The sequence below is a fragment of the Mus caroli genome, chromosome 3 (assembly GCF_900094665.2).
Source record: "Mus caroli chromosome 3, CAROLI_EIJ_v1.1, whole genome shotgun sequence".
Lineage (NCBI taxonomy): Eukaryota > Metazoa > Chordata > Mammalia > Rodentia > Muridae > Mus > Mus caroli.
The window spans coordinates 116,456,545-116,528,633 of NC_034572.1; the positions used below are offsets into that span (position 1 = coordinate 116,456,545).

General features: G+C 39.6%; 1 protein-coding gene across 4 annotated transcripts; it reads right to left on the minus strand.

Annotated features, from left to right (window-relative positions):
- Window positions 1-1,981: 1,981 nt before the first annotated feature.
- Window positions 1,982-55,768, minus strand: Usp53 (ubiquitin specific peptidase 53). 4 transcript variants are annotated; one of them, XM_021158980.2, is made up of 16 exons: window positions 55,540-55,768; window positions 41,598-42,259; window positions 35,766-35,858; window positions 34,381-34,515; window positions 33,100-33,213; window positions 32,937-33,019; window positions 30,794-30,899; window positions 29,510-29,656; window positions 28,627-28,776; window positions 24,350-24,512; window positions 23,728-23,877; window positions 22,296-22,439; window positions 20,249-20,981; window positions 18,314-18,390; window positions 6,914-7,010; window positions 1,983-5,122 (listed from the first exon to the last, which is right to left on the minus strand). In XM_021158980.2, exons 2-16 carry the CDS (start codon window positions 41,739-41,741, stop codon window positions 4,267-4,269), a joined length of 3,192 nt encoding a protein of 1,063 aa, XP_021014639.1. In that variant the 5' UTR covers window positions 41,742-42,259; window positions 55,540-55,768; the 3' UTR covers window positions 1,983-4,266. The 4 variants fall into 4 exon arrangements, with proteins under 4 accessions (XP_029331044.1, XP_021014639.1, XP_029331042.1 ...); XM_029475182.1 differs by having other exon boundaries at window positions 29,489-29,656; XM_029475183.1 differs by lacking the exon at window positions 55,540-55,768 and adding an exon at window positions 51,875-52,214 and having other exon boundaries at window positions 29,489-29,656.
- Window positions 55,769-72,089: the final 16,321 nt, after the last annotated feature.

Consider the following 72,089-nt stretch of genomic DNA (forward strand, 5'->3'; position numbering starts at 1 on the left):
GGTCTGCAACCCTATAGGTGAAACAACAATATGAACTAACCAGTACCCAAGCTCGTGATTCTAGCTGCATAAGTATCAGAAGATGGCCTAATCGGCCATCATTGGAAAGAGAGGCCCGTAGGTCTTGCAAACTATATGCCTCAATACAGGGGAACGCCAGGGCCAAGAAGTGGGAGGGGGGGGTTTGGGGGAGTAGGGTATGGGAGACTTTTAGGATAGCATGGAAATGTAAATGAAGAAAATACCTAATTAAAAAAAAATACTGATTTAATAGCAATGAAGAACATCATCAAAATCCTTTGGCTTTTCTGCCTCCAAATTTCCTCGAAAGGTTTCACACATTCAGTGAAAGCAAGCGTGAGTCAACCTTCCCTTCTCCAGACATGAAGCTTTGCAGAAATCGTCTGCCAGGTGTCACATGGTGTCGTATATGTTCTCAGCTCCGCAAAAGGAAGGAAACGCGCGGTTGCTGAAAAGCAAGGGAAGCTGTAAAAGCCCTGTGCCCTACTTTCCTTCTCTAGGGCCTGGAGGGTTTTCCTGACTCTCTGATCCCCCACCCTCACACCCTGTGGGGTGGCAACCCCAGGTAGTGTTGGAGAGGAAGCATGGGAAGTGGCGACTGACTAACAGGTAGGATTCAGAAGCAGAATGATGAAGCATTGAACAACCAGTTCTTAAAGGTGAGGCCCAGAGGCGATGGGTCTGTTCACCCCATGAGGGCCTGTAATTTCCAGTGCAATTAGGAACTGGTCTGCAGCTGTGAAAACATGACCTCTAGTAGGCTAAGCTCTTTGGCAAAGGTATGGATTCAGGTAGAGAAGAATAACAAAGCCAGAAATTATAGTGATGCCCTTATATGCATAACTTCATACAATATATGAGACCTGTGGAATGTTACAAGGGTATTTTCATCTGGAATTTGTCTTCAACAAAGCATAGAAAGAGTCAGTGGTTTTCCTAAAGGGAGGGATTGCTGGGAAGTACTGTTGTCTGTAGGTCTCTCTTGAAGCAAAAGAAATCAGTAACACTGTGGTAAAAATGCAAGTCACCTGGGTGTTGTGCTAAAAGTGTACAGCTCGATTCATGATGCTTTGGGCTTCTTCACCTCTTGAAGATACAGTTCTGCTCTTCAGTGCTTGCTATTTGCTTGTGGCACTGGATTGTCAGTCTGGATGTTTTTGTTGATTTTATGTTGTAAGTAAAACTGATGTGATGGACTAGCTGTGGCAGACTCTGCTACAAAACAAAAGCTTTTCTAACCCACTCTTCCCTACCCACCCACCCAATAACATGTTTCCTGCAGTATTATTCCACACTCAGGAGGACTTGACGATGGCATTTAATTTGTGCAGAGTTAAAAAAGAAAGGACGGAAGATTTACCATACATAGAGAGTTCCAGGACATCGTGGTCTCAAAAAATAAACAAAACAAACAAATAAAAAGAGTCACTATATACAGCCTGAAGAAAAAAGCAAGCCCAATAAACCTCAGGTTTTGGCTCCATGTGAAACCTCACAAGTTGAAACCATCCAGAAGGGTCCTACATCTACAGCTCCAATCCTGCTTCAGGAGCAGCCCAGATGCAACCTGGAAACAAGTGTCTTTTTGCATAGAACTCTGGGACAGAATAAAAGGAAGACAGCAGGGGAGGGATCTCTTAGTCTCAGAAAACCACACAGTTTGATGATAAGATAATGATCTCTTCCTCTAGCTTTACTAGATAAAATTCTCCCCTGTGCTTTTGAATGAGGGATTTCCCCTACACAATACCTGAGACCTGGGTTTAGCCCAAGCCCTGGAGACTTGACTAAAGCAAAGTCAGGGCTTCCAGAGGGAAGCTGGGCTATAATGCCTTTTATGACAAACTGTAATTTAGAAGCATTCTGTAAAAACAAGAAAAGTCAAGGTTTTAAATACAGCTTTAACAAAAGTTCAGCTTCATCTGGATTAAGCTGGAACATACTTTAAAAAAAAAAAAAAGAACTTTTTTGATCATCAGTCACATCCTACCCCATAATAAATAGTATTGATGTTTATTAAGAAAAAAGAAAGAAAAAGAAAAAGAGCCCTAACACCCAGTACAACTTGCTTATGGCTGTTTTCAACCCATAACACTGTTCCAGAGATCGACTGTCCACAGTCAAACCATTGACGTCTTGCCCTCTATAGAATAGCTGCCGGTAGCTGTGGTTCTGACTTTGGGATGTAAATCTTAGGAACATCCTAGGCTAATATTTGTGAGCTTTAATTTTTTTTTAAATGTTTCCCATAAATTGAGTAATGTGGAAAGGGGGACCACAGTTCATAAATGCAAAGAAAAGACAAGCTATACTGCTTAAAATTGAGTTTCTCTCATTGTTTTGAGCCAAAAGAAATTGATTTCACATGAAAATATAATATTCTGAAGATAACTATTTGAAACATGATTACATTATTTAAGAAGTTACAAGCTTTTAACACAGAAACATTGGTTAAAAATAGGCACCAGAAAAGAAATACATATAATTAATTAGCCAATACATACTGAATCTATTCTGTGCTGAATCAACAAATGATCAGTTTCCATTTCAGTCAGTCTTACATAACGCAGAGGGTTTTAACTGAGAAGTGCATCAATTAAAAGGAGAAATGACATTTCTCTTTGCAAACTCCACTGAGTTGAAAAGGTACATCTATGAAACTGCTGTAAAATACAGAAATCAGTTAGTGTTTCAAACGATACATTCCCAACAGGGAATATAGACCAAATAGGAGTTTTTTTTAAAACTTAAAAATCTTTTAAAAACTATTAAAAATAACAAGATCTTTGCTAGTATTTTACAATGTTATAAAAGCAAGAATTATCAACACTGATAACGCAATACAATTTACAAAGTTTACACTATTTACAAACTCTCCGTACTAAAAGCTGTTAAAAATAATCTTTAAGGATGAATTTTAATTTTATATTCAAGTGTTCCTTAAGAGAATAGAAAGTAATGATCATCAATTATGCTGGAAAAGAACAAAAACAGGGTTTGGCTAAGAATTGGCAACACTTTTAATAAGCAATGTTCAGTTTAGCTAAAAGTACTTTTTCTTAAATGTTGGGTTTCGGTTTTACCAATTTGTGGGCCTCGTCAAGTTACAAGTTGTAAAGTAATGATTGTGCGTCTTCTCCATTTAGAGAGAGAATAAAGACAACTAATTTTGTAGTTCTCAATTCTCCGGAGTAGTCATTTTGAAACTATTCTAAAACTAGTTAGGTTTTCAGCCTGTTACAAAATAAAATCAAAACTAATAAGGCAATTCAGCTTACTTTCAAAATAATGAAAAATATTAAGTAAATAAACTCTACTCCATGATGGTTGTGGATATAAAATCACTGTTTAAGTGAAAAAAATAAATAAAAGGACATTTCATTAGGAGTAAACCTTTATATAAAGGCAGAAATTTAACCTGGAAGCCTCAATAGTAAAAGCTCTGACAATCTAGCAATCTTTAAGTGATCAAAGCAGCAGTGACCATCCCAATAAGAGGCCCAATGTTAACTTGTAACATTGGTTATTAGCAGCCTAAAGTAAATTAAACCAAAGGGAAGACCTTTCACATTTCATATAAAACTAGAAAATAATTTAATAAATAATATACTACCAAATTTTTATTTTTAACTTACATGACTGAAATATTTTTAGATACAAGTTATAAAGATAAATAGATATTCTGAAAAGTTCTAGGAATAAAGTAAATTTTATATGACTTTGAGATTATTAAAAATTGTTCATCATTAAGGCAAATGCTTTCCAGATGATCACGTAAATCCATGGGCATTTTTAAGACACTTGAAGGATCACATGTATTAGACTATCACAGAAGTCAAAAGCATGTGGGTATAGCCATCTTTGGTTACCCACTAGAAAGTGCTCTGCAAAAGCAAATATTGCTTTCCCAGACACTTTGTATTTCTTAATTAGTAAAATACACCAGCCTACATATGAATACTGGAAGTATAATAGTTACACATTTACTAACCAAATAGTAGGAGACACGGTGCTTACTTAACTGTTATATAACAAAGTAATTATATACATCCTTATTTTTCAAGGCACGCCAAGATCACACAAAGGAAATTTCTAAAATATTTAGTAAGTTTATCATAAAACATGTTATCCTGATTTTTATTTTATACAGTTAGATTTTATCAGTTGGTAATTTTAACGGCTGGTTCATTTATCTTACATGGATAAAGGTCTTTGTTCAGAAGGACAGCTGACGAAAGATGACCATTATGTAATGGATCCCTCTACTTGCTCAGTTTGAGATAGTGGATTATTACTCCGATGGCCACTGCTCTCTGGAAAATAGAGCTTAGGTCTTTGATGGTATTTCAATCTGTAGGTGTCAGTCATGCAGCTATCAACTGAGAAATAGGTAGTTAATGAAACTGTTTCATTTGGACACATAGAAGTAGAGTCTTGATCTGGCTGAAAATCGTTAGTTGAACGACTGTACGGGCAGCTGTTGGCAGCACGTTGCTTCCCTTCAATAGTTTCTTTATCTCTTTCCTGGGTCATGCATGCACTCCCTTCTAAATTTGCTCCTGAGGCTGGACTCGAGCTGTGTTTTGGAAGACTGGAGGAATTAGTGTTAAATGCCTCGGTAACCCTGCCATCAGGGTTAAGTCCAGCTCTCTCTAACCTTGGTGCACTGGTTGTAGAGTATTTCTTTGGTGGCAAAGGGGGTGGTGAGCGGTGGCAGTGGAGTTTTGGCATCTGACAACTATCAGCATTGCAGGCAGACAGAAGTGTAAGTTCTCTGGACAGGGAGTTGTCAGAATAACCCTGTTCTGTGATGTTTTGCTGTGACCAAAACATGAGGGGTCCAGTTTCGGGCTTTAGCCCAGTAGTTCTCACAGATGAAGGCAGTGAAGGTGGCGAGACTGTTTCGTTACTGTTGACTCTCTTCCCAGCCACAGAACTCTCGTCACTGTGAAATGGCAAGCCTGTCCCCTCAGAGTTTTCTGTATCGCGCCTCTCTGGTCTTTCTACTTTGTGTTCATTTGTCTGGTAAACATGCTCTCTTGCAAGTATTTGTGGGCTGGCTGAAGGAAACAACTTGTCATTGGTTTCACCAATCTGTGACCTGGAATTTAAAAATAAAAATAAAAGCCAAATAATCACAGAGGAAAACTAAGTATTTGTCTTGTCATTTTAATTTCCCGACTTATGGTTTATATTTTTACAGCATAGCAGTAGAAATGGAGACTACTTTGTAGCTGTTAACATTTTCAATTCTCTCTGACCCTGAATCTATATGCCAGGATAGTACATACATGCCTGCCAGAAACATCCATCACTTTAAGAATCAGTATCTTCACTGTAGGATGGATAGCATTGGCAGCAAGAGGTGAACCCAGGGCCTGTGCATGCTAATCATGCGCTCTACCATGCCACTATATATCCAGTCCCCAAATCACATTCCTAATAATGAGAAATTTAAAACACTGAAATTACATTTATTTATGATAAAATATACAATTTAAGGGAAGTGTTACAAGCAAATAATTCAATGGCTTAAAACATTTCCTACCAAGATTACAATGTTTATAGGCAGTAGAGATACTTAAATTCTAATATATAACATGAGACAGTGTCCTAATCTTAATCAAGACTGACTTGAGGTAGTAAGAGGAATAATTAAATTACTTTTCTCTTTAGTAAAAAGATTTTTCCTGAGTTATTTGGAACTGAAACAGCAGCGTGGCATGGCTCAGCAGACACAACTATGATGGAATCCCAGCTCCACAGCTTCTCACATCACCATCAAAACTGCAGATTGTTTTTATACTCAGCCCTCCACAGTAAGGGTTTTAGTTACCCAATGTCAACTGCAGTGCAAACCACTCAGTGAAAACCTGTGCAATCATTAGTTCAGTTTTCAGCTGTACAGACCTCTGAGTAGCACTCCCGTTAGGCTGTCTGAGTCCTGCCCACGCACCTATAGGCTATTACACGGGTTGCTCTTGTGCCCTATCCCGTGCTTGTGGTCACCTAGTCCATAGTGACTGACGATGTCAACTCTGCCAGCCAAAAAAGGAAGTGCTTTAAAAAGTTCCTTTAAGTTCTAGACTCAGGGAAATTGGAGAACAGTAAGAATCCGAGACCATGAAGAAGAAAAATTGAAGTTATGCTGGTTTTGTTTACACCTCAAACTGAAAATTGAGTGTTCCAGGGTAGACAACTGGGTAGTTAAGGTGGAACAGGCATTAGGCATCTGTAGGTAAGTATAAGGAAAAGATATCAGCGCTTCTGTATGCCAGCTGCGTATGAGAGTATAATAAAGTAATCAACTAGTGTACCAAATAGGTCTACATGCTATGAAATAATCCCAATAAAATCAGCATTGCAATGCTAATGAAAGGAAATAAAACTTGAGACCTGTGATTCATGTAATGTATGNCAAATAGCCCAAAGAGTTGTTTGTGAGCTTTGAAACCTGGGGCTGAGAACATAGCAGNACAGACCAGGACATGGCCGGGCAGGCCCATCGCCTCCCTATCTCCCACCCCTCTGACCTCAGGCTGCTGATGTTTAAATGGACCAATCATGTGAAACCGCGCCAATTCCTCCCCCAGCCCCACTCCTTTTCTATAAAAACCCCTAGCTTCCAAGCCTCGTGGTCGAATCCACTGTCTCCTGTGTGAGATACGTTTCGACCCGGAGCTCCGCCATTAAAATACCTCGTGTTGTTACATCAAGGTGTTGTGTTCTATTCGTGATTCTTGGGTGCACGCTGAATCGGGAGTTGGGTGGGGTTTCCCCACTAGGTTCTTTCACTTTCAGATTGCAAATACACATTCACTTCTTCTGCAAGAGCTCCCAGTGTATGAACTTAGGAACTGAAAATTTCCTATTTCTAAATATCTATGATTACCTTTTTATCAAATGGCTTTTTATTTGCACATGTGATTCTGGGTGGAGCTCATGAATTTTATCATCTGCTTCCAAGTCCTGGAGTTCTTTTCTAAAGCCTGGGGAAAACAGAGAAGGAAAGCAAAAATTGTTAAATGATCTTATACACTCTATTCCACTTGTTACTTGTTCTGAGGGTCATCAATGCCAGAACAGGTCTGCTGTTCTGGGTCATGTGTACCTCCCTACTGCATGAGCATTACTGAGGAAATGTTACAATGGGAAAATCCTGCACCTGAAGACGTGGTAACTTTAACCATTTACACCTGCCTCCCCTATGAGACAAGAATCCATTTTACCTACCTCACAGGAATGTTTAATGACATCAATTGAGTTAAATAATGGGATGGTATAGCAGCACAGAAGACAGCTTCTATTTATCAAGGCATGTGCACCAATCTTATTAAGAAATTATTATCTTTGTGTGGAAACAGACTTGGCAAGGCTACACTGCTATGCACACTCCAGTGAAGCCTGCTTAGCAGGCCGAGAGGCAAAGAGTTTCATGGAAACTCAACCTCCTGGAACCTTGGCGTTCTCATAACCTGTATACTAATACCCTATCCCCCTGTTAGTCTGGTGTATGGATCCACGTGCTCTCTTTTAGTATTATTTTATTATAAATGCCTTTAAAGATTGAATTCTGACATATAGCTAAGCCTTCGCCAGTGTTCCAACATCCTAGAAAATCCTTGAAGCTGACAAACTTGGAATTCAGTGAGAAGGTTATCTATTCAGTAACATTCAAATTTCTTCTAGTAAAGAGGGTGAAACTAATTAGGCATTACAAAGAATGGAGCTGGAATAGCTCAAGGCTGGTCAGCAGAGAGTTTACTTGGGACAATAGCCAGTCTTACCCAGACAAGGGAATTCACAATGGCCTTGCGAATAGATGGGTTCACCATGAAAGAGTTAGGGAATCCCCCTGAGACAGGTTTCTTCACTAGGCCCAAAGAAACAGCATAATCAGGCATTTACTAAGAACCCCTGGTGGTGGGCTTAACAATAGACTAGCTTTACACCTGGCTCCCTTCTTAGTGGCAGCGGCCTGGCCCCCGCCTTCTTTTGATGTATACATTCTTTATGTTTTGTGTCACTGTAACTCAGAGGATGTATCTCGCCTGGTGTCTTGTTATTCTTCTATATAAAAAGTTCGATGCTCGACTTGACAAATTATATTCAGATTCTACACAATCTCCTGTGTTGTGTCTGTCTGTCATTCATTCGCTGACTCCTTGTCCATCTGCAACCAGAGACCCACTCTACGCAGACAAGGGACTCAGGGTCTGCGGCACTACACGCCTTCCCGATTACTTAGGTAGCAGATGCAAAGACAGATCTGTGTAAGTCAGGCCTGTGCTTCTCCTCTCCAGTGCTGGGGACAGAATGAAGGCCTTCTACGCAATAGTTATGTAAGTGCTCTACCACCGACCATGCCCAAGTCATGCTCACCTTTACCATGACTCATACTGTGTCCTGTGGGACTTAATTTACCCTCAATTCTAACAATGATAGATACAAGGTTTTTTGAATGTTAAAGGCTTATGAAAAATAACTTTACAATTCAACTTGTTATTCCTAAGTAACATTGTGAATTTAAAATCCCAAATCACATTTTCCTTTAAAAAAAATATTTAGTATCTAGAAGCGAATATTGTACCGTATACAAGGTAGCAGCTGCCAAAGAAGATGGAGCTCACGCCCTAAAGAACTATCCACTTCCCCCACATCCTATTATCTTTTCTCTTCCACTACCTCGGCTGGGCGGTGGGCTAGAGGAGAGGTTGGACCCTTAATAAAAATAGGTTGCAAAAAATTTATGCCTACATCATATTTTATATTGCAATTATATTTGGAGAAACTATCACATATATGTGTAGGGTCAAAGAAGTGCTGGTTAGCTTTAGAACAAACAAATTCTGACATTTTCCAACTGCTATCTGTGGCAAGCAAGATTTTCTTTATGTATGAAAAGACCATTAACATGACAGTCCGAACACAAACCACTAAGATGCAGCCAGGCATTTCAACCCCTCACTCCTTTCACTACTTGTTCTGGAAGCAATGTTTAAAATCGAACATCCCTCATCCCATTACCTAGCTTTGCCTTTACTATTCTTTCTAGAGTTTGGAGTTCTGCCCCAAAGAAGTTTTGTTTATGTCACCATGCATTAGATTTTTCTCTAAGTGAATAAATATTTAAAAATAATTTTTCTCTACCACCAGCATAGGACATGCTGATATAATCCTCAGAAACAAAATCCTGTTGCAGATCAATCCTTTTCTAAGGGTATAAAGATGTCCCAAAATACATTTCCCACAATTCCTTTGAAATGTTGACTGCCAACTCCAGTTAACTACCAACAGTGTTCGTTTTTTAAAATGTCAGCCTTAAGTATTCTGCAAAATCAATTTCCCTTTCAAACTTGAGGAAGCAGTTGTGGGAAGTTAGGAAAGGTAACCAACGCTAGCTTATCCAAGGTTAGCTGAAAGGCATCTCTCAGCTTGCATCTGCACGTACTATTAACATTCAAGCCCTAATCACCTGTCATGCAGATGAAACAAAGCCATTAGTTTAAACAGCAGATGACATGATTGATTTGTCTGTCTGTCTGTCTGTCTGTCTGTCTACCTACTTTATTTAGGTGCAGTTCAGGCAGGCCTAGAATTCATGACCTTCCTGCCCCTGCAGCCTAAACATAGCCCACCAGTACATACCACATAACAATATTCGTTAACAAGTTAATGCCAAGGAAAAATACCCAAATACTTAAGAGTTACCAATACACTGTACAATTCAAAATTTTTGTTTCCTCTTGTACTTTAGCTGACTTTCTCATCAGCCATTTTATCTGTTTCCCTTTATTCCCCTGGTTCTAAATTTATCTGAACATCAGATCTATGAATTGAAGCCTACAAAGAAAACAAATGAAAACAGAAAAAATGACGGTTATAAACCGAGTTACTTTAACTTAGGTGCCTTTTTTATCCCTAAATAGATCATTTTGGTATATTAAAAACAAACAATCCCGATCTTTCAAAATTCAACTGGAAACTACAATTGATTAAGAAAACTGTTACTCTAAAGAAAAAAAAAATCAATATGATCAGAAAGTTACATTTTAGAAATGACTTAAAGCTATAGATTAGCATGATTTAATACTTTCATATTGAATAAAAATTCATTTCACTTCGTACCCAATAAATACAAATATAGTTTGTAAACATAATAAACATTTTTCAAGACAAAAATTAATTACTTTAAAGCCTCAATTCTCTCCTTGCACTAACTATTCACACACTAAGCAGCAGGAGGCAGCAGAGGGTTTATAAATATGTTTGAGAATTTAATATCACCGTGGTTGGCATTCAACCCACTGGTCTGACTTCAGAATTCCAACTAACTTAAAAATAGATGTGTTATTTTTCTCTGCTGCTGACATAGATATCCACATGTCTTGCAGGGAATTCTGGCTCCATGTTCTTTGTAAATCTGATAGTCCGATTTTAACACTTGGCATAGTAGAAACAACAATATTAAGGCAAACAAATTAACTAAGGTTAATTTTGATTTTGTAAAAATTCCGCAACACAAAATCAAGAAGTTGAAATATATGCCTTACCTGAAAACATGGTTCATTTTCAGAACAGGCTCACAGAGAAATACAACTTAAGTCAGCCTAGACTGTGCAATTTTCACTCATTATTGTAGTGAGATTTAAATATATAATGGTAATTATTATAGTTTTCAACTTACAGACTTATTTCAACTTATAACTACAAATGCTAAACATTCAAGAACAGGAATCTAACCACTGACTTAATTTACAAATAAAACAATATTAAGTTATTTCAGAAATACTATAAAACATTATGTCTAAAAATATTTTTCTCCCACATACTAAAAGGAACTTAGTATACAGTAATCTGTGCTATATAATACCTAAATTTTGTGATGTTATAAAGTAAAATGGAATCAGTAACTTCCTTTTTCACTGGGATTACATTTTAAAGAAAAAAACAGATATTTTTGTTATAAATCAATTCCAATAGTACAAGTTTAGTTTTAAAAAATGTACAAATTATATTTCAAAAAGTTCAGAAAAAATTTTTAAAAACTAAAAGTGATACAAAGATTACCCAAACATCCCCTAAATAATCAAACGTTAAATCCCCCTCCTTTAGACATTTGAAAATAAGTTATATACATAGTGGTTGTTTATTTCTAAATAACTCACTGCTACCTTCACAGTACCTCTGTTGCCAACACTTGCTTATCACTAACTGGTGACTTGTTGCAGACCCAAGCTGGTACTTTTAGGTTCTGTTTTGTCTGTGGCCTTCCTTGAAGCTCCCCAGCTCTCTAGTTCCTCTGCTACTTTCTCCTCTGCCTTCTCAGGTGCCAAGACTGCAGACCTCCAGCAGTCGCTCCTGCCCTGCCTGTGACTCCCACTCGTACTCTCACTCAGCTTCTTTGCTTCCGTCTATTCTTGTTTTGCCACTTACAATTTTACTGGATATTCTGTTCAAACATAAGGTAGTCAATCCTATACGTGATGGCTACAAAACACAAATTGCTTCTTATTTCTAAACTTTGTTCTTCACTGAAAAATAAAGCCCATTTATCAAGGTGATGAGCTCAAAGAATTAAAAATTAACATGTTATCCCTTCTTCCACTCATCCTTTATTTTCCCACTTTGGTAGTGGTGCATGTACTTGTGCCCAAACATGGCTTCCTTCCTTTTCTCTATTATGTATGCCTACCCACTTAAGTCATCTTTCTGGACACTGGTACTGCCTTAGTTTATGACCAAATAATTTTCTCAGTGCTCAAAATTCACCTTCTACCTCTCTACCAAAGAAAGCAAAGCTGCACCATGATTTATGTTCTATTATTTCTTCTTGCAATCATCTCATGACTGCCACATCTATAGCATTCCAGCTTTGCATATATCAAATATATTCTTTGTGTATGATTATTTTTGACAACATGCTTTTAATGTATTTCTTTTATTGTATTCGAAAGAATTTAAAATCCCACAAGGAATTTATTTTTAAACTGAAGCTAAAAATTTCAAATACCACTATGGCAACTTCAAGAATACCCCTGCATTTGCAGAACTTATCATATGGAGGTAAGGCTGCATAATAGCTCCAGGAATACACAGTTAAGGCCTCTACTGGTCTTGGTGGGCACCCACACATGTGGCAGACATTCACAGAAACACAAATGGCATCCACAGAAATAAATTAAAAAAAAGAAAACGAAGAAAAAAAGAAAGAAAGAAAGAAAGAGAGGGGGGAGGGAGGGAGGGAGGGAGAAAGAGAAGAGGAGAGGAGAGGAGAGGAGAGGAGAAGAGAAGAGAAGAGAAGAGAAGAGAAGAGAAGAGAAGAGAAGAGAAGAGAAGAGAAGAGAAGAGAAGAGAAGAGAAGTGAGCTGTCACAGGAGGGGTTGGCAATTGTCCTTTGGATACGAACTAAAACACTGATGAGGAAGACATGAACATACACTTGCAAACCAATGCTCACAGTAACAGTGTTCACAATAGCTAAAGTGTAGCAACAACTCAAATGCCCACCAAGAGAGGAATGGATTAGCTATAAGAAAATGAAGTCCTTACAAAACAACAATAGAATGCTATCATGGATAGGGGAAGGTTTGGGAGTACTCAGCCCTACACAGAGTCGCAGGCAACTATGGAATATTGAGAGCAGGAGAAATAGTCTTGCCCAGAGAGGAACACACCAGCTGGTTATCCAATATTAAATGTTAATATCTGAAAATGTACAATAACAATCTAGACTCAACAAATCATATTTATTTAAGAATATATATGTATGTACATATACAAAACACACATATGTACACACATATATTTTTATAACAACAATTAATGAAAAAAAAAGTGTCCATGAATTTGAAAGAGAGCAAGGAAGGATACATGTGAGGGCCTGGAGGGAGGGAAGGGAAACAGAAATTGATGTAATTATATTATTATCTCAAAAATAAAAGAAAAGATGACAGACATATTTATATGTGTTACAACATGGTTAACCCTTGTGGTCATTATGAAAGGATAAACACAAGCCTACCTAAACAAGGCACCAAGAACAGCCAAACTGATGAAAAAACAAACCAACCAAACCAGAATGATGGCTGCCAGTTTCTTGGGGTGGGGGTGGGGGGGTGGGGGGGGGTAGAGTTGGGGTCTTGATAAGGTCATTTGGGAGATGGATGGTGGTGACAATTGTATAGTGTAAAAGTACTTAATGGCATAAAAATAATTACAATGTTGAGCTTTTTAAAGAGTTCTTTACTGAAATAAAAGTGACTATGTAGTGCAACAACACACTCTCACACATATTAAATGTGTAAACTCACTGCAAAACAATGAAGTTTTCATCATCACACTCTCTATGGCCTGTGTTCTGTGGCCACCAGGAAGCAAGGGGCATTTTCTGAACTTGCAGGGATTGTTCGTTTCCCTGGCCCGCTGTGATTTCTGGCCGCCTTTTACTGCTTCCTGTAATACTTGCTTACTTAGACTTTTATCAGATGTTTAAAACCAGCCAGGCATTTTGATATGGGAAAGGAAAGTTATTTCCTTAATATAAAGTGTTTCCTCCTGATAGCATACATTTGATGAAAACAAAATAAATTAGCAAATAATCATTTTCAAGGCTTGTAACCTGAAAAATACTCTCTACAAACACAAACAAGGACTAAAATGTTTTATAGTTGGTTTGTGGCTGCTCACTGTGAAAATTTACACCCCCTTTCTTTGAGTTCTAAAACTTCAGAACAGTTTCCTTTATTTCAACAGCACAGCCCCTCCCCTCTTCTCCCACCACAAGCGCTCATGTTTGTTTGGCTTACAAGCTACTATATATATTTAGCGTATCCCCTGTAATAATGCCATATCACTGCATAATTTCCAAACTAAAGCTTTTCTAATGACCACTTGTTAATCTTTCTTATCACCTATGGTATCATTGTAGCTATTACACAGGCATCCGTGAAACTCTCCCTCTGTCCCTGGTATCACTGCAGTTATTACACATACTTAGTTCAGTTCCAGCACTTAGAAAACTCATGTTGCCATCCTTAAAACTAGGACCGCTTGAAGTATTGCCATGGACGGTGGGTCTGAGTACAAGTCCAAGTGTCACTTCTAGTGTCATGTTTGAAGAGCCCAGAGATGATCCTGTGTTGTATGGTCTTTTCATGCCTATAACTACCCTGCTTCTGTGAGACACTGGTACCTAGGAAGATACCCTGTGCTGACCCGCAGCACACATGTATGAATAAGGTACAGACTGTGACAAGACACTGAAATCTTGAAGATATTACCACTTGTAAGTACTTGTAAGTTAATACTGTTAAGAGTCACTTAGGAAATTCATCTCTAGACATGAACATGAAGATTGCTGAGCTGAGGTGGGAAGACACATGGTAAATGTGGCAGCACCAGTCCACGGACTGCAGCCCTGGTCTCAGTATGAGCATCCATCTTTCCCTGCTTCCTAACTGCAGATGCAGTGTGACTCAGCTCCCTCAAGTTCTCATGCTCATGCTATTCTGGTCACGCGGAGCTTGTTGGGAATAAGCAAAGGAATGTAACTAAGTACTGACATTTTACTTCAGACTCCATTTTACCTAAGCTGACCAACTCCCTCTTCTAAGCAACAATGGTTCCCCAAAACATAATGCCTATTCCTAACAACAGAAAGAACCAATAGATTTGATTGGTTGGGCACAACCACTTATATTCAGTCACTTGACAATGATGGAACACTTGGGAAAGTCCCTATTCCCGAAGTTCTGACTGGTGAAAATTTCAACTGTAACTTGGCCCGGATGCTGGTGGGTTTTATGTGTATAAACCCTGCTTCAGCCCCTAGTCGAGGGCTGTCAGAAGAAACAAGCTTCTGGAATCCTTGTCTGGTGTCCTGATTCATCAGCAACCACTTATATGGTGAGAATAATAAAGGATTTTGCTGTTTCATGGTATATCCTCTCTCCATCCTCAAGGTGCACAATGGCCACAATGTAACAGGTATTTAATACTCTCAAACTATAAGCCCAGGTAACTCAAGTTGCCTTATCAGGTATATCACAGCAACACTAAACCTAACTAATACTGTATCCTAGAACCTGTATATCCTGGCTGATGATGTTTCCTTTTCTCACTCCTTTAAAAGTCTCAAGCATGGACTTCCCTTATGGAAAGGAGCCGGCTTGGGTTTTCCATTTGGGATAAGGGAATGCTCTGGCACTTTGGTCTCACTTTTGGTTCACAATTTAAAGTCGGGAGCCTATCTATACTCTGGCCTCAGTTATGGTTTGCCATCTGAGGTTAGGGAGTGCAGAGACTTCAGTCTCCACCCTAGGTCATCCTACCAGGTCAGGGGATCAGCAGAAAATCCAGCATGCATTCTCCTACAGCTCTTCCTTATTTATAGAGTAATAGTAACTGTGGCAGGCCACTCTGTTTCCTGGTGCTCATGTCCTCCATATCTTATGCAAACTGTCACAACTCCCACAGTATAGTTCCCATGATCTAGATAAAATTCCTGACACACAATTCAAAATACGTTCATAACAAGCCAAGAGAACATGCATATATTCAAGAACACAAACTGGATAAAAGAAGGAAGTCAGTTTAGATTATGAAAATAGAAGTCAATAAGGAAATAGAAATACTGAAGAAAAAACAAACTGAAATGATAGAAATGAAAAATACAATAGGTCAAGTCAAAGTTCAGTGAAAAGTCCTGCCAATAGAAGGATCACATGGGGGACAGAACTTCAGGAGTTGAAGGCAAAGGAGAGGAATAGGATCACGCAGATCTATACTTAAGGAAAATCTTTAGGACACTATGAAAGGCAAAATTAATGATTATGGGCATGGAAGGAGAAGAATAGGAAATGTTTTCAGTAAAAATCACAGAAGATCATTTCCCAAATCTTGGAAGAGAAATGCCTATCCAGATACAAAAACATCATACAGACAGCATAATAAAAGAAACACCCACGCCACAGAGTTAAAACACTAAATTTATAGAACAAAGAAACAACATTAAAAGCTGCAAGCAATAAGGACCAAGTTGGAATAGAAAAGAAACAGCCATGTCACAGAGTTAAAACACTAAATATACAAAACAAAGTAAGCACATTAAAGCTGTACGCAAAAAGGACCAAGTGACATACTAAGGCAAGCCCATCAAAATAATTGCTAACTTCTCAGAGGAAATCTTAAAAGCTTGAGGACTTGGAAAAATATGCAACTCAAATTCTTAAATACCACAACTGCCAATCCAGCTTAATATACCCAGCAAAACTATCTATCCTAAATGAAGGAGAAAGGAAAATTTAGCATTACAAAGGCAAGCTAAAGGAACTTATGACCAAATAACTAGTCTAACAGAGGCTACTGTGAGGGATTTTTCAGACAGAAAGCAAAGATTAAAATCTTAAAGAAAGAAACATAGTCAAGAAAGACAATAGTTATACAAGAGGACCAAAACCAAAACCAAAACCAAAACCAAACCAAAACAAAAAAACCAAGCAACTAACCCAACAAACAAAAAACCCTACAAAATCAACAGAAAGAAAAGAATCAACATACACTTTTATGTCCTAGGTAAAGAGAGAATCTAGCGGATAGGATTAGAGAACAGAATCCTTCCTTTTGCTGCTTCTAAGAAACATATTTTGCCATCAAAGATAGACATTGTCTTAAGGTGAAAGGTGGGAGTTTTTAGAAACAAATAGGACTGAGAAAAAGCAAATACCTATTCAAATACCTACAAAAAAAGACTTCAGAGTTAAATCTAGTCAGAAGATAGAAAGACAGTTCAAAATCTGTAAAGAAACAACCCAACTAGGATATTACAATTCTAAATATATGCACCAAATACAGGCTCACCAAATTTCATTAAACATATGCTTCTTTAATAAAAACACAAATTTATCATACTGCAGCAATAGTTGGTGACTTCACTATCTCAGACTTTCACCATTACAGTCATCAGATAATAAAGCCACACCACATATCAAATGGAACAGAGACACTTCAGAATATCCCACCAAAATTCTACAGAACACAAATTCTTCTTAGACATCCATGATACTTTCTCCAAAATGGAATTACAAACTAGGACACAAAGCAAGCCTTAACAAATACAGAGAAAGTAAAGCAATCTCTTTTATATTTTATCTGCGATCACAAGGTAGTAAGACTACATATTGATAGCAAGAGAAATTATAGAAAATACACAAATTCATGTAAAATAAACAGCACAATATTGAATGAATGGAACATTAAAGAAATCAAGAAGGAAACTGAAAAATTCCTAGAATTGAATGAACAATGAAGACACAATATACTAACACCCATGGGACACATGATAGTCCTAAAGTTTATAGCTCTAAGTACTGATAGTAAAAAATCAGAAATGTCTCAAACTACCTAACTATATACCTTTAGACATCCTTTGAATATGATACAGCTGCTGCCATTATGAACTCTCTGCGTGCACATACATACACACCAAGTCAATTTTAGAGTGTGTTTTAAAGGGCTATTCAGCTCCTCAGAGTGATGAACTAAAATCACTATTGTGAAGCAAATGTGAAAAGCACACATGACTAGACAGTAGTAAAAGACATAGTAAAAGTTTGATTTCTTTATCCTGTTATTACGACACATGCATACCAAAAGAAAATGCATTTGGTATTACAAAGTTATTTAAAATGTTATTTGCATTTCTCCATCTGTTTTGTCTTACTCTATTGGATGCCCATTGACATACAATCCTTGTGTCTTACTTAAATTCCTCAGTGCTGGGATTTCAGGCACAAATCACCTGACTCAAGTCCCAATAATTATTTTGGCCATATAGGATTTTCTAAGGTGTTCTGGTTAGTCTTATGTCAACTTGCCATAAGCTAAAGTCATTGAGAAGAGGAAGCCTCAATTAAGAGGAGGCCTCCATAAAATCAGGTTGTAGGCAGGGCTATACAGCATTTTCTTAATTAGTGATTGATGGGGGAGGGCCCAGCACATTGCAGGCGGTGCCATTCCTGGGCTGGTGGCCCTGGGATCTGTAATAAAGCTGTCTGAGCAGCCACAGGGATGGGGCAAGCAGCACCCCTCCTTGACCTCTGCATCAGCTCAGGCCTCCAGGTTCCTGCCAGTTCTGATGTCTTTTGATGATGAACAGTGATACAGAAGTGTAAGCCAAATAAACAACAGAAACACTGACCAAGAGAGAAGGTCTATCATAACAGCAAACAATAAATTACTGTAATTCACTCTTTGCGGCAACCATCAAAGCATATTTAAGTGCAAATTCTACCTTCTGGGTGGTCTTTGCTCTGATGAGATATATACTCCATACTGTCCATATTTTGGCTGTTCATCTTAATATGTTCACTGAAAAATAAAACACACACCAAGCATATCAGGTATTGTGGATTTTGTTAGTTTATTCTAAGAAGGAAATACACTTGTTAAAAATGTTCTTACATGCTGCTGCAAGGGCTTTGCATACACGTTCTGTTGTTTTGCTTTTTTATATAGTTCAAGGTGACCTACAATCCGCAATCCTTTGCCTCCAAAGTGCTACAATTAGTGACGTGCCTTAATATATACTTACTTAATTTCTAGCTTATAACACGTGAATGTTGTTACACTCTTCTTATGACCGGAAACTGCTTTGTAAGTCAAATTAATTTGCCCAATAACTAAAATGCAAGTTTATGTCTTTACAGAGTCCTGTTCTTTTTATAATGTGTGCTACTATATTTCAAAAAGTATCAAGAAATTTATAACACTAGGAAGAAGGTCCCTTTAATTCTTGATGGAATCGATTATCTTAATAGAGCATAAGCAGCTGATCTTATAAGTCTGATTTTTAAAAGTGAATCAACATTGTCAAATTCTAAGTAAAATTATGTATGCTTCTGAAAATTAAAGCCAGAAAAAAGTAGTAAAAGTTAAGCAATCAGCCACACCACTGAGATCAAGATGTTTGAGAGTTGACAGAGAAATCCAAACACACTGTTGCTAACATCACTAATAAAAATATGTATTCAGAATTAATCACCTGACCAAACACTTATTTGGTTAAATTTTTTTTATATTTCCTTCCATGGAACTGATTTGTAATAACAGAAACAACTCCAGTTTTGAGATATAAATGTCAGAGATGATAACTTATATATACTATATATGTATAAATGGAAGAATTTAACAATCAGCTTAAAACTAAGATACCAATTTCGATCAGCACTTTAAAGCCTGTTGCAAACAATGAGCAGCTGAGGACTGGAGAGGGGGCTCAGCAGGGAAGAGCACTGGCTGCTCTTCTGCAGGACCTGAGAGTTCAATTCCCAGCAAGCGCATGGCAGCTCACAACTGTCTGTCACTCACGAGCATCAATACCCTTCTGGCCCCAGTAGGCACCAGGCACAGATGTGGTGCCAGAGATACAAGCCAAACACTCATACACAAAAAACAAATTTATCTTTAAAAATCAAATTGATCGGCCGGGCGTGGTGGCGCACGCCTTTAATCCCAGCACTCGTGAGGCAGAGGCAGGTGGATTTCTGAGTTTGAGGCCAGCCTGGTCTACAGAGTGAGTTCCAGGACAGCCAGGGCTACACAGAGAAACCCTGTCTCGAAAAACCAAAAAAAAAAAAAAATCAAATTGATAATAATGAAAATAATGTCTGTACTTTAGTGTTTTTCAATTTTCATAAAACCGGACAGTCATTATTTCAGAGTTAGGAAATAACTATGTAAATTGAAAATATGAAATCTTAAGTGAGCTGTAATATACCAGGTCTTTCTCTTCACTCTAATTTCATGATGTCTCCCTAACAATTCATTGTACCCACACCTGTAATTACTTCAAATAACTAGGGAGAATGGGTGGTGAGCACGGAGGACGCGGCGAGGAGGCCGACTGCTCACCTAGCGTGAGCCAACAAATGGTGTTTAAGAAAGCAGAAGTCTCATTTGCCAAGTTCAGTCCAGTTTTTACATAACAGCTTCAAAGCAGAAAAACATATTTTGAAAAAGAAAAAGGGTCTGGAGAGATGGCACAGCAGTTAAAAGCACACTTCTTGCTCTTCCCAGCATCCACAGTTACCGGTCTGTAACTCCAGCTCCAAGGGACCCACTGACTTCTTCGGGCCTCCACAGGCACCACCACAAACATGGTAGACACCCCCCACACACATACACACAGATATGAATAACGAGGGAGAAACTGTTGATTGTGTATTACCTGAAGGCTTTCCCACCACCGACATCCACAACTGCCCCACTTCCCTCCACACCAGGAGAGTCCAAGCTGGCAGATCCGTTGCTGACATGATCGCTGCTCTCATACCCAGACTCTGTCCTTTGCATCTGCCAGCTGGTACCAGGACCTCTGCTCTCAGCAGCACTTAGATTTTTCTCTGCTCCTTTTCCATTAGTTTCAAGGGAACTTCTGCTTCCTGCCTCTTGCTTCATTTCATCTTCATATATGGTCATTAAGCCTTTTTGCTTTGGGTTTGCCTTTGGCCAGTTATTAAAACTCTGATCCTTGCTACACCTAGGCCTGCTACCTATATCCGACTTCTGCCTCGGACTGTGCTGCCTCTTCTCACTCTCACTAAAAACACTATCGACGTTTAGGGTTTCTCTCATGGGTTTCCAGCCACGGTGGCGGCTTTTAGTCTTACTACTGCAGCTGCCTCCTTTGTCCCTTGAATCTTGGCTGCTGTCTGTTTCATAGCCAGTGCCACTGTCACTCTTAGCTTTGCCCGCTGTTTTCTCTCCAGGAACAAGAAGATTCTGGGATTTGCTTGAACCTATCACTTTTCCAGAGGTGTAGCTCTCATGGGTAGCTCGGTCATGTTTACAAGGTCCTTTGCCTTGGCTGTGGTAGAGATGGGGATTCCCTTGTTGTCTAAAGCCATCCGAGGCAGGAGGGGATCCAGACTTGAAAGATGCCAAGTCTTCATCAACCAAATCTTAAAAAATAGTAACAGTACATAAGACACACATGAAAATAATAAAAATTAAAATACACCACAAACTGATTTAGGATTAAAAAGTGCATTATCTGAAGTTAGGTGTGGTAGTGCATTTCTGTCACAGCAGCACTTGGGACGCTAAAACCACGAAGCAAGAAGATCATGAGTTTGAAGCCAGCCTGGGCTATGTAGTAAGATCTTGTATCAAAAACCCAACCAACTATACAAAAACAATGCTTTATTGTTTACTTACAAATAAGAGATATAAAATTAACTGGGCTTTAAAAAGACCTATAAAGAAGATCATAAAAGGGATTTCTTTTGTAAAAGAATTAAGCGTTTGGCTCACTTATAATTAACAAAAATCATAAATATATTTCCCATGTTGGTAAAGATTTTCAAACTAAGTTCAAGAATGAGGCACACTGTCAACTTGGGTTGGAAGGTACTGTCAGTCTTCCAGAAGGTCAGCAGAGGGCATCTGTTCAAACCAGATACAAATCCACCCTGAAGCAGTGTCCATCTTAGGAATGTCATGTCACACCTACACACCACAATATATGCAACGGTGTACGTGACAGGACATCACTGTAGCAAACCTCTGAACTCAGCATTTCAAACACAGCGGCAAAGTTGTTATAGCCATGAAAACACCATAAAATCAAAAGCCTTGACCATGCTGTGGGCAGGTGTTCTACCAATGAGTTATTCCCCATGGCCTTCCTTCTTAGGTTATTGTACTGTATGAGGGAGCTGCATTGTTAAGTAACATAAATAGAAATAAAAACATGAAAACATAAACTCTAGTATCTTGTGTTTGTTTCTGTGAGAATGGCTCCCATAGGCTACTAAGTTTGAACTTCTGGTCCCCAGTCAGTGTAACAGTCTGAGACGGTGTCACTGTGAATCGGCCCAGTTTCTGTCCCTCTGCTGCCTATGGATCAGGACATACAGCTCTCATCTACTGCTCCAGCACCATGCCTGTATGCTTCCTGCTATGATAATCATGGATTCACTCACTAAAGCTGCAAGCAAATTCTGGAGCTTTATCTGACAAGAGAAGCCTGGTAATGGTGTCTTTTCACAGCAACAGAATAGTAACTGAGCTACATCTCAAAATTACAATTAAATAAGAATGGGAAAAAATTTTCATGTTTACATTTAATATAGAGGCATTCAAGAAATCATACTAGAAACACGTAAAAATCTAAAATGTAATATGTAAATATGCACAGTATACTAGAAAACTCCATTTTAAAATAGGATTCTTACCGGTTCTTTTAAAGTTAATGCTCTAAGTACTTAACTTACCCCTGTGTCGGCCTGTATCTTTCCTCTGTCCCTTTTCTAAATCTTTCCGTTGAGAAGAAAGTGCATTTTTCTGTTCAATGGCTTTCAGAGCACATTCTCTGGAAATGTCTTTTATCTTTTCTCTTTGATCATGGCTTAACTTAACTATAAAAGAAAACATTCTTTTAATGATATACATTATTTTTCAAGTTGTTCAACAAAAATAAACTTTGAACTAAAAAACAAATTCTATACTTAAAAAAAAAAGCCATGATATAGCTGTCTCTTGTGAGACTATGCCGGGGCCTAGCAAACACAGAAGTGGATGCTCACAGTCAGCTATTGGATGGATCACAGGGCCCCCAATGGANCAAGATTTTGCTGAAAGGACCCAGATATAGCTGTCTCTTGTGAGGCTATGCCAGGACCTAGCAAACACAGAACTTGATGCTCACAGTCAGCTATTGGATGGATCACAGGGCCCCCAATGGAGGAGCTAGAGAAAGTACCCAAGGAGCTAAAGGGGCCTGCAACCCTATAGGTGGAACAATAATATGAACTAACCAGTACCCCTGAGCTCGTGTCTCTAGCTGCATATGTAGCAAAAGATGGACTAGTCGGCCATCAGTGGAAAGAGAGGCCCATTGGTCTTGCAAACTTTATATGCCTCAGTTTAGGGGAACGCCAGGGCCGGGAAGAGGGAGTGGGNGGGTGGGGGAGTTTTGGGGGAGGGGTGGGGGACTTTTGGGATAGCACTGGAGATGTGAATGAAGAAAGTACCTAATTAAAAAAAAAAAAAAGCCACGGAAATGGCTCAGTGAGGGGGCATTTGTTGCAAGCCTGCCAACCTGAATCCAATCCTGGGGACTCATCTAATAGAAAGAAAAAAAACAACTCCCAACGTCGTCCTCTCACTTTCACACACACACACACACACACACACACACACACACACACAGACAAATGTAACTTAAAAAAAGAAAGAACATAATGAACTCCTTTTTATGTTTAACCAATGCTCAGCAGGGTTTTTCTTGACACTGGAGACCCATACTGTCTCTAAATACAGTTCCTACAGCTCCTAAAGCACAGTAAAGAAAGGACAGCAGCTGCGGTGCTCTATCCAAGTGTTCTTACTGACTGACGTCTCTGAGGTGAGCACTGTATCTCAACTCATGTAGTAGATAGGAAGCCTACAGTAATTAAAGGCTGGCCAAAGTTTACAAAACCTGTTCCACTGCACGGACAATCTCAAGTAGGTCAGTAGAATCCTAACTCTGAGAAATGCATTCACAAGAAAGACAAAATCTACCTCGCCTTGTCTCTTTGTGGGCAAGGCGAGGCAGTTTAGCCTTCCTGTTCAGTTCTCCCCAGGCAGTGCAGGCCCAGTAACTGAGACAGACAGACTGCTCAGCTGTTTACACTCTGCCCACCGGAGAGCAGAAAAGCGTACCTGGTGCTCTCCTTCCACTTGTCTGCATTTGGCTCCGATTAAGCGAGGAAATATCAGTTTGAAATTTGTGATTTTCTTTCTGTTTCGTCTGACCACCAAATCCATTTTCCTTTGAATTATCTGGTTTATAAATGATAGGCTTTCCACATCCTTCAAAAGACAGTTTAAAAACACATCATTTACTTCTCTCTCATTGGAAGAAAAGATACTTAAGTAATTTTTCAGACATTTTTAACACCCTAGACAAAATAAGTTGATCCTTAAGGGCTGATGTCACTCAGGGCTGGATTCGCCTTGTAATGCATCCCACATTGTTTCGCTGCTTCAGGCTTTTCTGGTTACTAAACATTTACAATCTCAAGATTCACTGATGGAAAGAGCTCCCCATAGCCTCTTCTGTGTTCTGGGTGCACCACACTGACCATACTGGGGGATTCCTAATAGTACTTCTGAGGCTACTGGCAGGGAAAGGTTTCTTTGAAAAGATGAACAAAATATAGAATTATCCTAAATTTCATTTGACTGAAAATCAATTTTAAAATTTTCTCAACATTCATCTTACATTCAGTAGTTAATTATAATAAATGAAAAATACCAAAAAATACTTTTTAAAAGCAATTACCCATGTTTTCTTCAACCGATCTGTAATGTGACCAGTGGACAACCTGCCTGAGTGCGTCCTCAGTAGAGACCGCTGTACCGTCTGGGTTTGCATAAAACAGCAAAAGGGGCTGTAAGTGGCATCGGATGCACTTGGAGACCACATCTTTCCATCTGGTTCCCATCTTTAAAAGAAAAATCACAATAAATAAATATAAACCAATTCCTGAAATGTGTAATATTAATAGGCAGAAACTGAATTAATTTACCTTTCAAAGTACTTCAAAGACTTCCAGGGGCTAGCAGTCTAATTATCATGAATAATTTTAATAACTAGGCCAAATACAAATTTTAGATTCTCATTTATAAAAACAAACTGATAGGAAAGGTCTGATGAGATAGTTCAGTGGATAAAGCCTCTTGCTGCTAACCCGATGGCCTGAGTCTGATTCCCAGGACCCACGGTGGAAGGGAGACCGGACATCACTGACTATGCTCTGATCTCACATACGTGCTTTAGTTGTGTGTTCCCTCTTCCCACATACACACAATACACAAATGTAAAAAAAAAAAAATCAACAGGTAAAATGATACTTTCTGTACTAAGACTTAGTTATTAATTTTATTTGTATACACATATCAACCTATTGATCTCATGGAATCTCCCTATTTCAGCTTGTCAAATATAGATGTTAAGCCACCACGCCTGGAATAATCACTACATTTTAAACAGCTTTCCATATACATGGCTGGCTGATTTTTACAAAGTGTCCAAGACAATTCGATAGAGGAATATAAAGGAATTTGTTCAACTAATGGTGCTGGGAAGCTGGACAGCCAAAGAGAAAACAACTCCTGCCCATGGCCCCAAAAGGAAGCATCATCAACGCATCTTTGCAAAAAACGCAGAGAAAATCTCCACGAAACAAGCTCAGAGAAGTAAACAAATGATAAATCTGACTTCTTCGAATTAAGTAATAACACTTGCTCTTGGGAAGCTCTTATTAAGATATTGAAAGTGGCCAACCAGGTGTGGTGGCACACACCTTTAATCCCAGCACTCAGGAAGCCAACACAGGGGCTCTCTCGGAGCTTAAGGCCAGCATGATCTACATTGTAAGTTTTGGGCCAGTCAGTGCTACACAACAAGACTCTGTCTCAAGAAGCAACTGAACGTAAACAAAAATTATATAAATAATAAAGGACTTGTGTGCAGAATAAAAAAGTTCTAGAACTTAATAAGATGTTCCAATTTGAAAAATTGGTAGAACATTTGAATAGACCTCTCCCCCGTCATATTTAAATAGATACCATGCGCGCACGCATGCATAAACACACACACACACACACACACACACACACACACACACACACACACGCAGGACACAGTGCACTGTCAATAAGCACATGGAAAGGATATATACAGCATTACAAGAGCTAGAATTACTAACACTACCTATGTGGAATGCTGGGTAGGGTGTGGAAGATGGATTTTCATACACTGCTAGTAGGAACAAAACCAGTACATCTGTGATAAACAGCAATTGGCAACTCTTGGTAAAACTTAGCATACATTTATCATGTAACTCAAAAATTCCACTCTGGGTATTATCTAAGAGCAATGGGAAATATCCACATAATGATATTTAAACCACCACAGGTTAGTGGAAAACTTGCAGTAGAGCTATTAAATGAAACATGGTAAGAATGAAGGACTGATGCGAACAGCACGGATGGATTTAGTAACACTTTCCTGAGGGAAAGGAGTGAGCCGGAATGGAATGGTAACTGCGTAAGAACCCTGTATGTAAATGAGACAGGGCAAAGCTAATGGAGAGGAGGTCAGTGACGCCAGGATGTCACGGGTCTGAGATGGGGCGGGGAGACTGAGAGCAAGAGGCATGCCTGACCTCTACAGGGTGATGGAATGTTCTCTATACAGACAGCAAGGACAGCACAGTGACAGAGTACCTGCCCACACATACGAGGCTCCTTTGTTTAAGCCCAGCAACGTTAAAAAACAGGTATCTGATTATAGTCAATTTTAAGTGTGCATTTTCCTCAAAACTCAAAGTGCTTATTTCAGTACATTTTAATGTTTATAAATTACACTAACAACCCCCCCCCAGGCTTTCTAGTAACTGGAACCCCAAGCTTTTGCATGACTTCTGGTTACCTCCTTACTTGGCAACCTCATAAATATGAACCAATCTGAAAGGAAAGCTTCAAATGATTAATACCTGATGATAATCCAAATTTTGACAATTTGTGTTATAGAGTTAGTCAGTATGAACTCTAAAACGTCAAGTGGAATATCTTCATAATTTTCTATAACAAGGCACTAGGTATCGAAATGCAGTGATTTTTTTTTTTTACAAATACCAAATGTTTTCCATCAGTTTTATTGAAGTAGATTAACATCCAAAACAATGGTCTGTCCTCAAGTGAGTCAGTGTCTTCACCATTACGTAATCATTGCTCTAAAGCCTTCCCTCCTTACATGGAAAACATGCATTTACTTTCTACATGGTTGTTTTTAGTTTTGTAAATTTCATATAAACAGAGTTATAGTATATAGACACATATATAACATCATCAACCTAGTGTAATGTCCAGAGATTCATCAGAATTAATGCATTAATTGATATCATATTCCTTTTATTAATAAGCATTATATGACACTGTAGGGCTGCGGCTGACTGCCATTCACGTATTACTCATTATTTGATTTTACTTTTAGTTTTGTCTATTAGGAAAAAAGCTATAATGAACATTCAGGTCAAAGTCTCATGTGGACTTGTTTTCAGCAGAGCAAAAGTGTTGGATTACACACACACACACACACACACACACACACACACACTCAAACAAAAAACAAACTGACAGGCTGTTTCTTCAAGTGACTGATGAATTCTTCAGTCTCATTATCCTTGCTAATTCATGCTATGGCCTTAGTAATTCTTTCTGAGTTTAGTCAATATAACAGGTAAATATTGGGATCCTCCCATGAACTGTTTTTGTATTTCTCAATAGCTGATAATATAAAGAATGTAACAGAGAACATTTATATACTTTCTTTAATAAAGTCTTATTTGTTAAAGAAAAATTGGCCATCTTGTTATTGTTGAGTTGTAAAATTACATTTTACTATTTTGAATACAGGGATGGTGGCAGACCACTTGCCTAGGATATGTAAGTCTTGTTAAGATTCAATCTCCTATACTAAAAACAAGTCAAACCATAAAAAATACATTTTGGATACAGACTATATTACATATGTCAAACAAATATTTTCTTCTAGCCTCCAGTTTATCATTTTATTCTCCTAAATGTTTTATTACAGAGCAAAAGTTTTATTAAATTTTGATGATCCCAATTTATCAGTGTTTATTTTTTTATGGACTAAAAAATGTTCAGTGAATGCTATCTAAGACAGGTCTATGAAAATAATCAGTGTTGACAAATTCCCCACCACGCGCTTGTAACCTCAGAATTTCTAATTTTAAAATCAGTTTACTAACAGAATTTTCAAAGCTAATGAACTTTGTCAGGTCTAAATTTCTTTTACAACTTTTTTAAAAACTCCTATCGTTGGTCGTGTACTAACTAAGGGAGAATTGTAGAATTCAGCCAGAGCTGTTTCAAAGGCAAGCACCAAGTCAGCGATGGACTGGTGGGTAAAGTACCTGTGACAAGGACAACCCAGTTTTCATCAGGGAACCTTCATGGTAGGAAGACAGCATCAGTTCATGTAAACTCACCTGACCTCCCCTGCAGGGCACACACACAAACACACACACACACACACACACACACCACACACACAGGTATGTGCACCCACACACTGCAGCACAAATAACACGTAAGTTTTAAAATGCCAGGTATGACGTGTTACACCTACAATTCTAACACATAAGAAGCTGAGATAGGAGGACTGCTATGAGTTTAAGGCTATTTTGGGATACACATTAATTCTAGGTTAGAATGGTCTATAATGTGAGACACTGTTTCAAAAAGCAAACAAATCATTTAGCAAAAGAACTTATATCCAATCTCTTATCATATACACAAAAATTGGAAAAACAGTGCCTCATTCTGTCCCTACCCCAAAACTCTTTACTCTAAAACTAGACTAGATTAAAACTTAAGTTTTAAAATATACTAAAATTAAAAAAATTGTAATAGGTAGCTTATCTTTTAATTCATTATTCTAATAATTATGCTAGTACTGTATAGATTGTTATGTACTTCTACATTGTGAAAAGTCCCAATGACTACTGCAGTTAGTCCAAGTCTTACCTCCTTCACGTGTGCATCATCAAAAAACACCCACTTGGAGCTCTTGGTGTGAAAAGCAAAGGCACAGTAGTGTCGACTGGTGTAACAGATCATACCCACAAGGTGCAGCTCGCTGTCTGTGGCATTTTCATCAGTGACCCTATAAAAAAGCTATTTAAAAATATTAATGTATATTTACTATTGTCTCTTTAGAATGAGAACCTATGAATCAGGCATCTAAATTATATGAAAATATTTCACCTACAGATTGGCCTTGATCCAGCCAGCATTATTACCGAAGGTGCCATTGATATGGAACTGTCAACAGATAACTTTTAGTCCTCAGAACCTCTAAGTTCCACACACTGAATTCACCATGCATTAGTGCACTAAGTTTCTCTAGCAACATACAATTGACACTTTAATTATATTCCAAACGTAAGATGATTTATATATTCTTGATTAGATAACATATTTGAAGAAACATTAAATTATCACTTAAAGTATAATTTTTTATTTGTAATTATAACAATAACAAACTCAAAGTAAATTTAGAAAGTAATAATCAACTTTAAAAAGCACACACATCAGAGAAATCACTACACAGATTAAGTTTAAACCTTAAATCCTCTCTAGATTATTATTTATCACATTTATGTGAGAACCATCAAGTGGTAATCATCATTATCACCAATCATCACTCCAGGGTGAAAGGGCAAGAGATGGGTTAGTTTGTGATTGAAAGTCATTTCTAGTCTATGGAAAAAGGTATTCCACTTAGTCTGATTTAGGCAAAATTATCTTCATCTAAGCACATCTGGATATATTTCCCTTAAAAGATTTAGGTTCGGATGAACAAAACTAAGACCATCATGATATTAACATTTGAAAGCAACTGTGATACCCCAGGAAGGTAGAGATGCGTGGCTAGACTTCGAACAACATCTTCAGTCAAGTCTGAGTGCTCGGAGTCCCACACTAATCCAATTGTAACAATCTCTGGGCAATTCATTAAAACACGGCGGATTTTTATTTTTTGGCCACAGTTACTCTACAGAAGAACAAACAAAAAAGGCAAGTTTTTAAACTATTAGTTACTATATATACCTTATATTATACAATGAAAATCAAAGTGTATCTGAAATTTGTTTTTTTTTTTCAGTTTATTAGAAATTGACTTCTGATCAGCTGTTTGTCTTTACTGATTAAGCAAGATCTGATTTTTAACTCATTTGGTATGTTTAGATGTGTTAAAACAAATATTCATCCTGAAAACAACAACAAAAGGCAGAAAATAAAAACCAAAATCCCTTAAGGTTGTTAATAGCTAGTTGGTGTTTGGGAGGCTGAGCCAGCTTGGTATTAGACTCTGTCCAAAAAAAAAAATCCATGAAGTCATTTATAGTATTATGCAGCAACAACAACAACAACAAAAATCATTTGTCACATTTACTCAAAGAATGACAACATGACTCCTCTGCAGTCATGAGACACATTTCAGACCTCTGAAAGACTTCATTCAACACATGATACTTTACATTTTTTAATAAAGTGAGGTAGGCAGATCTCTGTGAGTTTGAACCAGCCTGGTCTACTTAGTGAGTTCCAGGCCATCCAGGAATCAGACTGTCTCATAATAAAAGGAGGTAGGGTGGCCTGGAGAGTTAGCTCAGCAGTTAAGAGCACTTGTTGCTCTTAGAGGACCCCGGTTAGATTCTTCATACCCACATGGTGGTTTACAATCATCTGTAACTCCAGTCCCCAAGGACTGAATGCCCTCTTCTAACCTCGTGGGCACCATGTACACTCGGGCTATACTTAAAAATACATAAATATAAAACACTTTTTAAAGAAAAAAAAAACACTTTTGCAAAGCTAAGAAGTTTTTGTTTGGTTTTTATGGTGGTTCTTCTATGTTGCCCAAGCTTGTCACAGATCTGTGGCCTCAAATACCTTGCCTTAATCTCCCAAGCAGCAAGGGCTACAGATGTGAGCATAGGTGAAAGAGTTTTCACGATAACAGCACTAAGATAAATAAATAGCTTATGTGATGTAAAGTCATCTCCAATATCATTTAATAAAGATAAATTTTATACATGTCCAATTAGTGCTTACATGATAATTTCTGGGTGCCTATTTTCACGTTTATAAACGTAGAGGAACACTGATGCTCTCCAATTCTACTTACAGGACACTTCCGATAGTCATCTGCTGTGTTTGCAGCTTGCAACAGTTCCGCAAACATCTCTGGTTTAACTCGCTCATGCCTTTCCATCATTCTTTCAACTTCATTGCTTTAAAAAAAAAAAAAAAGTAGGAATCTTAATCTAGCCTCGCCTATGGACTTACAACAGGTGTATCAATTTCACTTGAGAAAACTGAGTATGAATATATACTGAGAGGTGTGCATTACTTTCAACTTAACCATACAGTGACAAATGACTAATTTGGAAGATATATGAAGAATTAAGACAAATATAAAATCGTATTAGAGTGTCTTTTTTTAAAAAAAAGTATAGAATAAAGTTTATTAAGGGCATGGGGAGGGGAGTTAAGAGGGTAGTAGAGAGAGAGAGAGAGAGAGAGAGAGAGAGAGAGAGAGAGTAGAGGAGTAGAGGCTGGCCATGAGCACGTGGAGAGAGGGGGAAGGACCGGGCGGGGGTGGGGAGGTGAGAGGACAGAGAGGGAGCAGAAAGGCAAGAGTAGAGTAGCCTTCTTAATTACTTACTTATTTACCCTTTGAAATATCATCCTCCTGTCTAGCCCAGGATGGCCTAAACTTATTGAAGTTCCCCCCAGGCCCCAAACACTGAAGCCTACAGGTCAGTGTCCCCCTGTCTGTCCAGCTATACTTTTGCTTTGTTTCCTGGATGAGGGTAAAGGTTCTATGTGGAAGGACTTCCAATGTTTCGTTTTTATTCTACTAATTAATAAGAAGTTTGGATTTAAATTCTACCCTAACAAGCAAAACTTGTAGACGTTTCTTTCTTTGGCTTAAAGTTGCCAGAGGTGAAGTTAAGCATTTCAGTTAGGAGATGGCAGACTCTACCAGCAAAGTTACCTAAGTACCAGACTTCTGCCTTATGCTTGTATTGTGAATACTAATGGCTTTGTTAGAGATGGGACAGACATTACTGGAATTATCCCTCACACTTGATATTTATCAAGGCACGTGATACCTTAAAGCAACTATATAAGCATTTTCAACAGAAACTGTTACAGGTCACACACCATCGCTACTTTCCATTCCAGATGCTCTAATTCTAGCATATGCTTCATAGGTGTGTGGTTGAAATCAGCCACTAATATTCAGTAACCAAGAGTACTTCTCTAACACACTGCACAAGTACACTAGAACGCACTCAGCCTGATAAACACTGAAATAACAAAACTGCCAGTATCGGAGTAATGAGACATTTTGTAATCAGACTTGGGTTTCGATCTTAATCCATCTACCTATGAGGTAGATTAAGCTCATTAAATTGATAAAGGACTCGAAAGAACTTAGATGACAAATGCTGCATAAGGTCTAAGGCTAGAGTTTGCATCTTATCTAACTGTTTCTGAAAGGGAGAGGGAAGGAGCTGGCAGACAGGCAGGCAGTAAGCAAGGCAAACTTTTACAGTTGACTACTGAGGTCTAAAATACAATAACCTAAGGTTAAATTCGAGTTTTCCTTTCTTTTCCCTTTATCTCAGCTTTTATCACTGTAAAGGAGACAATGGTAGAGACAAGGCCAATACAAGGGGAGCAGCTAAGTAAAGATGAAGGCATCTTGTGCAGTTCATCTACCAAAGAGTTCCTCGTTTTAAGGTCATTTTCCCAGTTCAAAGGTCTGCTATAAATATAAAAGATATGAATCCTGCACATTTTATTATATAATGTACTTAGTCTGAAATGCTCCAAAATCTGAAATTTGAGAGCTAATATTATGCTATGAATGGTAAATTCTAAACCTAAGTTTATGTGATGGGCTCCACTTAAGATGCAGGCTCACTACAAATACTATGTAAAATTTGTCAGGTTATATATATGTTATATAAACAAATGAATTCCATATATAGCCTTATTTTCCTCAAAACACACACTATATTACTTATATGTATTCCAAACTGCAATCTGAAACTTTAGTCAAGCACTTCAGGTAACCTATATTAAGCTAAATTCTAAGCCTTCAGCCGAGAAAGCTACTTCCTGGGCTCTCTTATTAAAGCACATTTGATAATGTCAGGAAGGAAAATCTATACCATGTTCTAATTTTTCAGAATAAATGCCTAATGTGTGTAAGTGTGCTCCTAGCCTCTTTGCTAACTATTCTTTGAGAGGCTTACCACAGGGCTGTTGTAGAAATGTACCTCACGAGTTCGGTAAAGGGCAGAGGGTCTGAGGAAGCTCCACAGCTCCGGCACACACACTGCAGGGAAGAACACATGCTGAGTCTATCACTCCTGAGACCGCAGTCCAGTGTCTACACAGATAACTAAGGCACCTCACCTGCTCATACAGAGTCATGGCAAACTTCTGATGAGTCACGCAAGATTTAGAGGTGCACATGTCTGCGTCTCTGTTTGGCACCAGGTGAAAATGAATTCTCGCCAATATATTTTCCTAATTAAAAAATTTTAAAAAACACAAGTGAAGTAAGTTCCTGATTTTGCAGAGAACACCTTAAGATATAATTACCTTTAACTGAACATTTTCCAAAGTGTAAATGCAGGAATGCCATTAACTGCTAGCTTTTCAATTTTCCTCTTTAATCACTGCAAATGTTCAAGTATTCACCTTTTGCAATGCTAGCTTTTTAAAAAAAACAAAAAAATCAAGGAAAGAACTTTAAAGCCTTAAATACTAATTATATACAGAATTCAGTATTAGAAACTGAATTTCTTACATTCCCAGCATTCTTATATTAAGTAAAATCAGGTTAACGTTTTTTAAAAAGTGTGCGCTTGTGTATGCAGATGCATACGATGGAGAGGCCAGAAGACAACTTCAAGTGTCAAACTTAGAAACACCGGCAACATCATTTGAGACATTGTCTCTCACTGGCCTGGAGCATTCCAACTAAGCTAATGAATATATATGCTATATATATTTGATGTTATATCTCCATACATATATATCACACACCCACCTTGAAGGCTCGTGGATCACTGATATAAGGTGTTAAGACAAGTAGTGGATAATTACACGAAAACATTGTCCTTTGGACACAGCAGAGCAGTTGCACATGTGAAATCAGAGATTTTTGTACTCAAAACCTGTGCAAACTGAAGCCAGATCAAATCTCAGCACAGAGAGGGGAGATGTGCATAAAATGCCACCCTTAGCCACATAGTTTTTGGCAACAGTCAGCTGCTGGGAAAGGAGGAGGCAGATTTCCTCCAAGAGTGTAGCTTCTGATAGGTCAGCCACTTTCCAGTGGAACGACACATCCACAAGTATTTGGACAGCACAGACTGATGTTGAAAGATTAAAAACCAAATAGGACACAAAGTTGGGGGCTCGATATATACATTATATAAAGTGTATTATAAAACAACTATATGTATACTTTTGTAAACTAACATACAGTAAAAATCAGGGCATAAATCATCTGATATACAACATAAAACACAGAATGATTCAAGTTCAATCTTGAAGGACGAATAAGATATATAGACACTGACCAGTCCTGACATTTTTCATCTTTACATTTATTTGTTTTCAAATTTGCATCACACAAGGACTTAAAACTATTGTTCTAAGTGTTTAAGGGTTGTCAGAGATACGTACAAAGCACTCGGCAGCATCATCCATGAGGCCAAGCTGAAATCTCTGCTCATCTTTGAAGCTTTCTGCAAGAGCATGCCTTATGTTATCTGAGGGAAGTGCTTTTTCTCGACTGTGTTGAAATTGTGCAAATATTGTCTAGAAATCAAAAGTATATCAGTAGGTCGAAAGCAAGCAACTTTACAGACACTTTAATAATTTCACTACAACATTAAAAAAAAGCATACCCATATCCAGAAATGAATAAACAACAGTCTGGTCCTGAAATGCCATATAAAGTTAATTATTCCAGAACTGGGGAGATGGCTTAGAAGGCAAAGCACTGGCTTGAAGACTGGAGTCTGAACCCCCAGAAACGATGGAAAAGCCAGGTGGGCATAGAGAGCCTGACTGCAACCCCACCATCAGAAGGCAGCGACAGGGAGTCTCTGCAGCAAGCTGGCTGGCCTGACTCCTCCTCACTGAGCCCCACGTTCAGCTAGAGTCCCACTCAAAACACAGCATGGAGAATGACTGAGGCAAACACCCTACAGCCAAAGGCACCCTTCCCACCTCTAACTCCCAGAGCTGGGGTTACAGAATCCAAGTTTAAGTCCATATGTTCATACAACAAACACTGTCACTCCTCTGTGACAGACCTACTTTGAAGCCATCCAAACTCCCCTTTCCTCTGAGGCTTAGCTCTCACCACTTTCTTGCTCACAATGTTTCTGGTGCCCAGACTTTTTTGGTATTCACTGAACAACATGTTGAGGCTCTTGCCCTTTACTGAAACTCGACCATCTTTTCTAGGTCTTGAGTCAATTGCCAACCATTTGGTGAGGGTTTTTCTCACCCCTTAATACTTCCTGGGTTTCCCTGGCTAATATTTCCTCCTTGGCCATTCATATCATTTTTACCACCTAACATATGCTACATGCAGCTTGCACATTGTCTCCTATGCTACAAAAGGATATAAGCTCCATGAGAACGGGGCTTTGTTGCTGTTCTTGTTTATGTTAACAGGATCTCACTATGTAGGTCAAGACAGCCCTGAACTTGAAATTTACCTGCTTCCACATCCCAATGGTAGGAAGAACAGAGATCGTTACAAATTATGCTCACGGCATTAACCCAATAATGAGAGCAGGACCTAGAACTCAGTAGTAGCTAAGAACAGTCACTAAAATAAATAATAACTACAAAACAATGAAGAATTTCTCAACAATTTCATATTACTTAAAAAATTAAATTTTAACTGTCTAGCATAAAAGTGGGAGATACTTGCCATGTTTTAAGCATTCATCTTCAAAACTATGTTATTTGACAATGAACTTCAATCACAACCAAATTAAACCACCATCAAAATTAAAATTTTGGAGAATCGATAGTAATTGCTAAATAGTTACCTTCAATGCACAAAATATACAGGCATCTCCCTGGCATATGTGTCCAGTCAGAACTCTCAAGCTTCTTCGGAATATATCTAATTGCCATAAAACCTAAAGCAAATTTGAATGAAAGACAGAATTGAGATTGCTCTATGGAAAAAAAAAAAGCATATTTGGACATTTTAAAAGCAGTAAAATAGTAAGTAACTTCTTTAATCTCCTGTACATAACCGGGCTCGCATAATCACTAGAAACGGGAAGCACAACACTACACAGAGGAAATTCCTATTCATTCACATGAAAAGTCGTGATGGGAGTAGAGCACAAAAAACAAAAAAAAACAAAAAAACCTCAAAATCTTTCAGTTAAGTATCTGCACACAGACAAGAAATATAGGATATACTACATGGAGAATTTGGCAGAGACATGAAAGAGGAGGAGATTATAATACCTGGAAACACCAGAAACCTAGGAAGGAAATATAATTAGACTTTAAAGCTAGGATGTACTAAAGAGTTGTCAGTGTGTCTTACCAAGAAGAATGTCTGACCAGTATGTGTGTGATCACACACACTAAATGAAAGACTCCTGTGGTGATAGGAGTCACAGCGTGGTGATAGCCAAGCAATGACCTGAATATATTCACAGCAATTACTCCTTAGACATTTGCTACTAAGAGAAAAAGTCAAACTATAAAAAAGTTTAAAAGTTGAAAAAAAAAAAATCAGTCCAGTACCTAAAACCTATTTTATAAAACCGACATTCTACACAATGGAATAATATTATTACATGCCTCAATTTGGGGGAAGATTAATATACAAAATGCACAGCACATACTGCAGGGCTTGACATATAGCTGATATACAAGCAAGTTTATCAAGATTCTCTGTATCTTCTTAGTAATTTCTTGAAAAAAATGTAACTTGGAAGAACCCACTTAAAACATCTAAATTCTCTCAACTAAAAATAATAAAAACAAAATGAGTGTTTTGTAAAGTACTTGGTAATACTAACTTCTTATATATTATCTCAGCATATCATACAAGATTGAAATCCTTTTTAAAGGACTCAACAAAGATGATGAAGATCAATGACAGCAAAATGTCTAACAACACAGCTCTGAAGGCAGATGGCTTGGGTTCCAGTTCCAGCTCTTCTGTTGAGCAGTTCTGGAACTGACAGCCAAATGCTTACTATAGCATCTATGGCCAGGAGTGGTAAAGATTAAACGAAATGGTATGTATAATAATCAGACAAGGACCTAATATATAGTAACTACACAGAAAATGTTAGCTATTAAATAGAACTTTGCTTCTAACTCAAAAAATTTACCAGCACCGAACATGGCGAACATAATACTTTCTTGGCACCTGGAAATTTGTTATTCAGTAAATAAACCCTCAAGAATCTGTTCATAAAGTCAGTACTGTCTTTCAATTTTAGGATTTATTTTTTAAACAGAAGTGCTCTCCGTGGACGGGCTAGAGGCTTTCCAAGGTGCTATGCAAGCCAATGGTGGAGAGAAGACACGCATCCACAGCGGGCTTACTGGACCCTGAGAATTACTGACCTGCCTGACACATTTACTGTACTCATGCAGCCGTGGCATGACAGCTATGGGAGTAACCAACTGCTTTCTGATTGGGTACAAGGTCTGCTCCATTTCATGCCTGGGTTTGTAAACTTGTCAAAAGGCCATGACATAGAATGTATTAGGATCGAGGGGTAGAGCATATTAAACAGTTATGTTGTCAAGCTAATATCTAAGTTTATACCTTTGGATTGTGGAGAAGTTTCTTTTTGTTGTGGGTAGCAGTTAATGCAGAGACTATCTGACATATGTACCAGGTGTAAACAACAGCCAGTACTAAGCTGATGAATAAGAGAACTCTGAAATGCAGACTCATGTTGGATTTAACATGGTTTATGCAAATGTTATCTCACAGTCTCTATTGTTATCTGCAAAGAACCTGTACAAGATTAAGTCAGTAAAAATTCTAGCATGAATAGGAAAGGGACTATAGAAGCCCTAACCCCAGCCAAGGAGCTACTGATGACTAACAGCTGCTGAGTCACTTTTGGGGTGTGTGTGGCCTCTTTGTGGCATGGGGTCCATGTGCATATGTCCATACTATTTGGACTACCATGACCACCACCACCACTAAGCCATGAAACAGGAATGGAGATAAGCTGGGGGAGTCCCAGAGAAACTGGAGGGAGGTAGTGGGGGATGGGTAATAAGAATACATTGTATACATATATGAAAATGTCAAAATAATCTTTTTTATGTACATTATTCAATACAGTAGCATAAAACCATCAAACAAATCCTTATCACAAAATTATGCTAATTATAATCCACCCTTATGCTATTTCATAAAATTATATTCTATAACCTGTTACAAAATAAGTCTCAGCTAATTGCTGGACTAATTAGTTTTCAGCAATACTCCTTTTAAATTTCTTACATGTAGTTATTTAATATAAATCCTAAAAGATATTATGCAGGTTTTTAGCATTTCTACATAGAGCTTAAGTACCTCCAAAATCAGTGCATATAATCATATAAGTTTCCCAAAGGAATATAAACTTTGATCCTATTCCTCACTTTAAAACACTATAAAAATATGCTGAAATAATAAGAAATAAGAGAAACAGTGTATAAATTCATTCACTGCCTTTCACTGGATTCATACCTTCACATAGCTGCATTTGAAATTGGTCTGACCTTACAAAATGGATTCCTCAATTTATTTCTGAGCAATCTTTAAAAATAATCATGAAACTGATTATTAACAAGAGGTTTTCTGACAGGAAGTCTATTTGAATAGTACTTTTCCCCAATGAGAACTGGCTTTTCAAATTAGCCTGTAGCAACATCTGCACACTGGAGGCTGCTGTAGCAGGCAGGGCAGAGCACTGCAGAGTCCTCACCAGGGCTCCCACAGGCTCCCTCCAAGTATGCCAGTGAGCAGCGTGTGTCCGGGAATGAAACACTCAAATGAACTTGAAGAGCTCATGCTCGGAGCTCCTGGAGGACCAGGAGGAGACCTGTTCTCAAAAGTCAAGGTGGAAAACCTAGGTTCACAAGAGCACTGGCGGTAGAAAAGAAGTGTCTGAAAAAAACTAGCCTTAAGAGTAAATAAAACTATCCCTGCCCAAGAAACCAGCACATCAAAATAACCAGACTGTTTCCAACTAAATTAATCTTGGTCCAGAATAAAGTTTAAGATTATCTTTAGGAATCCTGAAAATATCTATAACCTCACAAGGTAAAACTTCTGACAGCCAGGAAAAATTAGTGACCATTAAAGCAAAAANAAAAAAAAAAAAAAGAAGAAGAAGAAGGGGAGGGAGTAGGGGTGGCAGGGGAGAAAAAAAAAGGCACACTACAATTCTGTATAAAGGGTAAAATGAGTAGATAAGCACAGGAAAACAATTCATAGACTAAAGGTTACGATTGAACACATAAAGACACATAGCAAATATTTACTAATAAAAATCAGACTGTCTAAGATAAAAAAAAAATTTATTTTTGTTGTTGCCCTGACGTTCCTGAAACTCAGTGCGTAGAACAGGCTGGCCTTGAAGTCTGGGATCTGCCTGCCTCTGCCTCCCAAGTACTGGGATTAAAGGCGCGTACTTCTACACCCAGAATGAAAAATATAATATCACAAATAGCAGATTAGACATTGAAAAGGTAAAGAACTAACTCTAAGACACAGAAACAGAATCCAGAGAATGACACAGAAAAAAAGACTAAGGAAGAAAGTGAAGACCACACGCCACTTGGAACAACCATGGATGTAACTGGAGTTCTCCAAAGGAGGGACAGACAGGAAAACGTCAAACTGACAGCTTCAAAAGACTCAACAAACTCAACCATGAACAACACTAAGAAAAAACCTTAAGAGTGGCCAAAGGAAAGGACGTGTGGCAAACAGAAAAGCGAAGACCACGCACGTTTTCATTAGAAACAATGAGAGTACAGAGGAAGACCATCAGGAGGCCTGGGAGGTCCCATCTCCACATTTGTGATGCACCTAAGGCTGTTGAAGTCCTGATCCTCCTGCCTCAACCTCCCAAGAACTGAGATTAAAGGCATACACACCTCTTTTTAGGTTTTTCAAACATAGGAGTGAAATGGATTTTTTTCAAACATACAAAAGCTAGAATAATATATTACTAATAGGCCAGCACAATAAAAAAGTTAGTAAAGGTCCTTCAAACAGAAGAAAATATGTTACATTGAAGGTGGTTCTATTTAACGTTGCAGGAAGTACCATAAATAAATGTTATATAGAAAAATAGTCTTTATGGCATATCCATTTAAAACTGGAATGTCCATCTAAAAATACATTACCAAGAGAATATTTCTACTTTCTTGACTGTGAACATTTCCATACTTACAATTTGATGTTATAAGTCTCCCCAACCCTTCCCCCTCCCCCGCTCCACACACATTGTGAGAACTAAAGGAAAGGGAAAATGTAAAAGTAGAAAACAGGAAAAGACCTAAACTGACAGTTGGATCCAATCAAAGCATTTCACTTCAACTATCTGGTGCTTGGATTCCCTGCTATCCACTGCCATTCTCTCAGGACTCTTTTCTCTTAATACCAGCAGACTCTCTGAGCTAGGTGGAACACTTGTCAGTGTTTCCTGATGCTCCCTTTCCTGGGGGAGCTAAAGACCTTTCAGGAGGAGATCTGTCCCAGGTGGAGAACAACTGAGAGCAAGCATTCAGATGCTGGGGCATGTGGCATGTCACAGATGTGTAGAGTCATTAAACCAATGATACAGCTCTATCTAACATTAGTGTTCAGAAGAAAACACATGAAACTGCTAAAAGAGCAAAGTGTATTTTACAGAAGATTATTAAAAACAGAAAAAGATGTTTACATACATATTTATTGAAATAAATTTCAAAACGGTGTGAAACTGACAAAATAATCTTCAGTTAACCTAAAACAGTGGTACTCAAATTATAATTTAAATGGCAGTTTAAGGGTCACTGTGAAGTGAAAGAAAATGAATCTGCATTCTTTATCAATTATTTTATTTACACCCCAAATGTTGCCCCCTTCCTGGTTCCCCCCTCTCAGAGTTCTTTCCCCCCATCTCCCCTCCCCTTTACCTCTGAGATGGTGGCCCCCCCCTAAATTTGCATTATTTCAACCTAGCTCATTTGTTTTTATCCCATCCACTGGGATTTACACCCGACTTATTTTTTAAAAACCATGCAGAAGAGTGTTAGCTAATTAAAACAAAAAATGTTTACTTTATAAATATTTTTAATTTTTAAAGCATTTTGAATAAAAATGTTCTTTATACCATAGCAGTGTGTCATTCTATGGGAAAATATCATTTTTAATTATTACAAAAATGAAAACATTCAACAGAGTATCTTCTGCCCCATTAAATCGACGTGAAGGTACAGGAAGACTGGGCAGAGGCTTGGTGGTAAAGTACTGGCGTGCGTGCCTGAGGGCGAGTTCAGATCCCTGGGCCATGTAGGAACGAGCAATGGTAACGTGTGTAACCCCAGTGGTGGAGAAGGAGGAGTGCAACCCACTGAGCTGAGCTGAATGGATGAGCTACATGCTCAGTGAGAGACCATGCCTCAAAAGACGAGGTGGAAAGAGGGGGAGGAACGACCTGGCACTGACTCCTGACTTCATGTATCACACACACAGAAACCTATATGCGCATGCATACAGAAAGAGGTACATACCACCGACACTACACACACAGAGAAGTCGTTCCAGTCAACGAAGTGTTAAAAGGATCATTACATAAGAGTCCCTTAAAAGCACATTAAGAGCTGAAATGAGGAATTGATGGTCTCACCTGTACAGCACTGTTAAGAAAGCAGCTGTTCTGCCCTGGCTCATTTAACAAGCCCACAGTGGGGGCTAGGGACAGCAGACTTCCAGCTTGATAAGCTTTGCCAAGATTGCCGCTAGGCTTCCGTAAAAATTTTACCCAGGCCATTTTCAAGCCACTTCTTTTGCATTAAAGTTAAGTAATATGCTTAGCTTATGTGGTATTCTGGAAAAGAAAATGGGTGATGTCGAGCTGGCCACTTAATTCCACTGCAGTCCACAATAAAGCTGTATGCTTCCAAGTCCATCTTGTTCCTGATGGGCTACAGTTCTGAGGACTTTCATATGTAAAAGCAAGTAAATGTTCAATTGTTGAGAGCTAAGAAGCAACCGATTTTAAATAAGGCCTTCCAGGTTTAATAATTCTTAAAATCTGTAAGTTGGACACACTGATAAAAATAACTTTAACTGCTAAAAATCTATGATGAATAGACCACTGTCGTTAACATGTGAGTCATTAGTCCTGTTGGGCTGAAAACAGAGAAGATTCAAGGTACAGAGCTGGCATCTGCAGGGTTCCTCTGGCCACTTGTTTCCTTTGTTTCTTTAGTGAAGCAGCTTTTCTCTGATTCCGGTGAAGTTAGCAAAGAGGACTCCATATTTCATCAGCATGACCTCAAAGAAAATCTACAAAAAAAAAGAAAGGAAAAAAATTAAGTAAAAGCTGATCAAGAGTTTTTCACTTATTTCACACAGTCATTGAATAAATCACAATTCATCATCAGAAGGATTAGAACAGCATTCTGAAATATGAAAATAAAAACATTTAGATTTTTTTAAGTTGTTAGGATATTAATCACTACCTATGCCAACACTGCAATGTTCAGAGAAAGATATAAGAAAAATATTTTCTGAAAAAAATACATTAAATCTGAGGTTACGGTATTCTGTTATATTAAATAAATTTATGGTCTATAAACAGACTGTCTTTTTTCAAGACAGATTTTATATAAATTGAACTAGTTCCTAAAGGAACTAGACTAAATAAAAATCCCTAGTGAGGTATTCCACTCCTTTTGTAAATGTGTGCTCCTGTTTCAATGGACTTTAAATGTTCAACTGCTGAATTAAAAGCAAGGACTCACTCACTATCAACATTATCAACTAAATTTCCTTCTTGCACTCTTTCATTTAGCAAACACTTACAAATACCACACACTGAACACACAATGAGGAGTGGTCAGACAGTGCTCAGACTTTACAACATCATAAATAACTAGAAGAGTTACCTGTTACGGATCAACCAGGGAAGGGGAAGGAAGCCGGATAGCAAGACAGCGGAGAAGGATTCACTAAAAAGCTTATATCCACATCAAGATTTGAAAGGGGTAAAGCAACCTGAGGGGAAGAATCCCAATTAGTGTGGACAGCAACTTCAGATACTAAACCCGGACCATATCTGGTGTGATGGAGGAACACAAAGAAGCCCAGGAAGGAAGAAAGCACGTGCGAAGGGATGCCAGGCAAGAGAGCGCATAGGGTCTCAACAAATGCCTTGGTACACTTAGGTGAAAGTCACTGCATTCTATCTTCACAGAACATAAAAGATGAGACATTAGGTCAGCCTACCACCACTGATCAAATAGCCACCTGAAACAAAGCACTAAAGAAGAAAGAAGAAAGCCATCAGTCTAAAGAATCAGGCAACAGACCTTGTTTCCGGGCCAGCTTATCAGCTGCCTGGTCTCAGATAAATTCTTCCCATCCCAGAGTCAAGGACTGCTCACCTCATACATGAGGTAACTGTAACTGACCTGCTTAATGAAGTAAAATATTTTTAAAATTATAAAGTATGTTAGCTGTTTCTTCTATTTAACTCTATAATTTGCAACCTTCTCTTAAAGAGATAAAAATAATCCTGAAACACATCATATACACTAAGTTTATAATAAATTCATCCATGTTTGTATAACATTAAGGGAACTCTTTATGTGGTGACTGAAAGAGAATGGTTCCCATAGACTCGCATGTTTGAATACTTGGTCACCGGTTGGTACAACTGTTTGGGACGAAGGAGATGTGGACTTGTTGAAAGAGATGTATCACAGGTGATGGGGCTTTGAGGTTTCAAAAGCCCATACCTGTTTTGCAGGATTTTCCCTGTCCAATCACATTAGGGCAGCAATAGGCCTATGTCTGGGCAGAGAAAAAGGAGGCGGAGCTAAGAGTGTGAGGACCTAAAACCCTCTCCAAAACCCTCATAAAAGTTGAACATATAGAGCTCAAGTGTTTAATCCTAACATTTCTACAGAGAGCTGAGAAGCAGAGACAGGGAATTCCCAGGAGCTCACAAGCCAGCTAGTCTGTCTACAGACTGGGAAGTGGAAGTGAGAACAGGCGTGACCTCTGTCCCTGTCCTCGCCTCCATTACTTAGATTACTTTACATTACTGTCCCTGTAACCATTTTTACTTTTAAGGGAGAAATGGTTCAGCAGTGCGCTCTCTGCCAGAGGACCAGGGCTCAATTCCTAGCACCCACATGGCAGTTCATGGCTGTCTTTAACTACAGTTCCAGGAGTGTGACAACCTAACACATGCAGCAAACACCCGTGTACATAAAATAAAGATAAGTAAAATCATTGATAGGAAGAATTATTTTTTAAAAAAGTTCCTTACAAGAATAAATTCTCAGACTTCATCACTGAAGCCCCCCACCTCCTCTCTAGTCTCTGAAATCAGCTTATACACATATTAGAGCTGTCATCTTGCTTCACTTTCCCACAATTGGGACTAGCTTATGACTCCTCTGGTAAATATAACTGGAGTCTTAGAAAATGTGAACACAGAGAGAATGCAGGCCACTGAGTGGCTCACTGGTTAAAGGTGCTTGCCAACAAGCCTGACAGTCCAAGGCTGATCCTTGGAATAAAGACAATTCCTGTGCTAGTTGTCGTCTGTCGGCCACATGTGTGCTGAGATGTTCACATATAAGCAATCAATATCATGCTCACTTGCTATAAATAAATAAATAAGTAAGCAAACAAGATAAATAACAAAGAACCAAAAAGAGGTAATGAATTGAACTCTTTATAACATAGTAAATGAAAGAGTAGAGGGAAGCCAAATAACATAGTACTACGTAGTTGACAATAATGTGTAAAACGAAAACAAAAAAAAGAAAGAAAAAAATATTTGTGAGCAGTAAATTGAGGTTATAACCATAGATTGATTCATCTCTCAAGACCTATCTATCAGCTTCAATTTACAGTAGATAGGATTAACACAGAGGCCCACAACTGGCCACGGTACAGAAAATCAGAGACCAAATGCTCAGCCCTAAATGGAACAGATATACTGTACCCCATCTTCCAGAGGCTTAGGGATCAATGTAGAAGAGGTTAAAAAAAAAAAAAAGGTGTAAGAACCAGAGGCAGTCTATGACCTAAAGGAGACAACGTGTCTGGACATTGCAGGGAAGATACTATACATATGAACTCACAGTACTTGAGACAGCCCACACAAGACCTCTGCAAGCTCAAGCCACACCAAATCTGAAATAGAGATTAGAGCTGGGCAGGAAGTCCCAGCCCTAGCTGAGGAGCCCTAGCTGAGACAACTGATGGCTTCTAGGAGAGTGAGTGTCTTCTAAGAATGTAGCCTCTGGGGAGTAGAGCACACTCCAAAGGAAGGCCACACACCCAAGAATATCTGGGTTACACAAATCTGTCTTCATGGGTTTAAAGCAACACAGCGTTAGATGGATAGGGAAGGCATTGATCTAGAAAGAATTGAGGGGGGAGGGTACTGTACAAAACTTTCATCGTACTACTAAAAATATTCTTAAGATTTTGAACAAAGCACTAAAAAAGCAATACAAACACACACACACACATCCATAAATACTACTTAAAAGAGGTCTGAATACACTCAAATTCTATCAATGATTCCTAGAAAGAAAAAGTAAATACCTCTAGAACGAGGTAGAACTTCAGAGCTCAACTTGAGAGGTGAAACAAGCCAAATGGATGATGTAAAGTCCAAATATAACATGAATATAACACGGCGACAAAGGGAGTAGAACAGAAACTGTCAGGTGAAAGGATGAATGAAACTAAATTACTGCAAAGGCTATCATGTTAGACAAACCTTCACAGGGCTGATTAAAGAAAAGAGAGATAGAAAACCGATCAAACTGATATTGGAGAAAAGACCATATGGAAGCAGCGAAAACATGGTTTAAAAAAAATTCTCAAAGTCCACACGACTACACAGGAAAATACAGCCCTAAAAGTAATTCAAGCAAAAGTAGAAACAAGAAGACGACTCGGTAGGCGAGGGGAAAACAGAAAAGAGATAAGCATTCTCCCACTGACAGTGGCACCAGAGCTGGATGGAAAGTCCAACGTTACCCAATCTTCAAAGAACCATTATTTCCCAATATCAAATTATCACAGGCCACAGGGAAATAAACTACAAAATGCCCCAAATGAAGGCAACATCATCTTCATATCCAAGTATGGTAAGCCTCAGACCAATAACACAGACTGCAGCTTCTAAACCTTTATAAGCAAGTGTGTCAAAAGAACGGAAGTGGAGCTTCCGTCAGTGGGAGTCTATACAGATGCTTTAGAAAGCACCGGGGAGGCGATGTGGAAAAGAAGTAACACTGTTCATAACAGCCAAGAAGTGGAAATAATCCAAATTCCACCGACTGACGGATAGATGGAGAAACAAAATGTGTGTGGCCACACAATGGAACATCAACCACCACAAGAAGAAATGAACTACTGGTCACATGCTACAGGGAAGGCTGCATATCGTGATCCTGTTCACACAGCACCACAGGGGTTGCTCAGGACTGGAGAAGAAAGGTCTGGGATGGGGGTGGGGTTTGGAAAGGGGTGGCAGCTAAGGGGTACAAGGTTGTTCTCTTTTGCCTTGGTGATAAAATACTCCAAAATCACAGTGATGGATGCACACGTGTGCGAGTAACTAAGAACTACTGGCATGTGCTTTAAATAGGGAATTAGACCATACATGGCTTACACTTCAAAAGGAAAACCTACGATGGCAGTAGTCTGGCTTTCTCTGGTCTGTCTGGAAGGCTGGCCTTCCAGAGCTCGGAGACTTCTTCCTCTTGCTTACTGGAGCGGGAATGCACTAAGCTACAGACAATGTGACTTATATGTTTATTGCCTTCTGGAAGGCTAGAACTTTGGTGCATTCTCTGTAGAGAATGACTATGTAACCATCCTCCAACAAAAAATGTACGACAGTCTTCAGTGTGCTTCCTGGCAGACAACATTTTCACACCACCGTTAAGACTCTACTGGCGGAAGGAGAGTCCTGCATAAAAGCTCACTGGCAGGAGGCCCTGAAATCTCATCTTAACTGTGCTTACTTTGCTTTGTATTTTTTCACTGCAACAAGACTACACATGAGTCCTGAGACCTACTCTGAAATATTAAAGAACACTTTCAATCTCTTCAATTCAGAGGCAAAATGATGCAGTAGTATAGAGCTACCAACGTTACAAAAAATTAAATAGTATTGTTGGTAGACTAAAAGAGAAGTGCTACTTTCTTTTATTGTTGATAGGTTAAAAATACACACACACACACACACTAACACACCCCCTTCAAACCCAACACTGAGAGCTGAACACTGCAGAATAAAAGCATTACATTGTCCATGTGTATTGGGTTCCAGCAGTCAATCATGAAGGAAACAAAGCATTCACCATCAGCAGAGACACACTAGCCTAACAAGGTATTTGCTGAGGCTCTTTCATTACGAGAGGTGTGGCTTGTTTACACTCCACAGCTCCAGATCTCTAACCTTCTCCCACCTTATCATTATAGTAAATACAAGTCCTTAACTGTCCTATACACTGCCTCCTGCTGACCACTTTCTTATGGTGAGGGTAGATCTAATGTATTTGACTTGCTCAAGCCTCACAGTCTGAAAGGACAGAGCAGCTAAGTAGCACACACCCACTTCTCAGCTATGTGACTCTATGGAACTTGTGGCAGGCTGCTCCCAAATCCCTGGAGGAACTCTGTTGGACACACCACTAGATAGCATCCTGGACTCCACTCAAGGTTTGAATATACCAGTCCTCCCCTTCTTGTTCCTCACTCATGAAGGGTACCTCTCCCTCCTGCTGGCCCAGCCCATTCTCTGAGTCTGAAAATGATAAACTGCTTCTATTAGTCCACAAGCTGTGGTAAGATGCCTCCTTTGTCTCCCTGGCTAAACACACTCAAACCTGACTTGTTTCTCTTGTTAAGAGCTCTAGGAGAGAACTGCTATCTCAAACTAACACAATTTGAGCAATGACCACAAGGGTATCACTACACGTAACTTCCAAGAGAAAGGACATTTAATCACACCCAGGTCCTAGATGCTTAGGCACTAGGTTGTATGCCAGAATAAAAACATCATGAAAAATGCACAAGAACCCATGACCCAAATTGCCTAAAGCCCTGTCAGCACAGGGCTTGTTTACAGTCACTCTCCAGAGACACCTTGGAATTAAATTAAAGGAGGGAAAAAAAAAAAAAAAAGCAACAGTGTTTTTATGTAACAATGATCCCATTTGCTGTAAAGCAATGAACTGTGGGAACATGTATGTTTTATACGAACATCCAAGCAATTTCCTTTGTATTTGAAACAAGGCTGCTCAACCAACCTGCCGACGAGGGAAAAACCTGTGCCAAAAAATTTAACTGTGAATTGTACTAGTCACATTTATATAACTTATAAAGTTATCTATGTACACGTGTTCACAATGCAAAAGGATAAGCAAGGAAACTTAACCTAAAGAAATGTAATGCAGTGCTGTTAGGATCGTGCAGGAGTAACGGGGATCTCTCTAAATTCAGTATCAAACTGCTGTAGGAATTACAAGTAAACAACAAACCAAAACTTCAAATTAAAAAACAAAAGTGAGGTTAATATATAGAACTCAGTGACAAAGCAATACACATCAAGCTTCAAAAAAGCTGCTAAAATGCAAAGGTCTGGATGCAACAGAAAACAAGACTGAATACAAATCACAACAATTCAAAGGACTCAAAAATTAAGAAAACAATTCTCTTCAAATAGAAATGAGACAAGGTTGCAAGAACTAAAACCAACAGGGAATGACTGGTACACAGAGAACTACTGCAGGCTAAAACCAAGACCAGTTACACAAGCAGAAAACATGCTAAGACCGCAAATCAACAGACGGAGAAGACTAAATGGTTAGCAACACTTCAGCCTTGGAATACACAGCTAAAACCTAATAGCATATACCCATTAGACTAGCAAAGTTCACAGCAGACTGTGCTGCGGCTTGAGGTAAGTGACTCTTTATAACAGATGCATGTTCAGTGATAGACTAATGCTGGTGTTAGGTAAGTGAGCTTGGTGCATGAGAGCAGTAGATCACAAGGCTGGTCCAGGAATGTGTGAGAAACCCAACGGTCCTAGGTAAGGGGAGATGTCTCACTGATGAGGGGAAGAATAGAGGAACCCGTCAGATATAAAATCAAGGATGAAGGTGCTCACACTGTCCTGCTCTTCTGTCTCCAGGTCCAACTGCTGAGCAGCAAAAAACCAAGGCAAACTACAGGGAATGCAAACCTCAAAGACCTAGGCTGGGCTGGCCATTCACTCTTCTCACCTCATACTGATCTTAATGTTATCACACACTACTATAGATTTCTTACTCTATTTTTCTCTTCTGCTTATATTGTGGTCAGTCAATACTTAGTAAGAAAAAAATTAAACAGTTTGGGAGATACTAGTATCAATTCATTTTCACTATCTGTATTTTTATATCGAGGATTTAAAAACTAGCCTGCTTTTCAGAGTCATGGTTATTTAACAAAATTCATTCCTCTAATGTATAGCTGAATGAGTTTGACATGTAATTACTACCACAGCCAACTGTCTCCAATCTCCCAAAAGCTCTCTCAAGCCTCTTTATAGCCATAACCTTTTCTTTTCAGTATGGAAAGAAGTAGAATAAAATGCACGCCTACACGTACACATACTCACATACTTTATACCCTACTGTCCAAAACCTGAAGATAGGCAAGATACAATCCACTGATGGCATCTATGTTTTCTGACACAGATGGTGATAGATTGGGGGGTGGGGGTGTGTGTAATCTAATGACAGAGTCTTTAAAGGCAACGAAAGCTTTTCTTCAGCTCATAGGGAGAAGGTGGACAGATTTCACCCCTGCAGGGTAACAAGGATGGAGTCCACATGAGGAGTGTGGGGAGCTTTTAGGACCAGAGAATTGAAATTTTAGTCCTACAAGGAAAAGAATTTGCCTGTTAGCAGATTCTTCGCTGAGGACTCTGCCAGCCAGAAACCTACCCACCATGTGATACTCTGACCTTAGCCTTGGGAAACCAGCGACAGAGACCTTGTTGAGCCCATCTGGATTGGGTCACTAAAATTATGAAACTATAAAACAATTAACAGAAATGATTTTAAGTTGCTAAACTTGTGGTAACTTGTTATACTATAACAGAGAACTATGATACCCAACTAAAACAAACATATTTCTGCTTTTGTTCCCAGAATTTCAATTTTCTAGAATTTCACACAAATGAAATCATATAATGTTTATTTCTCTTGGAAGAATGCTTTTAAGTTTCATCAACTTACTGCACAACTCAGCAAGTTGTGTTGTTGTGAAGTAACACACCCAAATTTATATTTCTGTAGTGTTTCCAACTTATATTTACTGTAAATAAGCGTGAGCAGTTGAGTACAACTCTTTCTGTAGTCTGGGTCCCCCCCCCCATTTCTCTTGGGAATATATTGAGTGGGATTACTGGGACGTATGATTGCTTATGTTTCACTTCATTAACAAAGAAACAAAGAAACAAACAAACCACCAGACACACCATACGCTTTCAAACCCTTGCATCTGGGAGCTATAGCTTCAGCTGCACCAGGTCTTCACCAACAATTGTTGCCTCAATCTCTTATATTTAGAGATGCTGTGGTCTATAGTGTTGGTATGTGGCTGAAACACACATTTCTAGAACAAGTGATGCTCAGCAGCTTTTCACATGCTTAGGTGCCTTCATGCCTCTCGGGAAAGAAATTACATTCAAGGGGCTGGACAGATGGCTCAGTGGTTAAGAGCACTGACTATTCTTCCAGAGGTCCTGAGTTCAATTCCCAGCAACCACATGATGGCTCACAGCCATCTGTAATAGGATCAGATGCCCTCTTCTGGTGTACTCACATAAAATAAATCCTTAAAAAAAAGAAAAAAAGAAAAAGAAATTATGTTCAATCTTCTGGTCACAATCTTACTGTATGCCTTATTGACCTTTAAGAATTCTTTAATTTTGAAGAATTAAGTTTTGATGAAATCTAACTTATCAAGTTTTTTAGATTTTATATGGCTGGCAAGAGCTTACCTTCTTCAAAGATGGTGCCTTCTGGTATCCACACGTGGGAGAGAGATGAGCAAGATTACTCTAGCCTTTTCATTCATGAAGGTTTTGCTGTCACAACCTAATGGCCTCCCCCAAACCTCACCTGTTAACACTACTGCACTGGGGTTTATGTATCAACTTAGGCATTTTAAGGGTTCACAAACATTCACACTACAGCAACCCTCTAACTATACCTACCCTCTAACCTCACCTCTAGCCACCTGATCTTTGCCTTGTCCCATTCCAGCATACTGACTCCTTATCATTCTCAAACATGTATCAAGCAAATTCCTACTCTTGAGAGCCTTAGCAGTGGTACCCCTGTGCCTGGAATCCTAGTGTTTCCCCCATCCTCCTGTCTTTACCTTCTGTTCTCTCCAAAGCCTCACCTTCTAAATGTAGCCTAAAATTAAAGTTGCAAGCCATATGACCTCCACCTTACCTTCCCAACTCCCCCTGGCACTTTTTACCTTCTAAACCACTATGTAATTGACCTATTGGATCTCTTGTTTACGATCTCCTCCTCTCGATTCTCTGCAAATGTAAAGCAAGTCCCAAGCATCTTCTATATTTACTGGATGAATCTGAGAGGGAAAGGTGAAATTCTAAATAACAAGTGTTCCTAACAAAGACTACCTATAAGAGTTCATCCTTTTGACATTGAAATATGATGTTGTCGTCTACAAACATGTCCAGTTGAACTCACAGCTAGCCTGGGACTAGCCAGAGAAAGTCACAGAAGGGGCATCTTGCTATTGCTCATGTCTTTAGTCCCTGAAATGCTCCCAGTTTGCCTTAGCATCTCCTGTCTGCTCAGTCGTCATCTTAATCTTAAGGTGATGGCTTACCTATCTTCATATTCCCGTAGTTATACTGTCTGTGGTCTATAGCAACACAGTGCAGCTCTCCGGATGTAGCTCAGGATGAAGAAAGCCACCATCCTCTGTCAAGTCGGAAGCGACTCCATCAGTGTGGTGTGGATGGAGATTGATAGGAGAAAGGGAGAAGCAGAATCTTACAGAAGGGAGAGAGTAAGAGAAGGAAACAGTCCACCACCCTTTCACCTTTGCAAACTCAATGTAGGGGTGCTGGTCATGGTTCAGAATAGCCAGAAGTGAAGCTTAGAGGAGGAAGAATTCACAGCTGGAAGTGGCTGCTCATTCCTACTAACTCAGCACTAAAATATCCTAAACTAAGGAGGCTAAAGCATTGGGTTTGAAGCCAGCTTAGGCTACACAGCGAATTCCAGAGCATACTGAATTATACAAAAATTTTGTCTCAAAACGTGACCCCCCCCAAAAAAGAAAATTTTCTGACATGATTATGTAACACCTTACTAATATTTGAATCTCTAGTATCTAGTACACAGAATATGTTAGAAAAGGTTTACTAAGAAAAACCTGCTAACCCAGAAGAACTCAAATGCTAAGTTAGAAACAGTATTCTTGGGACTAGAGATGGCTGAAGAGTTAAGAACGGTTGTTACTTTCCCAGAGGATCCACATTTGATTCCTAGCACCCGCAGGGCAGAGCAGAATAGTCTGTAACTCCAGTCTCAGGTGATCTGCCTCTGGCCTCTATGGGTAGCAGGCATACAGATGGTACAGACATATAGGCAAAATACCCATCCAACAAGAAAAAAACAACAAAAATCCAATAATGTTCCTTAAAACTTTCCCCACCTTTAATTTTTTTACTGTTCAATATGATAAACTTCATACTATCACAAAGATGTCATGCTATCTCAGATATTTATTTACTAGTGTAATTAAAGATAGGGCTGAGGTTCTCATAGCTCTGTGGTCACAGCACTGGCCTACTATGGGCAAGGCCCATGACCAAGTTCAATGACCAGCATCAAAACACACACACACACACACACACACACACACACACACACACACACACTGGCACCCGCAAAGCTTTGAAAGGTAGGACAGTGAAGGTTTACATAAAATTTTACTTTCCAGGATACAAATATGAATACATGAGGAAATTTGAGCCCCGTGGACTCTTCCTGTGGCCTAATACAGGCTCCTCTGATAGCATTTTTTAAAAAGAAAAATGTTACAAAAAAATCAGCCACACAGAAAAGCAATTATATTAAGATGTAATTCTAAGCCTTATATAGTACACCTATAACCTCAGGGCTTGGGAGACTAAAGGAGGAGGATTACAAACTGGAGGTTAACCTAGGCTACACAGGAAGACAACCAAGTACATAAATAACAAAATTATAGACAAACACTACATTTCTGATCATGGACCACTAAGAAATTGGTATACAAATACGTGTTTGTGTGTGTGTGTGTGATTCTTATTAAAAAAAGAGAAAGAACTCAATTACTTGCCAAGATTAGAGTGGTATATAAAGTTATTTAAAGTTCCAAGAACTGAGCCGGGCGTGGTGGCGCACGCCTTTGATCCCAGCACTCGGGAGGAAGAGGCAGGTGGATTTCTGAGTTCGAGGCCAGCCTGGTCTACAAAGTGAGTTCCAGGACAGCCAGGGCTATACAGAGAAACCCTGTCTTGAAAAACCAAAAAAAAGAAAAAAGAAAAAAAAAATCCAAGAACTCGTAAAGATTTATGTATGGTTGAGTAGTTACACCTATTTCTTGTTTCTATTATACACATACATGGTAAAGGAGCATTTGAATAATCATTGCAACACAAAGTTAATATTCTACCATACCAATACTACATGTGTATCGTCACTAATGTCTACCCTGCTTTCCAGGACGACCCAAATCAGCACATGTCCATCCTTAGCACAAAATCTCAGGAAGAGCCTCATACCATAGCGCACTATGTTCAAAATGTTGGCATGTGCAATATATAAGCTACCAAGCTTTCTGTAGATTGTCGTTAGGGTCTGTAATTAGGTCACTCCTTATAGTTAAAGCTGTGAAATAACAAGACTGCTTAGTATCTCAGTAACTCACCTTTGCCAGCTAACTTCAACGACCACTGTATGGTCGTATCAGAAAGTTGTAGAGTCAAGCAAAGTCCTTGATTCATTCCTTCTACAACTACAGACTTCCAACATAATGGAGCTGTGTCTAATGAAGTTATCGTCTAAAAGTGCACATCACCCCTTAAAATAGATCAAATTTCTTGTCATTTTTAAACTTTATTCTGTTAAAACAAACTTCCAAGCCACTGCACACTAAAACTGCATTTCTCGACACTACATAGTGAAAATAAACTTCTGAAAGCAAACAATATAAGAAATATTTTGAATCAGAGTACATAGTGAAACTGTAAGGGCATTGTGTGTGTGTGTGGGGGGGTGCTTTCTTACTAAAGGGCAAGAATAAGTAGAAAATGTGTCCTACCACTAAAATGGCAAACTTTTATTTAAAAAAAAAAAAGTGACGCCTTTAAAGTAATGAACTGTTAGTGCCAAGTATCATGAGTTCGATAGACAACTTTATGAATTAAAAAAAAATCCTAAGGAAAAGGCTTGTTTGGGGGGGGTCTCTTGTTTTTTATCCTTTGGGAAAAATACTTAATACATTGATTCGATTTACAAACTAAACAAATCACTTGTGTAAGTTTATAGCAAGTTGTCCAAAGGAGCTCATTTTAACTAAAATATAAGTCAAAAACCTTATTTTCCATACAACTCTCGCCCGCAGAAAATCTATTAGGAATTCTTCTGACAATAGCAGATAAATCACACATTACTTTTGAAGACCCTTTCTTCACTATTTTTTCCTTTTTTCTTTAACAGAATAGGATGAGGGATCTCTGCCTCGACCATCATCGACACAGAATTGAAAACAACAGAAAATAAAACTGACAAGTTATCAATGTCACCAATCCATCATCACTTCGTGTCAGCACTGGCTCCACCTTTTAAAGGTGAAAATCAGCGTGCCTGGTCTTAAACGCTCCAGGGCTCATCACAAAGAACTTAAGTTTACAGCCCATGTACCTCAAAAGTAGCCTTGAAAATATATTTGGAGGAAAGAATATGTTTCCAGCTATGGAAGACCGCAAGCAGATGAGGACGTGCAGTACATTTTTGCAAGCATTTATCGGGATCTGCACGGAGAAAACAAACCCCAGCAGAATAACAAAACCTCAAAACAGGCTCAGATTGCAGGGCTTCAGATCCTCCCGGTTACACCTGCGCAGGCACTTCCTGTTCCCCCGCGCCGCCGGCGAGTAGTTTGGTAATTGTACCGTAAACCGCCGTTTAGAAGCTAAACATTAACTCCGTCCGTCAGTCCAGCTTCTGAGAAACCAACCAAGCCAAGATTCTATCACATCCAATCCAGTGTGCTCCGCCAAGGAAGGACGCCAATCACGCTGGAGCCCTGGTGAAGGCTCAGTGCTCGGGCAGCTGTGGGGCTGCACCGGGAACCGCAGGAGCCTGGCCAGCGCATCCCGACCCGGCCCGATCCCGCCCTCAGCCTGCGGCCACCCGGGTTAGCGCGCCCGAGCGGGGCCAGGCCGTGGGGACCGAGAGTCCTCAGCCCTCTGCCCAGCGGGGGCTCCCGCGACTCACCCCAAGCTCTACCTCCCGGCGCCGTAGCCCTTCCAGTCCCACTGGCCCGGCTCCGCCTCGCGCCGACACCCACAACGTCGTGACAGCCGAAGCGACACGCACAGGGACAGACGGCCACACCGCCGCTTTCAGCCGCCAGACCCGCGCAGAGCATGCGCGCACGCCCAAGACCCAGGGGCCGGTCTGGGCAGTGACACCTGCGATCAACAGGTCTCTGGACCCCGCCCTCCCCCGCGTCAGGACGCCCCGCCCCCTTGCGCCGGGCCCGCCTCCTCGTCTCGCCCCGCCCCGCCCCGCCCCCGCACGTGAGTTCCCGGCTTTCCCGCGGGTGATGCTCCCTTTCCGAGGGCTTGTGCGAGGCGCGAGATCCCGCGAGAGCAGGGCTCCGGCTTTTCCCCCCTCATCCCCGGACGCGGGGGTGGCGCGCGGGGCGGGCTGTGAGGCGGGACGTGGCGGATCGGCGAGCGGCTGCGTGGTGGGCTGGGGACTGCGGCGGATTTCCACGGCAGACGCGGGCGTCCCGCCGTCGTCCGCCTTGGTTGGAGGCTTTGCAGCCTGAGTGCGGATGCGCGGGGATCTAAGCCGGGGTTCTGTGGGTTTCAGCCATTGCTGGGTCGGCACCCCGGCGGTCCCCATGGGGACTCCGTACGGTCTGTTTGCAGTTGAAAGGTGTCCTTTGGCGCGAATGTATTTTCCCTAAGTGGGGCTTTCGTGACTACTAATAAAACGAACGTCTTCATAACCGTGCTGACCCAGTTAGTATTTGTCAGAAATTTTGGCAGCATCCTCTCCGCGATCTGGAGCAGGTTTTGAGTTGCAAGCTGCTGCGCGAACCAGACTAGCCTTTGTCTGGGAAACTTTTATTTGAGATGATAGTTAAAAGGAAAAACAAAACAAAGGGGAAAAAAAAAAACCCTGGCTGACGATTAAGATGACTCAAAAAGGTAGATGTAGGTTTGGAAGACATTTCCAAAGCTGGCGTGAGTCGAACATAAAAGTTGACTTAGATGAACTCAAAGGGGACTCCAGTTTACCTGAAGAAATCGCATGAGGGAGACCCTGCAAGTTGATGGGTGGCATGCAGTGAGGTTATTGTGCTTGAGACGGGATCAGCGAGAATATTATGTACCACATAAAAGAAGTAACATGAAGCCTTAGACGCTGTCCTCAACATTAACATTAAAACCTCGAGGGGAAGGAGCCGGAGAAACCAGCTCTTAGGAATGTAAAGAATTGACTCCATACTATTTCCTCTCGGATGCACTCTGTTTTGAGGTGTTGTTTAATATATCTTCTGTCACCTCTTTCCCACCATGGACGTAGCCCTTCAGCTATATTGTGTATTCTCGGATGTATTTTACGTGAGTGCCTTAAATAGGTCTTAAAATAGACCTAGGAACAAGCAGTCCAGGTCTAGTTATGTTAATGTCCTACTCTTGACGTAACAAGATCTGAACGCCTTGTTCCCCCAGAAAAAAATGGTAGGTAGGAAGGTCACAGTGTGGTTGTATTAACTCAGAATTACTGTTCCTCGCTGTGAGGTGTATGTTGGGGGTTAGATTGAAACAGTCCCTGGGTGAGCAGACCTAAATTATGAAGGAACCATCTTCACCTCATTGGTTAAGGGTTCCTACGAGGGAGTAGTAGCTCTGGTGTGTCAGAGAATACACTAGATCATCTAGGTGAAGCCCAGGTGCACTTCCTAGTACCAGCATACCTCTTTCTGACGATAACTCAGACTGAGGAATGTACTACCCTGTGGCTAAATTCCTGCCTCTGCGGACTGGTAGGAGTAGCAACATTCTGTCCAGAGGAACTGGGATCCAGTAGTTCCTGGAAGTCATTATAGCTAGGTGTGGTAAGTCATGGCTGACTGGGGTGGGGTACTGTGAAATGCAACAGGGAGAAAAGGCAGCTAAGAGACTGAGGCAAAATTAGATTCTAGGCGAAGTCTTTTACCTATAAAAACATTCATGAGGAGGTCTGACAAGTAATTGCATATTAACTAAGCCCTAGAGAGCAGGAACTATCCTTTTTTTCACTGAAGTTCTAGAGCATAGTTGAGTCTGGCCGCTATGAAATCAAAATAGCCCTCTGGGGAGTGAGGCGGTTTATAGGAAAGATAGGGAAAAGATGCAAGAGACAGATATGGGAGGGCTGCTGGTTATTATCACACCAGCAGGGAGTGTATGTCTCATAGCCTTTATATACCAGTACCTTGGGAAGCAAAGCCACAAGCTAACAAACAATTTGCTGTTCCCATCCAAAACCCTCCCTATTCCTCCCACCTAGGTCAATAGAATCTTCAGCCCCTCGCCTTGAACTTCAAGTATATCTCCTCTTATCTTTCCATGCCTCACAGGCCAGGAAATCTGCCAACAGACCTGACCTGCCTTGACCCTGCCTAAAAGGCAGATTTTTTTTTTTTCTCTGCTTCAGAGAAGCAGCAAAAGGCTCCCAGCCATTAAGTATCTGGCACCAGTGTTTAACAAATACATGTTTAGTGAATGGGATGAAAAGTTGTAGTTGATTTTGTTTGTTAGAATTGAGAAAACTAGGCAAAAATTAGAGCTACTGGGGATGTGTGAAGGAAGACATTAAGGCTAGCGTGGGCTTGGTGTAATGGGGGCCCTTGTGGGTTCTTGATTAGTTTGGAGTTTGACCAAGAGTTAGAGAGGAAACTAAAGCTAAGGAAGAAGAGACTTTTCAGACCATGACTCAGGGATGAGCCTTAGAAAAATCTAGTCAAAACCAGTTCCTCCATGTATATCTCGGTTTCTGTGACACAATCCTTTCCATGCCGTTCCTCCTATTTCATCAGTGTTTCCTCTCACTTTACAGGGATTTAAAACGATTACTTCCATTTGTTTATCTGTGTAGTGTGCGCACGCGCTGTATACCACGCGCGTGGAGGTGAGAGGGGAACTGGTAGAAGTCGGTTTTCTCCTTCCATGTGGGTCCCAGGGATGGAACTTGGGCCGTCGGGCTTGGCAGCAAGTGCCTTTACCTACTGAACTCTCCTGCTGCCCTTCCTCAACTGAGTTTAAACAATAATATGCCTTACTGTAAATTATAAGGTCTCATTTATTCTCAGGATATTAAATCCTTCAGAGTATATTCATGTTGGTTCCCAACTTGAAATTGTTCTTTGGTTTATCACTTATATGAAATAAAATCCAAAATTCTTGCCAATGCCTACAAACAAAGAATGATCTACAAGTAAAGAATGATTTCTTTACTTGTCTAACAATATCTTGGTATCTCCTACCAGCCTGGATTTTACATTCTTTATTCCTGTGTACATCTCAACTAGGACATTTGACTTTATTTTCTGTATATTTCTCTCCTGTGGGACACGTGGCAGTGGTTAATTGGAAATTTTGGTTGTGACATTTGGAGGTGAGGACGCTACTAAACTACATAGGACAAGATAGCCTCCCACACAACAAAGAATCATTCAACCCCAAATAAAATCCCCCTGCCCTTAGTAACAGACCCTTCCCACTCATCACAGCATGTGTATAATCCCAGATGGGATTTTTTTACCTTTCTGTTAGGCAGTTAGTGTGGGGTGATTCTGACCCCTTTTCAGCAGTTTTCAGAGTTTACAGAAAAAGGCCTTTTTCTCTGATTGCAAAGCAGAATAGGAGTGTGCTGGAAGCTACTGCAGCAATGTCCTTTGGTATTTGGTGTCACCAGTCCAAAAGAATATGGTGAGAAAGAGTCCCTAAGGGTTATCTTTCCCTTTTCAAAGAAGTTAAGGGTTGAATATTTACTGTATGCCCCAGCCTCTGAGACGTTTTGTTAAACACAAGAAGGTCAAGTTCAATATCCCTGGCATCTTACACAGCCTTCTTTGGCTTAAAACTTATTGGCTCTCCATCCCATTCCTCCTAAGATTCTGCTATTCCAAGAACATTTGCTGGTAAGATACTAAGTGACTTAAACTGTGGCCTCCTTAAGTTTTGCTGATAGCTTAACCAATTTCATACTCGAGTTATTTTACTCTGACACATTCTAATTTTCTTATTTGTAAAAACTAGGGTGACTAATAATACATGCCACTTGATAATGCATCAGATAAAAGCAACTACGTTGTAATATTATGGCCATTGTGCTGCTGGTTTGATTACCAATACTGTGTCACCTGATAGTGTGATGCTACATGAGGCTATGTGCTGTTTCTTGGCAGAATGCCCCAGGTCCAGACTCTCATTTGTGTAGGGATCTGTTCCTTCCTAACGGAGGGGAAGGAACCCATTCTTTCCTTTTTATGACTTTCTAGCTGTTGAGATCCTATCACAGTGAGCTGAAAGCCACCTCCCAGGAATGTGCACTTAGTGTTCTTATTTTTGTCCTTTACAGCAATGGCAGTTTATCTTCAATTTCTCTTAAGGCACTACTTCATGTTGAAAATACCATTTGTGTTCTTAAGCTAAAAATAATCTCTTCTCAATTTTTGAAGGCCTAGTGAGTACCAAATTCTACAAAATACTTCAAGTGAATTCTAGTGTGGCATAAAGAATAGTGGTCAGAGATAAGCAAAGGCTAGAAAGACCCTATAAGGATAGCATGTTAAGTATAAGAACAAACAATAACACAGAAGTATGCACTACCTGGGTCCCTTGAACTTGGAAAACCAAAAATGAGTTAGACATTTAAGTGATCAGTAATAGGAAACATTTTTCTGTCTTTGTCTCAAATGTGCCACTCCCAAGTGGGTCTTCCTCTGAAGAGCCTTGGGCATCATTTACTCTGTTTACCTAGATTTCCTGATGGTCGCCTTATGAGCATGTCCCTGGTAAACACAGTGTGCCCCGTGTGGCTGGTTCATAATGTACTCATATTGTCAGCCTCTGGAAAAAAAAATGTGCCACCCAAAACTAAAACTACACTTTTGCAGTGAGTCTGATTGCAGTTTAGAGAAGTATTTCTTCTGTTGTTTCCCACCACTGGTTCTTAATCAGAGCAGCTCAGCGAGGGCTGTTTTAGAATGGCTTGTACCTAACGCTTCGCCAGCCAGTGTCAGTTTGTATTTAGAATAATTAATTTGACTTGATTTTTTTTTTTTTTTTTGGTTTTTTTTCGAGACAGGGTTTCTCGGTATAGCCCTGGCTGTCCTGGAACTCACTTTGTAGACCAGGCTGGCGTCGAACTCAGAAATCAGCCTGCCTCTGCCTCCCGAGTGCTGGGATTAAAGGCGTACGCCACCATGCCCGGCTCTTGACTTGATTTTTAATGGATTTATATGAAACTAAGAACCTATGAACCCTTAGGCTCTTCATAGAGCATGAATGTTTATGTAGCCTTGCATGCAAGATCCTATTAGGTTTTCAACCCACTAGGTATTCCATAACTGACAAAAAGGATTCACTGGTCTATAGGATGTTTGCTGTTTGTTTTGAGACTATTTTGTGTAGCTTACTGTCCTACAAGCTCTATAGCTGCTGATGGACTTAGACTCCCACAGCCGCCACCTCATCCCATGGCCGGCTTCTTCCTAAATGTTTATTGCCTAGATACCGTCTTTATCTTCAGCAGTGTCCGGGAGGAAAAGGCAGAGGCTGGATTCCTGGCGTTCCACTCCGTGAGTTGTCTGCATTAACTCCCAAGGGCAGTTTTGAAACAAGTTAGAAAACCCAGCCTTATTCACAGATAGACTTGATTTTAAATCCTGACCATTACCATTTATCTGTCTGATTTTGACCTTTATGAATTTCTCTAAGGCTCAGTTTCCCTCATCTGTGTGTAGCAGTCTACTACTAACCCTTACTTTGGGATGCTCTTTATAAAATTAGTAGATTACCAGTGGTTTGTGGGACTTTGTGTGGTTTTGAAAAAAAAAAAAAATGGAGTGCTTTATGCAGATTATTAAACTTATTGAATGACCCTAAATATTAATATATTTAAGTAGTATGTGTATGTAATATTCAGGATAGAACCACCTAATAAATATAAGTTGAATAAATTTAAACAAATAAAAGAAAGTGTCAGTTAAGTGTGGTTCTGTTTATAGCTATGGAAACAGAGTAGATAGAGGTGAGAGAAGACACTGTACTGTACTAACAGACCCAGAAGCAAGGGCTGAGGCTATCTGGGGTGGAAATGAGAAGAACTCATGTTAGTCTGTTAAAATCCCTCACTGTTCAGATAAGGAAGATTAGACTCAGGGAATAAAATTCCCCAGGCTCCTCTCATGCACCACTAGGACTAAACACTTGCAGCTTGCCTGCCATGATACTCTTTCCCTGAAACATTCTCAAGTCTCCAAAGAGCTGGGTCTCTTGTTCCTTAAAGTGAAGCAGAGTCCCTTCTGTGTCCAAGTGTGGATGACAAACATACTTGGTACTTCTGTGCCACTTTGGGAAGTCAGGGAAGAGCATAAGATGGAAGTCAAGCACTTTCCAGAAACAGGTATCTTCTTTTTCCGAATTATGATATCTGAAGTAGTATCCTGACTATAAAAATGACCATGGGGCCTAAAGAGGTGGCTCAGCAGTGAAGAGAACCTGATTGTCCTTACAGAGGACCCCCAGACAATTTACAACCATGTGTAACTCCAGTTCCCAGAGCTCCAAAGCCCTCTTTGTTGCTCTTGCAGAGGACCTGGATTTGATTTGCCCATACCAGATGTTGTTTCACAACCATCCATACCTCCAGTTCCAGAGGATTTGACATGCTCTTCCCAGCTCCGTGGACCCCAGGCATGCACATCGTATACATACACACATGAAGGCAAAACACTCTTAAAATAAATAAACTTTTTCAAAATTTGCAAATAAAACTACTCAGTGTAGTTCCAAAGGACTCCCAAACAATATAGGTTATTTCTGTTGCTCCTGGTTGTTTCCCAAAGGTTGAAGGTAAGTCTCAATTCCTGAATACAGCACACACTTAGGACACAGAAGATTCAAGCTGGATCCAACCTGAAACCCTCCTTCCTGAGGTCTAGCTTTCCTAGTACCAAAGATGCTACGTGAGCTGACAGGGGAGGGGAGCAGTCAGGAGTCCTACCTAACTGACTCCTGTGAAACCCAACTTTGCCAAACTGGTGGCAAGATATCCCTACAGGTGCAGTGGAGACATTCATATCTTGGCAATAACTAACAGTGGCCTAATGGAACTCAAGGCCCACTAAACAAGAGGGAACTCAGGCCTGGTACTGGAAACCTAGCTACATGGAGCTAGTGTCGTCCATCACGAAGGGTAGAGGAGAGCCAGTTTACTAAGTTAGCATAGTTCCCGACTGCATTGTAAGTACTTGTCCTTATACCCATAGATAAGTGTAGCTCTCACCCCTCATCAAAGAAGCGTCCCTTTATAGCAAATAGAGACCATTTCAGAAGAGTCACAATTGGTCAAAACATAGACATCAACTGATCATCAGTTCATGATACATCTACGTCACTACTCTGTCACCACGGGTCAGGGAACATCAAGAGAGAGGGGGCTGAAAGATAATAAGAGCCAGAGGAGCAGGAAGTCTTGCTGAGAGTCTATCTTCTAGAAATGACAGGGAAGCTACATTCACAACACCTCAACAGTATGGCTGTGTAAACAAGGTCTAAACAAGGATACCACCTAGACATGCTAACACGGGTGGGGAACTCTCACAGGACCTTACTGCTAGACTAACAGCTACAGGCTACTAATGGCTGCTGAGAGGAGAGATGGAGAATCTTTTCCCCAAGGATGAACTCTGTACTTGGTTATCCTTTACAAAGTGGTCAGAACTGAAATCATATACACACAAGCAATACCAAACAGATTTGGCAGACTGTGCATGCCTGTGTTCGGGTGCGGGTGCGGGTACGTGCACAACAATAATAAAGGAAGGAGGCCATCAATCTGAGGCCGAGTGAAGGGGATATGGGAAGGGTTGGAGAATAGTAAGGGAAAGGGGAACTGATGTAACTACGTTTTAGTTACATTTTTTTTAATTTCTAAAATAAATTTGTGTTTTGTACAGGGTGATAAATATGGATCTATTTGCATTCTTCTACATGCAGACATCCAGTTAGACCAGCACCATTTTTTGAAGATGTTCTTCCCTTTCTCACTGTATGGTTTTGGGTTCTTTGTCAAGAACCAAGTATCTGTAGGTGTGTGGGTTCATTTCTGGGTCTTCAGTTCTATTCCATTGATCTACCTGCCTGTCTCTGTACCAGTACCACGCAGTTTTTATTACTATTGCTCTGTAGTATAGCTTGAGGTCAGGGATGGTTATTGCCCTAGAAATTCTTTTTATTGTTCAGGATCATTTTAGCTATCCTGGATTTTTTTTTCCATATGAAGTTGAGAATTATTCTCTCAATATCTGTAAAGAATTGTGTTGGAATTTTGATGGAAATTGCACTGAATCTGTAGATTGTTTTTGATAAGATAGACATTTTCACTATATTAATCCTACCAATCCACTAGCATGGGAAATCTTTCCATCTTCTGATAGCTTCCTCAGTTTCTTTCTTCAGAGATTTGAAGTTCTTGTCATACAGGTCTTTCACTTGCTTCGTTAGAGTTACACCAAGATATTTTATATTCTTTGAGGCTATTGTAATGGGAATTGTCTCGCTAACTTCTTTTCTCAGTCCGTTTATAGTTTGTATAAAGGAGGGCTACTGATTTCTTTGACCTGATTTTGTATTCAGCCACTTTGCTGGAGGTAAAGCAGTTTCTTAAGAAAAACAATAGGAAAGGAACACAGTGTCTCTTGCTCAGAGCACATTGGCTGGAATACCAACTACAAAGGAAGTTGCCCTGAAGAGTGTAGTTCTTTGTAAGGATGACAAAAGTATNNAGGGCACAACTGTTTCCAAGTTGAACTTCCTTGTTGAAATTTACTTCACAGGAAAAAGAAAAGAGGAGAAATCTTAAATTTTAGTAAAGTAATAAAATCATTGGAAAATAATCAGTAATATTTCAGAGAATTTATTTCTAATGGCAGAAATTTACAAGAGGGCTGAATTCATCATGAATTATTTATTGTGTCTAGTTTGTTTTTTATTTTGTTTTTTGAGCTAGGGTCTCTCTTCTGGAACTCACTATGTAGGCTAGGATAGCCTCAATCACACAGATCTGCTGCTTCCTAGTGCTGGGATTAAAGGGGTGCACCACCGTACTTAGCTATCCGTAATTCTTAACTGCTTGTGTCATTGAAATGCTCATCTTCCTGTGAAACAAACCCTAAACCTGAATATTTTAAACCTGAGGAGAAGCACTAGCCAGCTGCTCACAACTAATATTCCCACATATTTTGTACACTTCAAAATGAAAGTTTTCTGATTAAATAGCATTTTATAGGTTTGTGTTCTGCTCATGTTTTAAATTACTTTTTTTTTTTTTTTTTTTTAGCAGTTCTGGGTCAAATTCTTTTATGTTACTATCAAACTAGAATAATTTTAATGAAATAGACACGATTTAAGTTGCTAAAAACAAAGTTGGCATCTAAAATTTGAAGAACTACTAGCAGATTTCAGACATTTTACACTACAGCCTAGAATAGACTACTTTGTCACTCATTACACACAAATATGCTTAAAAGTGAACCCAGAATTTCATGGACTATTATTTTGACTATTAGATATTTATTTTGATACTCTATTATAAGATAAATCTGTGATCATAACCAACCAAATTGAGAACTAGACTCCTTTGCAAAACATAATAGACATGGATCAACAGATTTTTATTAAGTAAAGCAAGGTTCCTCTTTTTTATAATACAGAATAGAAATTTATTCCTGTCCAGTTAGGAAAATACTCACTGTGGTTCATGTATTAACCCATTTTCTATTTATATAACAGAGTATTTGAGGTTAGGCATTTTATAGGGGAAATGTTTGTTTCTCTTACAGTCTTGGAACCCAAGAGTAAGTCAGGCAGCCTTGTCTATTCATGTCTTGGGTTGATGGAATAATAACTACGGTAACAGCCTAGAGGAGATCATGTGGCCAGAAGCAATAGAGACTCAGGCCCCAGGCCTGCTCCTTTCGTATAGTCTGATTTCTCTGGAAGTAACTGATATCTTATGAAAACTACATTAATCTTGTTTGTCTTAGGGTTTACCTTGCTGTGAAGAGATACCATGACCAAGGCAACTCTTATAAGGACAGCATTTAATTGGGTCTGGCTTACCGGTTCAGAGTTTCAGTCCATTATCATCAAGGTGGGAGCATGGCAGTGTCCAGGCAGGCCAGGAGGAGCTAAGAGTTCCACATCTTTATCTGAAGGCTGCTAGGAGAAGTCTGGTTCCCATGTGGTTAGGAGAAGGGTCTCATTGCCCATCCCCATAGTGACACACTTCCTCCAATAAGGCCACACCCACTCCAACAAGGCCATACCTCCCAATAGTGCTACTCCCTGGACCAAGCATATTCAAACCACCACAGCATCTCAGGGTGGAACTCTTAGAGTCCTAATCATCCTGCTGCTTAACCCCATCTCTTTATTCTGCTACCTTAACACTGACAAAGTGGGGACCAAGATCCTAGCACTGGAGCCTATGTGGGACATACCAAAACATATGCAAACCACAACGTTTGATGTCATCATGTTACTGATTTTACTGAGAAAACTGAAACTTCTTTGTATTACAAAAACAGACTTAACCCTCTGGCTCCATATTTTACTAATATTAAACTTTCAGTTTTATTTTTCTATGCCTCATAAATTTGATGTACAAATTGGATAAGCTGATACATGTTTCAGTACTCATACAGAGCCATTTGATGGATGTCGACAGAAGACATGGCTTGTAAACGTGATAATTGTGTCCACTGAGGAGACAGGAAAGAGAATAAGACAGTGGGTAGAATATTACTACAGAAGCCAGAGGCTTCAGTCCTTACTTAGTAGTTTCTGAACTAATCTTGTCACTATTTGAAGGTAACATCTAATTTTATGGCTCTATTTTTCTAAGCTAATAGCTATTAAACAGAAGGAATGTTTGAATATTATGGTTATACTTGGCACAATAATAGCCTGGTTTTATTAGTCACCTTTCTCAGTGCTGTGACTAAATACCTGATTGTCATTGTCAGAAGCCATCTAGGAGATACAAAAAGTAACAGATGACTTTCTGAAGATGGCCAATTATATTGCATGGTCTGCAATGGCAAACCCTGATGTGCAAGGTCTTCAGAGATTTCATCTCAGAATTGGTTCTTGTATTATGTCTTTCATATTATTATTAAAGAGTATAATGATCCCTGGGCATAAGCCCACCCCATTGGGCAGATTTTCTGCAGCTCAACGAAGATGTACTCTCTTGTAGTAATGCTATGAACGTACATAGATGATTTCTTAATTCCTAAATTTATACTAGTAATTTTGAGTTCCCTATAGAAAGGGCTGCAATTAGAACTCTGTTAACCTTTCTATGTCACAGACTAACTCTACAAGGACAGAAAGCCAGTTGGAAACATATTTACCATCAGGGAAAACATTCCTTTTGGGCTGGCTGTAAAACCATTATCTGATAACTGGGGTCGTAAACTGGGAATGGACAATTTATTGTAGGTGCAAGGACAGAAGATAAAATATTGACTGGATTTATCTATACAAAATTTCAAAACAAATGAGACACTGAGCAGATGATTTCCCTCTTGAGAAAACATTGCTAATGTAATGATGTAAGAATTATTGTTTTAAACTTTTAATGAACCTGTGAAGTTAGTGATAGATAATGAGTGTTTAATTAGATAATTAGTCTTAATGGAAACTCATGTAAGCATTTCTGTTGTCACTTATTCAATTTATGATTTATGTTTTAAACTTGTGAACTTTTGATAAAAGATGTTTGGAATGCCATGTGATCATGTATCCTGAGAAATACAAGAATTAGGAAGGATGACAGTAGGAGAGCAAGCAAAGAGAGTAAAGCAGAGAGAGCAGGCTTTTTTTTTTTTCTTACCATGAGACTTCTTATTTGGGAGCCTTTTCTTTAGGGGTTTTTCCACTAACAGAAACAGAAAGGTAGAAGCTTTTTCTTTCTCTGAGTTATAAATGTTGGAGCTTATTTTTCATCCAGAATGAGTGAGTTTTTCTGCACTGGTCCTTGCTCAGTGGAACTTTCTCGTGGGGGATTTTGCTCCATCCACCGATTTTATATATGTATTTGTAAGTATAGGTGTGTGCATGTAAGTATGTAATTTGATGAGACATGCGGTTGGGCCCAAGAAAAATGTGAACGTATCTGTATGTGTGTGCTTCTGTACATATTACCTGTGCAAAACGTTTTCTTTCTGTGAGCATGACTTTCTTTTCCTGGTTCACTAAAAGCTAATTGCTCCAAGCCTCCTGCTTGTCTGGACAGCAAGAGGCAAGGTTTCTGGGCAAGAGAAAAAAGAACCTTAGCAATAAATCCTCTACTAAAAATCCCTCCCCTGCTTCAGACCAGTTCACATGAGGCCAGACAGGCCCCTGGAACCTCATAAAAGTGATTTAGGAAAGGGAGGGTTTGTGATTCAGTCTCTGAGAGCCCTAAGGGTCAAGCTTAGTTGACTCTGTTGATCTTCCTATAAAATTTCCTACCCCTTTAAAGACCACAATCCTTCCTCCTGTTCTTTCATAAGAGTCCCCAAGTTCCATCAACTGTTTGGCCTGGGTATCTGCATCTATCTGAGTCAACTTCTAGGTGGAGCCTCTCAGAACCACCAACCAAAGAACATACAAGGGCTGGACCTAGGCATCCCCACACATATAGCAGATGTGCAGCTTGGTCTTCATATGGGTCTCAAACAACTGGAGCCTTTGGGGTTGTCCCAAAGGCTGTTGCCTGTACATGGGATATGTTCTAGCTGGGCTGCCTTGTCTGGCCTCAGTGGGAGAGGATGCACCTAGCCTCACAGAGACTTGATGTGCTAGGGTCGGAGGGATACCCATGGGGCCCCCCACCCGCTCAGAGGAGAAAGGGGGAGTAGGGGAAAGGATTGTGGGAGGAAGTGACTGGGAGGGGGCCAATGAGAGGGATATAAAGAGAATAAGTTACAAAACAATAGTAATAATAAATTAGCAATGAAAAAGGGAAGCATTTATTTTTGCTCAGTTGGGGATGCGTAGGGTGGTTCATCACAGTGAGGAAGGCATGGTAGTGGTAGCATAAGGTGGATAGTCACATTGTATCCACAATCAGGAAGCAAAAAGGTGAATGTTGGCGCTGAGCTAGCTATCACCTTATCCCCTAGATAAGTCTAGGCCCTCAGCCCATAGAATGGTGCTTCTTACGTTTGGGTAAGTATTCTCACCCAATTAACCCAGGACAGAAAATTCATCAGACATGTCCATGGCCTTGTCTCCTAGGTGATTCTAGAGCTTGTCAAGTTGACGACACCAACCATCAGAGTAGTCTTTGTTTATTTCTGTATATAAAATATCTTTTATCTTTGTTAACAAGATAACACTTACACATCAGGCTATGACATTGCATATATAATATAGTCCAATGGAGTCTGATAATTGTGATTATTCACCATCTTTGGTATCTAAATATACATTTTAAAACACAATCATTTTTCTTTGTGCCAAAAATTTAACGTGTTCTATCATGTGCAACCCCAAGGTATTGCAGTTTGAAAATGAAATGTCCCCCGTAAGTTCATGTGTCGAACGCTTAGTCTCCAGCTTGGGGGCGGATGTGTGATGGTTCATACTGATTGTCAACTTGACAGGGTCTAGAATCGCCTGGGAAACAGGTCTCTAGGACTATCTATGAGGGATTATCTAGGTTAAATCACACCTGGACTTGTTTGTAGAAGAGTATCTGGACTTTAATTGAGGTGGGAAGGCAAAAGAATGCTGAGCACCAGAATCCACCTTTGCTTCCTGAGTAGGGATGCTGTGAGACCAGTTGCCTCATCAGGCTCCCGCTGCCTGCCTTGCCTGCCATGCTGGACACCCCCTCTAACTCTGAGTGAACAAAAGCCCTTTCTTAAGTCGCTTTTGTTAGATATTTTGTATCAGCTCCAAGGAAAGTTAACTGATACCGGATGTTCTTTGGGGAGGTAGTGGAAACTTTTAGCTGGGGGAAGTACAACACTCCAGGCTTGATTTGTGGGTTAGACCTTGTTCACTGAACTTTCCCGCTGCCTCCTCTGCAACGCAAGGTGAGTAGACAACTGTCTGCTTCACGTTCCTGAAGCAACGATGTTCTGGATGTTCTGCTGAGAGCCCAGAATGAACAGTCAAGGACTAAAAAGTAGCACATTCGAAACTGGGACTGGGACAAAATTCTCCCTCCTATGGTTGTTTATGTCAGTTACTTTATTATAGCAACAAACAAATAAAAAGCAACAACAACAAAAAAAGCAGCAGCAACAATTGCAAAAGGATCCCAACACAAGAAGTTTTATATCTCAATGTTTTTTAAGTGCAACTGTCTTGAAAACCCATTTAAACGCTTGATGTGTGTCGTCCTTTTCCTGTCCCCATTGAAACCTCTTTGCTTAAATGGATGTGAAAACTAAACTTCATAGCAAAGGAGCCCTTTTTAAAGTGTTTTGATGAATTGGAAAGGAAAGATGTTGCAATCTGCTGATGACAGCATCAATCTTTCTATGTATTAAAAGTAAAGATTGTAGCCGCGTGGTGGTGGCCCATGCCTTTAATCCCAGCACTTGGGAGACAGAGGCAGGCGGATTTCTGAGTTCAAGGGCAGCCTAGTCTACAGAGTTGAGTTCCAGGACAGGAACTATACAGAGAAACCCTGTCTCGAAAAACCAAAACCAAACCAAACCAAACCAAACCAAAACAAAACAAAACAAAACAAAACAAAGAGTAAAGATTGTATTACTGAAGTAACTGTAGTTCATAGTCATCTTTGGCTTTTTATGTTACCCACTGGTGTCAAATCTGAGGACTGATCCCTATGGAGGGAGGACATAGGCAGTGACTAAGGCAGTTGGTTTCTGGTCAGCACAAACCTCTTTGCCAGGACCTCCTCCACAGTCTTTCTGTGTCTTCCTGAGCTTACAGGCAGTCCAGAATGCCGGTCCTTCGGGGTTTTCTTCACTCAACCCCCGCTTTCTGTCATTTAGACATTTTTCCTATGGAAAACTACTTTACATTTGATTCCATCCTGGCATCAGCCTCTAAAGGATCTAGCCAGACACATTCTGTTAGAAGAGTGTCAAGTGTAGTAAAAAGAACAGAAGCACAGGGAGGGAGGAGCTAGAGGGTAATGGGTGTCTTTCTACAAGCAAGGTCAGGAACAGTCTTAAGAGGACGTATCATTTGAACAATTTGAGAAAATGGTGATTTACACAGTAAAGTGTATTGTTTCACCAATCCGTGATAGATCAGTACATAAACTTTTTACCCCAAATGTGACAATTTTAGGTACAACTGCTTATAGGTTATTTGTGAGTATGAGGAGAATATAACGGGAGTGTCTAATTATGTAGCAGTCCACATCAAGCGAATGTATACATGGAATACAGTTATAAAGGATACTCTTAAGAATGCAAGAACTGCTGCCTACTCATGAAATTACATTTCTATTCACCACGCTTCATTGGGGCTCCAACTTCTACTTTTTTCATGTTTGGTTTGCTAGTAAGATGGCGGTTTCTATGCTAATTCTTCAATCAGTAGTTTTAAAAATATTAAATTAGGCGGGTCATCGAGATGGCTCATCAGGGACTCGAGTTATACCTCAGAACTCATATGATGGAAGAAGAGAACTGATTTCCTCAAAGTTGCCCTCCCCATACACAAAATTTAAAAATTTAAAATGACATTGAGTTTATCTTTTATCTCCTGACTTTTCCAATGCTGTTTCCTAGAACATTTGCTAAGTCACTAATGGAATGGTCATAAAGGTTAAACTACACAATGGCCTTTAATCTCATTTGTTTGTCTGTTTGTTTACTGAAGGGGGTCGGGCGTCTCCTGTAGCTGAGGGTGGCCACAAATTCACTGTAGCCAAAGATGATCCTGAACTTCAGATCTTCTTGCCTCCACCTCTACAGCTAGGATTGCAGGTGTGAGCCACTGCACGGTTTCATAAACTCTCAACAATAGTATTCTCATCACCCTTTGTCCCCACATACTGAATTTTCCTCTTAAAATCATATTGCAATGAGAAGTCAGGATAAATTTATATTTCACTTAACATAAGAATCCAAATAGGAATACATACTTTTAAAATCCAGGAATATTTCATTTTAGTCATTGAAAACTTTACACAATTTTAGTTTTTAATTTTGTGTCTTAGGTTTTGATGATGTTTTGGACCTTTAAAACAATTAGTTTTGAATACTTGCCAAGTGTTTTGGACACTTAGCTTGGACTAGATTCCCTTTGCTGGCTCTGTGGCCAGAAGCCTACGTCCATCCCACCTCTCAAGGAAAGCAAACTGCCTTCTTGTCCTGCAGAAGGACAAATACCAACAAAAGCATTTTTCATAAGAAAAGGGTTATTCAAAGCCACATTTTCCCAAGCTTAAGAGCAAGGAGTTCCAGCAGAAGAGCTGCAATGATGTCATGTAGTGTTTGTCTTACATAAGCAGCAGAGCGAGGGAATTCCAGAATTAGTAAGTCTGCTGGTCCAGCTGTG

What these genes read in the sequence shown, in the direction of transcription:
- Usp53 (XM_029475182.1), bottom strand. Translation starts at nt 41,741, where the DNA reads ATGGCCTGGGTAAAATTTTTACGGAAGCCTAGCGGCAATCTTGGCAAA. An exon ending in TTCTTAACAGTGCTGTACAG is followed by an intron (nt 35,859 to 41,597) that starts GTGAGACCATCA and finishes AATTTGCTTTAG; the next exon opens with GTTTTATGGCAATTAGATAT. An exon ending in GTATATTTTGTGCATTGAAG is followed by an intron (nt 34,516 to 35,765) that starts GTAACTATTTAG and finishes TTTGATTTCTAG; the next exon opens with ACAATATTTGCACAATTTCA.